Raw genomic sequence first — 72089 nt, forward strand, 5'->3', positions numbered from 1 at the left:
TATGTGAAGGTGATGGTTCAAATGTTATTCTGATCTTTATGTATGTACTTATGTCATTATTTTTGTAACACTGATGTATATGTTTATTTCTATTCTTTAGTAAAGCCTGCATTACCACAAATGTTATCTGTATTGTTATGTTCTTTAATGATGTATTTTGCACCTTTGTAATTGTATTCTTATGTTATAAAATTGTAATTGACACCAGTTCATCAAATTAAGTAACTTGTAAGTTACATTTCACTGCACACATTTCTGTTGGTCATAGTATATGGAAAATATGTGAGAAGTATGGACTGATAGTGTTTGCACATGTGTTAATAATTCAGCAAGGGACTGGTTAACAGCATTGCTGGTTCTAAGGACAATTAGAAAAAAAAAACTTTGTGAATGCACAAGTGGTGGTTTTTTGGACTTGCTATATTATCCGCAGGACTCTTCAATGGTGATTGTGCACCTGCACAGTCGCTACAGATGGCTGCTGGCCATCTCTACCAGGACTACAGTGGGTCTGCTCTGTGATGACCTACCTACCAATATTCTTCAAAACTTCGAATGACTCTGCTGTGGGTTTCCTCTGTTGTGGCCCATTACCTTTCCGCATGTCGAGAGTCAGCACTGTCTTTCCGTTGGAAGGACCACACTACTTCTTCAAGACTGCATGGAAATCCTGTACTTCCGTGTGCATTTTCTTTTACTGCTCAGACTTTGAGAAAAACACTGCGATTTTACTGTGATGAACGATCAGGACAGTCTTTATGGACTGTGAGAAAATTTTAGCTTTTGACCAACATTGTATCAATATGTGTGTGCATTTGATTTCTTTGTTATTGTAATTATGAAAAATTTTATCAAATCCTTATTGGCCACTGCCCAAAACAATTTGTAAACTTTTTTGTGGGGAGCATGGGGGCTATGTAAGTAGGCAGTTTATGTTTTCTTATTGGCAACGTTACGTAGCGCTCTGTATGAAATTCACTGGCTGTGCTGTGTGCACTCTGTGGCTAGTTTGCATTGTTGTCTGCCATTGTAGTGTTGGGCTGTTGGCTGTTAACAGCGCGTAGCGTTGCGCAGTTGGAGGTGAGCCGCCAGCAGTGGTGGATGTGGGGAGAGAGATGGCGGAGTTTTGAAATTTGTAAAACTGGATGTCATGAACTGCTATGTATATTATGATTTTTCAACACTATTAAGGTAAATACATTGTTTGTTCTCTATTAAAATCTTTCATTTGCTAACTATGCCTATCAGTAGTTAGTGCCTTCCGTAGTTTGAATCTTTTATTTAGCTGGCAGTAGTGGCGCTCGCTGTATTGCAGTAGTTCGAGTAACGAAGATTTTTGTGAGGTAAGTGATTTGTGAAAGGTATAGGTTAATGTTAGTCAGGGCCATTCTTTTGTAGGGATTTTTGAAAATCAGATTGTGTTGCGCTAAAAATATTGTGTTTCAGTTTAAGCACAGTCATGTATAATTGTTCAAAGGGGACGTTTCAGTTTCTCCCACAGAACAATCATGTGTAGTTATTCCGACCACTAGTTCCGCTGTGCAACGTGTCTCTAATAAATGGTTTGTACCTTTAGTGATTACAGGCCGTAGAGTACAAATTCTATTAGATACAGGTGCACCAGTGTTCTTGTTAAACTATGAACCTTATGAACTGTTAGGCAAACCAGAACTGTGTTAATCCACAAAAACGCTTACAGTGTACAGTGGCCAGAACATTCCTATGATAGGAACACTTAATACTGCGGCCACGTATCACAATCTGCAGAAGACAGTTTCCTTTCAAGTGCTAATAAGTCGACAGTCAGTTAATGTTTTTGGTTTGGACTTTCGTGGTCCAGTCATTGTGGCCAGTGTGCTAGCTGTATCTCATTTCAATTCATGTGGAAGATCAGCCGTGGCTGGCTCGCGTCATGACTTGTTTTTTTTTTTTTTTTTAATTATCATTGGTTGCAGTCCTGTCGTATCTTATTTCTTCTTCGGTTACCGCCATAAGGTTGCTGTCTTCTCTCCGTGAGTGGCAGCAGCAGTGTGTATCGTCACTACAACTGCTGCCCTATTTTTGGGGTGGCGGATATATTTTCCGGGTATGCGGTGTGTGGCAGTCGGTCGGTTGGCCCAGATTAGCGAGGAGGTCCCTGTCGAGCGGAGTCGGGCAGGAGTCGCTGGCGGCGTTCACTCGGAGATGTGAGGCGCTTCTTGCAAGGTTTACGAAGTTCGTCGCTCACCGATATTGGACTCTTTGAGTGCTCACTTAACCTATTATCAACCCTCAGCTGCTATCACGTCTCTTCGTTTGATCCTGGTTGTTGCTTTCTGCGAGACTCCCACGAGGAACAACGTGTGTGCATTGAAGTCGGCTATAATTGCAGTCGTTTTCTTGGATGGGGTTTAACTTAATTTAATTCACTCCTACATTAATGAAGTGCACCAGCGGTATCTTCTGCCTTGTGGCCGTTTACGTTCCGGTTACCTGCCTTGGGCGTTGACGTAGTTTTCGGCAGTGTATTTTCCTCGTCGTGTTGTTGCTGTCCAGCAAGGCATGTAGTTCGTAGCCGAGGTGTGTTGGTAGTTTTGGGCGTTTATTCTGGCGTGGATGGATTGGGCACCAGTATCCAGAACGTTGAGCTATTGACGTATTGTTGTCGTTTTTCCGGTCGGGTGGAGCAGAACTGAATTTGTTGGTTGATTTCTCGGCTGGCCTTCTGTTGGGTTGCCTTCCGATTAAGAGGTTGTCGGTGTGGCTGCCTGTCTCACCTAAGCGTGCGTTCGTGTTACTTCCCACGCCGACCCTTGGAATCTTCTGAGCGCCGCTCCATGTGCTTTCCTTTTAGTCTTAAGTACTCCGTGTGGCCTTCAGCCGAGTTTTAGCTTATTAAAATTGTAAGCTTTTTTCTCTTGAGGCCTTAAGCCGATAAATTGTTTTCTCCACGGTGTATGGCCTTCAGCCGAGTTTTAAACTCTCTTAAACTGAAAATTCAAAATCTTGCTCTTGCCCTTAAGTTATAAGAATTTTATTTTATAGGGTATGAGGCCTTCAACCGAATTTGCATGAAATGTTTTAAACTACGGTGATGAGCCTTTTCAAATTGAAAGCTCTTCTTCCTGTGCCTTGAGACATAAAATTGTTTTGACATGGTGTGTAGCTTTCAGACGAGTTTTAATCTCTCTTTAACTAAAATTTCAAAATTTTTGTCTTCCCCATTGGTAATAAGATTGTTATTCCTTAGTATGTGGGCTTCAGCCAAGTTTTAATCTCTCTTAAGCTATTAATTTAAAATCTTGTATTAAGACATAACATTGTCATTCCTTAGTATGAGGCCTTAAGCCTTGTTTGCATGAAATGTTTTTAGCTAAGGCCCTCAGACTGTTAAATTGAAAGCCCTTCTTCCTAGACTTTAAGCCATTAAATTGTTTGGTTGATATGCGGCCTTCAGCCGGGTTTCAGCTTATTTAGAATCAACATTGAAAATCTTTGTTTTGGCCTTAAGCCGTAACACTGTTCTTGCTTAATGTGTGGCCTTCAGCCTGTTTTATTGAATTTAAAAAAAATTTTTTCAAAGAAGTGAAACTTTCAGAAGAACTCCTGTACCTCAGCTCCTTGCTTAGGCTTTGGGCCCTGGATTCTCGTATGCGGCTTAATTGTTGCTTATGTTATTGTGTGTTTTGACTAATAAAATTTATATGCTGAATGTAACTGACAGCAACTTATTTTGGCCCCTTTCCACAAATGTAAACTCGCCCGCTCTGTCCTGCTAGTCCAGGGATTTCAATAGTATTGTTAAGCTCTGTGACAAATTTCAAGAATTGCTTGCTACTGGCGTAGGTCAAGCCTATAACTTTGTAGCGCACGTTATGCTTAAAGAAACGCGCAGCCGCGCTTTTTCAAAGCAATTTAATTGCCTATTGCACTTCGTGAACAAGTTGAAAAAAAAAAAAAAACTGGCTCACTGGCAGGACAATGGCGTAATCGCACCAATCTCTGCAAGTCAGTGGTCTTCCCCAGTAGTATATGAACGCAAGCCATCAAGAGAAATTGGGATTTGTGGTCATTTCAAAGCCACTGTCCATCCTTAGTCATTTGTGGATTCTTATCCATTACCTCGCCCTGACGAAATCATGTTTTGCTTAGGCGCAGGTCGCTATTTTCCAAAAACTGACCTTTGCGATGTGTACCTTCTGATTCCTCTTGATGAATCCTCGCAAAATGTATTAGTCATCAGTACACATTCAGGGCTTCTCAAGTTCCTTCATTTGACTTTCGGTAGCGCATCAGCGCCTGCCGTGTTCCAACGCTACCTCGAACAGCTGACTACTTCTGTACCTTGATGTACAAATTACCTAGACAATATAGTTCTTGCTGGCCGCACAGCAGAAGAACATCTAGCCAACTTGCACACTTAATTTCAAATTTTGTCTGAGGCGCTGACCGTTGTGACCGAGCGGTTCTGGGTGCTTCAGTCCGGAACCGCGCGACTGCTACGGTCGCAGGTTCGAATCCTGCCTTGGGCATGGATGTGTGTGATGTCCTTAGGTTAGTTAGGTTTAAGTAGTTCTAAGTTCTAGAGGACTGATGACCTCAGATGTTAAGTCCCATAGTGCTCAGAGCCATTTGAACCATTTTTATGAGGCCGGTCTCAAGTGTAATAAAGAAAAGTGTGTCCTTTTCCAGACGGAAATAGAATCTTCAGGCCATGTTATCAATTCTGTAGGTGTTCATCCGACATAGGCACATTTCTAAGCAATACGTCATCTGAAACCGCCTCAGAATGTTTAAGAATTGCAGTCTGTCTTAGGGAATCTCAATTATTACGTTCGCCTTATCCCTACGCACTCATATAGCGACTCCATTGCATTGCCTTCGCTGTAGATAGGTTCCTTTTGTTTGGTCCCATGATTGCGACATAGCCTTTCAGAAATTCCTCAGTGATCAATACATGGTTCATTTCGATTCAAACAATCCTATCATTCTGGCCACGGACGCGTCGTCCTATGGAACTGCTGCTGTTTTGTTACGCTGGATTTGTTCGTCAGATAGACCTATCGCCTTCGCTTCCAAGCTTCTGAAGAAAGAGCACATATATTTCCAAATAGAAAAGGAAGTTCTCGCCTTCGTCCGCAGCTCGTGGTCGTGCGGTAGCGCTCTCGCTTCCCACGCCAGGGTTCCCGGGTTCGATTCCCGGCGGGGTCTGAGATTTTCTCAGCCTCGTGATGACTGGGTGTTGTGTGATGTCCTTAGGTTAGTTAGGTTTAAGTAGTTCTAAGTTCTAGAGGACTGATGACCATAGATGTTAAGACCCATAGTGCTCAGACCCAGTTGTCGCCTTCATTATCGGAGTGACTAAGTTTCACCAGTAATTATATTGTCGAAAATTGTATTTGATCACGGGCCACAAGCCTTTACAGTCACTCTTAAACCCGGCTAAACGGATTCCTATTGGTACTACGCCCAAACGAAACGATGGGCTCTTCTTCTCTCCCTCTACCAGTACGAGCATCTAAGCTCTCTCACGTCTACGTATGGGGCCTGCATAAGAAATTCACATTGCCGAGCAGTTTCCCCTGCATTATCGCAGAGTAGCGCTAGCTACTTCTTCCGCTTTGCCACTTTTGATCCGATACATTTGTAACGGATGGCCATTTTCTACCAAGCACATTGTTAGCCCCACTGGTCGTCGATATTTTGCAAATCGACAGGGTCTTTCTGTTGTTCATGGTGTCATTTTGCTTCACACAGAGTCAGAACATTCGTTTGTGGTGATACCGAAAGTGCTTCAACGAAATGTACCGAGCTTACTGCATCAAGGTCATTGGGGTGTTGTCCGCACAAAACAATTAGCGAGCAGACAGTGCACATGGTTCGGCATGGACGCGCAAATAGAAAGGATGTCTGAACTATGTCCAGCATGTGCGGAACAACAGGCCGCCCCTCCACAACGTTTTTGCACATAGAATTCGCTGGCCCTTACTGGAACACACGCTGGTTGGTAGTTGTCGATTTCCCTTCGTTGTTTCCAAGTCATCGACAGCATCTCGCTCCACTTTGCAAGGACTGCAGTCCGTATTCTGCATCGAAGACCTGCCTTAATTGCTCGTCACGGACAACGGACCTCAGTTTGTCTCTGACGAATTTGAAGATTTCTGTGTGGCGAATAGCATAAGCCATCTCACCTCACCACCATTCCACTCACAATCGAATGGTGAGGCTGAAGGTTTGTTCGTACGTTTAAACAGCAAACGGACAAACTTCGCTTGCATCATCCACGCGAACAAGCCTTGCTTCGCTTCTTGTCCACATATCGCTCCCAGCCCCGCAATGGCCCTTACAACGCAGAATTGCTTCATGGGCGACGCCACTGCACACTCTCGCATTTGCTCCATCCCCCACTGCAGTGCCGGCCTGGATGGCCGAGCGGTTCTAGGCGCTACAGTCTGGAACCGCGCGACCACTACGGTCGCAGGTTCTAATCCTGCCTCGGGCATGGATGTGTGTGATGTCCTTAGGTTAGCTAGGTTTAATTAGTTCTAAGTTCTAGGGGACTGATGACCTTAGAATTAAGTCCCATACTGCTCAGATCCATTTGAACCATTTGAACTCCACTGCAGTCGTCGCCTACAGACTCCTGTGTTTTACAGAATTTATAGCAGAAAGAAGTTATGGGAGCACGGCGTCATTAATAGTTCACTTCGTTCGCATATTTTTTTCCAGATTAGGGGTCACAATGGGTTGCAGAAGCAGCACCTAAGTCAAATTCGCCGTTATCGCTTGCAAAGTTCTGCCACTTCTCGTATGTTTGCAGATTCCTGGCCTTGCCGGTCGACACAACCCGAGTGCCACCATCAGTCTCGGGTCAAATGAAGCTGTTTGTGGACCTAGAGCCGATGGACATCTATCCGACGCCGCATCCGACCACTAGCGACGTCCTGTGGCACCTACCAAGTCACCACCGCTGGTTCAAGCCCACGTCGAGGCCTACCATGGGGCCTCCCGTCAAGTTTGTGCCGTTGCGGATTCAAGAAATCCAGACGATATCCTGCCGATAGGTGTTGGGACACACCATCTTCGTCGTTTTTCGACCGGTCTTCCCTCACAGTCTCAAGACGGCCTGGATGTGAGCAGCGACTGGGCTTCGACTACAGCAACGGTCGCCGCTCCAACACTGGTTCCAACACCGATGCCTCTGCCTCACTGTCAGTATGGAGTATGGTGCTCGGCCGTACGTGACGACGATGCGGGGGGAGGGGGGGGGGAGGAAGTTCTGTGTCGTCCAAACAAGAGACTGCCACGGCTAAGCACCGCAGGTGAAAAGTTGCGAGCTGGTGAAAGTGCCATAGAGACTCCCCATTTGCCCGAGTTCCAACAGCGCCACGTGCGACGCTGAGGATGAAGATATCGACTTCGCCTGGAGAATTGCCGGCCGAGTACAAAACGCTAACGACCGAGCGACAACGGACAGAAGCCTCCTAGGAAGACAGAAGAGCAGCTCTCGCGCACTTGGTTATAGACCGTCGTCCAGTGCTGACTTAGACAGGGAACATCATTTAGTGACCTATTAGAAGGGAACAGACACTTGCTGTAAATTGCATTTATTATGTACTGAAGAGTTTACCTATGATTATTTGCACTTAGACATTCAGGGCCTTTTCTGTCTATTATGTTGCAAGTTTTGTTGGAATCTTTTTGTTCTTCAGGACACAAAGATAAGTATTTTAACTCATTTGTGTTGCTTCGTTACTAATTTCTTCGAGTGTCGTAAAAGCGACGTTCTCCTATCCTGTTACCTGACCCTGGGTCATAGCTGTGTAATAGTGGCAGAAGTCGTTTCACGAACTCATCAACTCGGCCTCCACAACAGTAGCGACGAGACATTTACAAAACTGCCGACGAGGGTTTACAAAACTGGGCGTGGCACTCAAACCATCTCGGGATTTTGACGACCTAACCTATCAATTGAACAGAATTTGGCACCATATCCCTTAGGAGCACATCCATCAACTGTATCAATCAATGCCAAGCCGAATAACGTCTTGCTTAAGGGCCAGCGGTGGAACAACGCGTAAATGACTCGCTCCATTTGTGAAGCTCTTTCTGCTAATTAAACCTCCAATCTTTCTGAAATTTTAATCATTTGTTTGTCTGTACATGTACATCATAGCTGCCGGTTTCCGTCCTCTTGGGATAGTTTCTTAGTGATGCGTTACTTGTTTTGTCTTACAGTGAGTAAACTAAAATTTACTGTTCCAGTGACAATACAACCGCGTAGCAAGACGTGGTCAAGGCGGTCACAGCAAGGTACGGACGTTGCAGGTGAGTGGAACCCCGTTCCGCCGCTCCGCCACGGACTGCCGGTGGGCCGTGCGACTGAGGCGGTGCCGGCCAGAGCTGCCACCTCCGCCTCCGCCGCCTCCTGCACCCCCGGCGCCGCCCCCGCACCGCTCTGATTTAAGGCGCTCCGGAGAGCCGGCTCTGCTTCCAGCCGTGATACCCGCCGCCCCGCCGGCGACGCCGTTGCTGCTGCTGCCTCCTGTTTACGTCTTCCTTACGCAAGATAATGGCCGATTCCTGTCACAGTTACTCCGCGAGAAATATTCCCCTCGTAAAAACACTGCTACATGCACTACTTATCCACGTAAAAAGGGAGAAGGTTTCTTACTCTGCGGTACGCCTTACTGTACATTTATTTCTGCCTCCTATTCAGTTACAGGAAGCAGCTAGATATGTGCGTGAAAATTACCGTCCCATTAGCCTAGTATCACGTTCGTTAAAAACTCTCGAAATGGTACTTAAGCAAAGAGTGGACGGGAAAACTGCAAGTGCTGTAGTTTCTTTGTAGAAGAAGTAGTGACAGTCAAGTATCAGTTTCAGCATTACGATTAAGAAATATAGGGCAACTACGAGTAGGGCCCGCACACTGAGGGTTCAGAACAGACTTAATTATGTATACCGATAGTTAATCCATGCGGGGAATCCAGAATCTCGACGGTTTTTGCCTTGTATCAATATCGATACTGACAAGATGCATGTTCCCGAAATTCCAAAACCGTACACTGATCTCTATCGTAGCTCCTAACATTTATGCGGTAACACAAAAAGAAGCGAGCAAGAGACATCAGTTTATATATGCAGAGTATGAAGTTGCAATAAAATATTTGTTAGTTATGTACTACAACACGACCACAGCTTACATTTTATGCGTACAGGTAGTATCATTTCCTAGTATGCTTTTGACGGACGACGAATGCGATGAAAGTTCTAATCGCAAAGAGGCTTCATTATGCGATGTAATTACCGTTTAACAGTTTTCGGATTTTTTCCCCTTACTTGCACTGTGAAACCTTACTTCTTGCCACATGTCATGGTTCTATGTCCAAGAGGTTTGATGACTGAGTCTGCAAGTATCAAAATATCTGATATAAATCGCTGTAAGGGTTGAGTCGGAGGAAGAGACCAAACAGCGAAGTCATCGGTCTCATCGGCTTTGGGAAGGACGGGGATGGAAGTCGGCCGTGCCCTTGCAAAGGTACCATTCCACCATTTGCCTAAAGCGATTTAGGGAAATCACGGAAAACCTACATCGGGATGGCCGGACACGGGATTGAACCGTCGTCCTCCCGAATGCAAGTCCAGTGTCTTAACCATTGTGCCACCTCGCTCGGTGACTGTAAGTTTTACACTTGTGTCCAAAATTAAAGCAACAAATGGAAAACTGGCAAAGACCGGTTTATTCAGCAAAAAACAAAAAAAAAGAACAGTATAAACTCTCGATAGTAAAGTAGAAACGATGCAAAGAATACAGAACGTGAACAACTGCAATATGCATAACAGAAGACAAAAATGTTCATCGTTTTTGCCAACTTAACGGATTTGCACAGACACACGATAACCGGACAACGTGCTCAGTATGGGATGTGACCACCTCTGGCAGCAATACAGATTCCACAACTATGGAGCATGCTGTGAACCATATCACCAATCTCACGTTGAGGGAATAATGTCCATACCTCCTAGAGAGCTGCCCACAAGTCTTGGACAGTTGTTGATGGATGCTGACGTGATGCAACCTGTCACCCTAGTGCAACCCGGACGTGCTCTATGGCATTCAAAACGGGAGAGTGAGCAAGCAATGCCATGTGTGCATATCTTCCGTATCCAAGAAAACATCAACCGTTCTTACTTTATGAGGTCGAACATAATCATCAATACGAAGTTTGGAGTCCCCTCATCTCGCAACAACCGCACATGAGGTTCCAAGATTTCGTCACGATACGACAGCAGTTAAACCTTGCCGATTCACACATACAATTTCACGAAAAGGTGTTGAGGTGGTCAACAAAATCCCTTCCCACAATATTAGGGATCTTCCTCGATATCGGTCCCTTTCCAAATTGTTTCTGTCCCGAAATCGTGTTCCACGTTCCCTCCAAATGCGACTCCGTCGAGAATTACCAATTCAAATCGGGACCCATCTGTGAAAAGAACATTGGCCTACTATTTGACCCTTCCCCCCCTCCCCATGTGACATGTTGACGGCTCCACTATAGACTTTCCTTACTGTGAAGATGCATCAGAGGTACACATACAGCTGGTCTCTGGTCATCGTTTGTCTCGTTACAACACGTCACATGGACGCGGTGAGGTCACATGCCAATTGCCCTGCAGTAGTAAGGCGGCACTGTCGTGCCCTTACATCCAAATATCGGTCCTCTGTTCCTGTCACCATAGGTGATCGGCCCTGTCCTTGTCTTTGTTCTACTGTTGTGCGATCTATAAATCATTGCCACATCCGAGAAACAACAGAAGGAATCACATTAAGCCATCGGGCCTCATCGGTTGGCGACTGTCCTGCTTCTATTCTTCTTGTGGCCCTCCACCACAGAGAGTCGAGTAGGGGTCTTCTTCGTGTTGTACTACACCGTCGGTGACTGTATACACAGCGACTGTGAATGTGGGGCTTTCCGGCATACACTACCCCACTTGAAAGGTGCCCTGGTGTAATCGCTGACGTGGTTGTCCTTCGACCAGAGAGCCGTTTACCGTGCAGAACACGATTGTACGGACATCTGTTAACAGTCTGTATGATCATACGGTGAATTAGACATCAGACGGAAAAATAGCGGTCCGTTGCTTTAATTTTGGACACGAGAGTAATTGACTTAGAATCTTAAATGTCTTACACCGCCAAGCGAACATAGACTCTAATATTTGACATAAATTTAAACTTGATACGTCTATCCGTTACGGAGAAGAATGTTCTTAACAGTCGGACAGACAGACAGACAGACAGACGAACAAGACAGCGATACCGTAAGAGTTTAGTTTTAATGGACTGAGATATGGAACTCTAAACATATTACGAAAAAAAGTGCGTTACATTCTGCCAGGGACACGTAGATAAATGCTGAAGAACGTGCTTTATATTATGACAGATATGACAATGCCTCCATTACATTATTTAAGGGAAGGAGGTGGAGCTCAAACACCAAGCAAGTAAATTTAACGAACACTATTCTTAATTCTGCTTCGCATTTGAATATGAAAAATTCTACATCTACATGACTACTCTGCAATTCACATTTAAGGGCTTGGCAGAGGGTTCGTCGAACCACAATCATACTATCTCTCTACCATTCCACTCCCGAACAGCGCACGGGAAAAACGAACACCTAAACCTTTCTGTTCGAGCACTGATTTCTCTTATTTTATTTTGATGATCATTCCTACTTATGTAGGTTGGGCTCAACAAAATATTTTCACATTCAGAAGAGAAAGTTGGTGACTGAAATTTCGTACATAGATCTCGCCGCGACGAGAAACGTCTTTGCTGTAATGACTTCCATCCCAATTCGCGTATCATATCTGCCACACTCTCTCCCCTACTACGTGATAATACAAAACGAGCTGCCCTTTTTTGCATCCTTTCGATGTCCTCCGTCAATCCCACCTGGTAAGGATCCCACACCGCGCAGCAATATTCTAACAGAGGACGAACGAGTGTAGTGTATGCTGTCTCTTTAGTGAACTTGTTGCATCTTCTAAGTGTCCTGCCAATGAAACGCAACCTTTGGCTCGCCTTCCCCACAATATTATCTATGTGATCTTTCCAACTGAAGTTGTTCGTAATTTTAACACCCAGGTACTTAGTTGAATTGACAGCCTTGAGAATTGTACTATTTATCGAGTAATCGAATTCCAACGGATTTCTTTTGGAACTCATGTGGATCACCTCACACTTTTCGTTATTTAGCGTCAACTGCCACTTGCCACACCATACAGCAATCTTCTCTAAATCGCTTTGCAACTGATACTGGTCTTCGGATGACCTTACTAGACGGTAAATTACAGCATCATCTGCGAACAATCTAAGAGAACTGCTCAGATTGTCACCCAGGTCATTTATATAGATCAGGAACAGCAGAGGTCCCAGGATGCTTCCCTGGGGAACACCTGATATCAATTCAGTTTTACTCGATGATTTGCCGTCTATTACTACGAACTGCGACCTTCCTGACAGGAAATCACGAATCCAGTCGCACAACTGAGACGATACCGCATAGGCCCGCTGCTTGATTAGAAGTCGCTTGTGAGGAACGGTGTCAAAAGCTTTCCGGAAATCTAGAAATACGGAATCAACTTGAGATCTCCAGTCGATAGCTGCCATTACTTCGTGCGAATAAAGAGGTAGCTGCGTTGCACAAGAACGATGTTTTCTGAAACCATGCTGAATACGTATCAATAGATCGTTCCCTTCGATTTGATTCACAATGTTTGAATACAGTATATGCTCCAAAACCCTACTGCAATCCGACGTCAATTATATAGGTCTGTAGTTAGATGGATTGCTCCTACTACCCTTCTTAAAAACTGGTGCGACCTGCGCAATTTTCCAGTCTGTAGGTACAGATCTATCAGTGAGCGAGCGGTTTTATATGAGTGCTAAGTAGGGAGCTATTGTATCAGCGTAATCTGAAAGGAACCTAATCGGTATACAATCTGGACCTGAAGACTTGCCCGTATCAAGCGATTTGAGTTGCTTCGCAACCCCTCAGGTAAATACCTCTAAGAAACTCATGCTAGCAGCTGTTCGTGTTTCAAATTTTGGAATATTCCATTCATCTTCCCTGGTGAAGGAATTTCGGAAAGCTGCGTTCAATAGCTCCGCTTTAGCGGCACAGTCGTCAGTAACAGTTCCATCGGCACTGCGCAGCGAAGGTATTGACTGCGTCTTGCCGCTTGTGTACTTTACGTACGACCAAAATTTCTTCGGACTTTCTACCAAATTTCGGGACAATGTTTTTTTGTGGAACCTATTAAAGGCATCTCGCATTGAAGTCCGTGCCAAATTTCGCGCGTCTGTAAATTTTAGCCAATCTTCGGCATTTCGCGTTCTTCTGAACTTCGCATGATTTTTCCGTTGCCTCTGCAACAGAGTTCGGACATGTTTTGTGTACCACGGGGGACCAGTTCCATCTCTTACCAATTTATGAGGTATGAATCTCTCAGTTGCTGTTGCTACTATATCTTTGAATTTGTGCCACATCTCGTCTAGATTTGCATAGTCAGTTCGGAAGGAATGGAGATTGTCTCTTAGGAAGGCTTCTAGTGACACTTTATCCGCTTTTATAAATAAAATTATTTTGCGTTTGTTTCTGGTGGATTTGGAAGAAACGGTATTGAGCCTAGCTACAACAACTTTGTGATCACTATTCCCTGTATCAGTCATGATGCTCTCTATCAGCTCTGAATTGTTTGTGGCTAAGAGGTCAAGTGAGTTTTCGCAACCATTTACAATTGGCGTGGGTTCGTGGACTAACTGCTCGAAATAATTTTCGTAGAAAGCATTTAGGACAATCTCGGAAGATGTTTTCTGCCTACCACCGGTTTTGAACAAGTATTTTTGCCAACATATCGAGGGAAGGTTGAAGTCGCCACCAACTATAACCGTATGAGTGGGGTATTTATTTGTTACGAGACTCAGATTTTCTCTGAACTGTTCCGCAACTATGTCATCGGAGTCTGAAGGTCGGTAGAAGGAGCCAATTATTAACTTAGTTTGGCTGTAAAGTATAACCTCCACCCATACCAATTCGCACGCAGTATCTACTTCGACTTCACAACAATATAAACCACTACTGACAGACACAAACACTCCACCACCAATTCTGCCTAATCTATCTTTCCTGAACACCGTCTGAGACTTCGTAAAAATTTCTGCAGAACTTATCTCAGGCTTTAGCCAGCTTTCTGTACCTATAACGATTTCAGCTTCTGTGCTTTCTATTAGCGCTTCAAGCTCAGGGACTTTCCCAGCACAACTAGAACAATTTACAACTACAATTCCGACTGTTCCTTGATCCAAGCACGTCCTGTATTTGCCATGCAGCCTTTGAGATTGCATCCCATCCCGTACTTTCCCGAGGCCTTCCAACCTAAAAAACCGCCCAGTCCACGCCACACAGCCTCCGCTACCCGTGTAGCCACCAGCTGATTGTAGTGAAGCTGTAAATTTTTATACCTAACCATTTTTAAAAGTAAACAATGACACCTTCTCAACAGATACATGAAAACGAATTTTTTGGATAACGTAATAAGTGAGAATTCCTAGAGCATCAAAGAGCTTCCTCTGTAGCACTGCTATCGCTGTTTAATGTTAATTTTTATACGTAACAATAGCAACTAAGCATTTTATAGCCTCCAGCTGCACACTTTCGCCGGCCGAAGTGGCCGAGCGGTTCTAAGCGCTTCAGTCTGGAGCCGCGCGACCGCTACGGACGCAGGTTCGAATCCTGCCTCGGGCATGGATGTGTGTGATGTCCTTAGGTTAGTTAGGTTTAAGTAGTTCTAAGTTCTAGGGGACTGGTGACCTCAGATGTTACGTCCCACAGTGCTCAGAGCCATTCGAACCAATTTGCACATTTTCGACTGTATTCCTTACGGGTTCCTGTTATTATAACCATCATAGATCAAAAGTGTATATTACTCATAAAAGACTCAACAACATATCAAATAAGACAATGTTCTACAGTGGTATTGAAACGTCCCCTTAGAAAAATTAATGGATGACTGTGCCGATAAACCTCTTACGTTATTTGATTTTTAAAGAGCTGAGCAGCACTGAACGTACTCAGACATTTCTCTCTTTACTTATTCTGATCATCACTAAACTGACACACAATATTTTTTTAGCGCAACGCAATCTGACTTTCAATAATCCCTACAAAAGAATGGCCCTGACTAACAGTAACCGGTACCTTTCATGAATCACTTACCTCACAAAAATCTTCGTTACTCAAACTACTGCAATACAGCGTGCGCCAATACTGCCAGCTGAATAAAAGATTCTAACTACTGAAGGCACTAGCTACTGATAGGCATAGTTAGCAAATGGAAGATTTTGATAGAGAACAAACAATGTATTTACCTTAATAATGTTCAAAAGTCATCATATATATATCAGTACACAATATCCAATATTACAAATTTACTCTTTCTGATGGACACACGTCCAGATCATCCGCTCTCAAAAATATGCCTTCTCACTTCCCCACATCCACCACTGCTGGCGGCTCACCTCCAACTGCGCTACGCTACGCGCTGCCCAACACCACAATTGCGAATATTCCAACAATGCAAATCAGCCACAGACTGCACACAGCACAGTCAGTGATTTTCATACAGAGCCCTACATGACGTTACCAACATAAAAACTTAAATAGCCTTCTTACTGTATGAAAGTACATATAATCTGTTTAATGTCAGGCATCTCACACGACGGTTAAACTCCAATATGATATATACTTCCAATACTCTGGAGTTTAACCCACCTATGTGATGTACATTATCTCAGTTAAATGTATTTGATATATTCTTGTGGAACACCAGATTTGGTTTGCTGTCGAGTCATTTATAAGTAATATGTATTTTTGATCCATCTGATGTAGAGCTTTCTTAAAGTGATAATTCTTATTATAACCGAAAACCATAGGCTATAAAGTTGAATTTATTCAGCTGATACCTATAAAAATACACTGACTGAAAGCGAAGTTGCAGAACCAAGGAAAAGTCGTGCGATGTAGACATTAGTTGGTAGGTGTGTTTCTACATCTGAAAGCTGGTATCTATTCAGATTTCACGCCGGTCACCTAAGAGTGGTGACTGTAACGCCACTACGAGGATGCAGATCAAGTGTGATATCAGTATACACTGTAACGGTCGAGAGCATTAGTTACATTTGAGATTTAACTTGGTGAGTTGATGTAGTCAAGACGCCATTATCAACACGTCACGATTTCTTATTCGTGAATTTAACTGTGTGTCATGTCTTTTCAAAATTGAAAAATAAAACGTTTCAAATGGCTCTGAGCACTATGGGACTTAACATCTGTGGTCATCAGTCCCCTGGACTTAGAACTATTTAAACCTAACTAACCGAAGGACATGACACACATCCATATCCGAGGTAGGATTTACATACCACCTTAGAAGTCACGTGGTTCCGGACTGAAGCGCCTAGAACGACTCGGCCACAGCAGCCGGCACTAAGTTTGAACGAAGTCGCATAATAGGGCTACGATAAGCTGGATGTTCCTTCTGTGATACTGCCCAGAGACTTGGTAGGAATGCAGCCAATTTGCTCTTTTTCTGGCACCAGTGGACACGGGAATGTACGATCGCAAGAAGACCGCGCTGCGGACGGCCATGTGGCACTTCCGGTAGAGAAGATCATCATATTCGGCGTATGGCTCTCGCGCATCGCACTGTATCTGCAGCAGCAATCTGAGCCTGAGCAGCACTTGGCACCACAGTAACACAAATAATTGTCACAGCTCGTTTAGCCCGCAGCTCGTGGTCGTGCGGTAGCGTTCTCGCTTCCCACGCCCGGGTTCTAACGGTTCGATTCCCGGCGGGGTCAGGGATTTTCTCTGCCTCGTGGTGGCTGGGTGTTGTGTGATGTCCTTATGTTAGTTAGGTTTAAGTAGTTCTAAGTTCTAGGGGACGGATGACCATAGATGTTCAGTCCCATAGTGCTCAGAGCCATTTGAACCATTTGAACAGCTCGTTTAATTCAAGGACAGCTCCGAGCGAGACGCCCTGCTGTGGGCAATCCACAAACACAAACAACCGTCGTTTGCGACTTCAATGGCGTCAAATGAGACCTCACTGGAGGCCGGGGTGGAGGTCCGTAGTTATTTCTGTTGAAAGCTGGTTTTGCCTGTGTGGCAACGATGGCCGTGTGATGGTTAGAAGGAGGCAAATTGAGGATTTGCAACCAACCTCTGTGTGTGCTAAATACTGTGGACCTGCTTCTAAAATTACGGCCTAGGGCGTTATTTCATATGACAGCAGGATCGCTTCGTTGTCATCCCATCCACCCCGACTGCAAACTTCTAAGTCTATCTGTTGATTCGACCTACTGTGCTGACGTCTACAAACAGCATTTCAGGAGCTGTTTCCCAATAGGGTAATGCTCGCCAACATATCGCAATTGTAACCCGCGTCGACACGCTTTCTTGGCCTACTCGATCACCAGATGTGTCCCCAACGAGTGCGTATGGTACATCATCGGACGACAACTCCAGCGTCAGCCGCAAACAATTAATCGTCCCAGTATTGACCGGCCTTGGGCAACAGCCATTGAACTCCATCCCACGAACTGACATCGGCCAGCAGCACAACACAATGCATGCACGTCTGCACGCTTGCATTTAACATTCTGTTGGTTACACCGGTTATTAATGTACCAGAACTTCGCTTTTGCAATGGATTATCTCGCGCTTACATTTACCTGTGATCTTACAATGTATATCATTTAAATATTAGTATGTAACGTAGACAAACGTAGTCCCGAAATTTCATTACTCTACATCAATTCTTCTTCTTCGCGGATGGATCACTTAGGACCACGCGTAATCAACATTTGTTGGCCTTCCTTTTCACCCAGTATTCCTTTATAAACAACGAATGGGCTAGCTTTCGTTGCGTAGACCTCGTATGTCGGTTAGTTTTTCTCTCTTCTTCCTCGAAACCCAGTGTGTTTGTGATTTTTCTGATTTCATTTCTATCGTGTAGATTTGGAGACCCTAATTCTGTCAGGTCTTTTTCTGTGTGTTTGTACCAGTTCTGTCTTGTAGTTTTGTTTTTTAAAAATGTATAGATTTTGGGCGGAAACCTGTTTGAGTCCACTCTTTCTAAATGCCCCATCAACTGGATTCTTCTCATGCGCATAGTGTCTGTTATTTTGGAGGTATTTTTATATATTTCTGCATTGGGCTTTGGATAATGCACACCATCTTTAGTTCCTGGTCCTAGGATGTTCCTCATTATTTTACGTTCTTTCACTTCTAATTCCTCTTCTAGTGTTCTGTGTTGAAGGTTTAGTGTCTCAGATGCGTAGAGAGCTTCGTGTTTAATTACTGTTGTGTACTGTCGTATTTTGCAGTTCCACGACAGACTCTTTTTGTTGGAAATGTTTTTTGTTATTTGAAACGCCGTCTCAATTTCCTGGGCTCTTGATCTGACAGATTTCTTTTCATTACAATTTTCTGCAATCCATTCACCTAATTATTTAAATTCTTTTACTCGAGAGATGTAGATATTACCAGTTTTGAGACCAGAAGGTGCATCTTTGATGTCAGTCAGAAATTTTGATTTCCAAATGAAATCCTATTTTTTCTGCCTGCTCTTGTATTAATTCTAGCTGTGTCTATGCATAGGTAATGTCATGTGCTATCAGTGCCATGTCATCAGCAAATGCTAAACAGTCTAGTTCTATGCCCTTACGTCTTGGTCCCAGTCTGTGTTGGTACACCTGCTTTTCTCCATTCTCTAACAATTTTTTCAAGAGCACAACTGAAGAGCACTGGTGACAGTACATCCCCTTGTCGTACTCCTGCGTCTATTTCAAATTCTGTGCTCAATTCTCCCATAAGTTTTTCTTTGGATTTGGTCTCCGTGAGTGTTTCTTTTATGATGTTTGTTGTCTTTTGATCTAGTCCAAATTCTGCTAATACTTCAAAAAGGGATTCTCGGTATGTACTGTCATATGCTTTTTTAAAGTCGACAAAGTTGAGGACATAACTTTTGTTTGAAGTACTACATCAATTATTTTTTGGTATTGCGATTTTATTCGTCAGTTTATTTTCCTTCAAATGGTACAAAGAGGTTTGCCTGCGCTGATGTTTGTCTTGTTGCAAACAAGTCCTTAAACAAACTTAAGGTATATGACGTGCCTCTCGTGCACTAGTCGCTAGGATCCATTGAGATCCTGCATAGCGTTGTGTATAACCCTCCTGAAACTAACGATGCCATATTCGCACAAAGTTCGTGACATCCCGGCAAACGTGAGCAGCAATATGCCTGAAGTATAACTATAGTCTCGATAGATGGCAGTTATACCGATGGCATATTCAGACAAGCGTAGAAAGATGTTTCTTCATCTTACTCCAGTCATGTCACGAGCTTTTCTCGAACAAATAACAATGAAATGCAATTTCTCAAAGAGGAACACCCTGCCCTATCTTCCCGTACACACAAAATATACATGACATTACTCCTAATTTTTACTGCATGTGGTTGTGCCCATATGCTAATAGTCTGCATAACCATGCATGTAGTTCAGTTCATAACAATGTAACGTTTATTGAAAGACGCATTAATTCTGTGGCAATTTTAGCGGACATCGGTGTATACAAGGTAAATCACCGAAAACTTTTACAGTAAATATTGTGGAAATGGAAAGTGCTAAAAGTAGGGTAAATTACAATGTCAGTAGTGTTTGACGTAGAATTTTAATCCGAGTCGTTTACGAGATGTGATATTTTTAAAAGTACCCACACTGACATTTGTACAACTCTTGTGGTAGCGCACACTAGAGGACAGCACAAATGCATACACTGACCAGTATGAGGATAATTGACTATCTCAGTTTGGGTTCAAAATGACCACCGGAAGTGGCAATACGCGCTTCCAGTCTAGTATGTAACGACTGCTGCACACGTGCTAGTATTTCAAAGGAGATGTCCGAGCAGGCTGCAGCAATACGCAGTTGCATATCATCGCGTGCAGTTGGTATGTCATTGTACACAGCGTCTTTCAGCTTCCCCCACGGAAAAATGTCTGCAGGCGTCAGATCCGGAGAACGGACCCGTCAAAGGTTTGAAAAGATGTTTGAAATATGTGTGAACTAAGGGACCAAACTTCAGAGGTCATCGGTCCCTAGACTTACACTCTACTTAAGCTAACTTAAAGTAACATATGATAAGAACAACACCCATGCCCGAGGGAGGACTCGAAGCTCCGACGGAAGGGGCCGCGCAATCCGTGACATGGCGCCTCTAACCGCGCGGCCACTCCGCGCGGCCGATTTGAAAAGAATTCTTGAAGACATGCCGTGGTACTCCGTGTAGTATGGGCTGCACAGCCAGCATATTAATCTGCAGAGGAGCGTTTTCAAGCATCCGTGAAAGATGGTATGTTAGGAGGTTGCGATACTAGTCCATTTTCAGTGTTTCTTCCATGGAACCAACACCGACTCAAAGGAAGGCCTAGGCGCTTGTTCGTGACGTCACGTCAACTAGGCACGGCGAACGCCAGGTCTGTTGCAGGCATACTCATAATGGTGGTGTCTCCCTCTCTGACTCAGGAAAATGTGAAAGTATTGGTGGTAGTTGACCAACACACATTGTTCTGAGAGATTTCTGCAATCAATTAATTGTGCAATTCATTACACTTCGTAACAAATAGTGTACTCCTGAGCTTAAGTTTCCACCTGTTTTAAGGATTGACATACAAAGACAATTTCATGGTCCAGCAGCAACAGAATTCGTGCTTCTTTACCTTATTTGTAAATCTGAGGAAGTTACGTTTGTGTCTTTAGGTATCTTGGTTAACTATGGGGTGAGGAGCACTGAATGTTAATGAAACATCTTGCGATTGTACACGTTGGGGGAGGGGGTGGGGGACAGAAGAAGAGGCAAAATAGAGATACTTGTTTTATCAAATAAATTTTTATTATCTTATAAGGTTTTTCCTATCAGTTTACCTTTTCTAATGTGCATGTTAAAGCTCAGCAGTATTTTTGATGTATGAAGCTGTTCTGTTTCCTCTTAAGAATTCATTTCGTTGAAAACGACTGTAATCTAATGACTGCCCCAACAGTTGGACATTTACACATGGAAATTAGTTCACATTTCCAGTGACGATGTCAAACGAAAATAAATAAATAAATAAAAGAAACGAGTACATTGTAAGGGGGTTGGGGTAAGTTTCGATAGCAAAATGGATCAAGTGAATATAGTTACTTGAATGTAAAATTTCCGAAGCTTGCAATGGTGCAAAGCATCTTCTCATATTTATCTACGTTTGTTTCGACAGGTTTCAGTAATACAGAACTATGATATTCAATTGTAGCTTTACGATAGTTATAAAATCCTCCATCTAAATAAAACTGCAGAATCCTAAACAATACCAAATATTTTGTCCAAAAATAAGAGATTTATAGTGATAAGCGCGCCCAGGCATTTCTGCCTGCAACAGACCTGGCGTTCGCCGTGCCTAGCTGAGGTGACGCCGAGGCCTTCCTTTGAAACACGGTTCTATGAGCTGACGGTTCGTAATCCCACACCACACTTTTACACTCTATGGACGCTGACGTTCCACCTGACGAAGCCAACGGGAACTGTCCACAGTTCAATGGTGCATATTTCGGCATTTTACTTGGCCGTAACTGGTAAACGTTGCTTCATCCCTAAACAACATACATGATACATCTGGGGTACCCATTCTTAATGCCCATGAAACGAAGTTAACATGATTCTCATAATCGTTTCCATGCAGCTTTTGATGGAGAGTGTTGTGGTTGGGCCGCGCGGAGTAGCCGCGCGGAGTAGCCGCGCGGAGTAGCCGCGCGTTTTGAGGCGCCATTTCATAATTGCGCGGTCCTCCCGTCGGAGGTTCGAGTCCTCCCTCGGGCATGGGTGTGTGTATTGTTCTTAGCACAAGTTAGTTTAAGTAGTGTGTAAGTATAGGGACCAATGACCTCAGCAGTTTGGTCCCTTAGGAATTCGCACACATTTGGACATTTGAGATGTGGTAGGGATGGAATCTATGGCGATAGAAAATGGATAGGGCACTTGCCTGACTCATGCAACTTCCTCTTGCGATTGAGTGATATATAAAGTGTGGAGTAACTATAACAGCAGTAACAACATTAATTTTCTCCTCTTCTGTTGCAATTCGTTTCCTTCTGTTACATCGAGCGAGGTGGCGCAGTGGTTAGACACTGGACTCGCATTCGGGAGGACGACGGTTCAATCCCGCATCCGGCCATCCTGATTTAGGTTTTCCGTGATTTCCCTAAATCACTCCAGGCAAATGCCGGGATGGTTCCTCTGAAAGGGCACGTCCGACTTCCTTCCCCATCCTTCCCTAATTCGATGAGACCGATGACCACGCTGTCTGGTCTCCTTGCCCAAAACCAACCATCCAACCTTCTGTTACATTGTCTAAAAGTTGAGATACCAGACAATACTATTATTTTCAATTTTGCTGATTCAAATAAAATATCCAATAGGATGAGAAACAGAATTTATTCCATCAATAATAATCAGATCTAGATTATTATTAAAGATCTTTCACGTAACTGGTTGAAGAGACTGGTAAATAATTCCCGAGATGGTTGATACCTACTGGGATGTCTTGCTGCATATACCGTACGAGAAAGAACTGCATTCATCCTACAGTCTCCGTACACCATGAAACAGTAGACCTTTTCCGCAACGGTAAATTCCACCGTCTACTTACGACCTACTACTTTCACTGGCACACGCTAAGTGACTAGGAAGTCGCAGTTCACTCAAGAAACACATAACCACACTGTAAGCAATCTTAATAACAACGTACCGAGCACCTAAGCAGGATGAATGGTACATCTAATGTCATTGCGGAAACTTTTGAAAATACGTCATCTCGTAAGTGACCCACATTAGAATCCTAAAACAAGCACCACTGGCATTCAAACTTACATCACTTTTAGTCTATTAAGACGTTGGTGTGATCACGAATCCTCTCCGGCACACGAACGTGCAGGGACGCGGCGGACTGTGTATACACCATTGTTGGATGACCAAGTTCTACAGGATACTGAGACGAACCCTAGTACGAACTCCAGACAAGTGGCTCGCCAACATGTGTAAGTCAATGTACGATTACGTGTATCTTGCATGACCTGTCACTTGCAGTCCCAGGGATGCATCTTTGAACATGTGTTGTGACGTGGATGTGATACACTTTTGTACTGTGTTCCGGGACGATCTGCTGTCATTGCACACACACCACCCCCTTTTCCGGACACATGTTGAGAAGACATTTTTTTCTCTCATTTCCCGTCAGGAGCCCGTTCATGCAGCTTTTCTAGCAGCAGGAGCCGGAAATGTTACGTTGGTCGGGGAAAAGTTGCAAAAAATTAATTAACTTGTGGGAATTAGAACAGTTTCAGTCGTGGTGGAAGTTGGAGATCCTTGGGACAGTGTTCTGAAAGTGAAATCTTATGTGGACATACGAACAGAAGCGAGAACTTTCTGCGACACAGTGAGCTTCATTAATGATGTTACAGTTTACAAGTACTTCTGGAATAAGATTTTATTTCGAAGACCCACACAAAAACAGAAGGCATAAGCGATGACGACACCGCTGTTCTCAGCGAAAAGATGATAGCAGAAGGCGAGAGATAGAAGAAGTGGTCAAAATACAACAAATAGTGAGAACCTGAAGCAATTCAGTAATAGACCAGTTTCCGTGGCCGAGGTCGCCGAACGTCATTGGAAGGAAATACCCGAATATAGAGTGATACTTGACGATTAACGGGAAATAGTTGTACCAGTCTCGCGTACATCGAATTCATTTCACGGAAAATCCACTGCACGTCACCTACGGAGTGATGGATACGGGTGACTGTCGCCTTGTTTGCGGATCGGCGACAGATGTTTGGCATTTGGTGCGCCGGTTGTTTTCTTTCCTCACACGCGTGGCGCGGGGTAGACACGCGGTCTTAGGTGCCTTGTAATGGTGCTCGGACTCCCCCCCGTCGGAGGTTCATATCCTCCCTCGGTCATGGGTGTGTGTGTGTAGTTCTTAGTGTAAGTTAGTTTAAGTTAGATTAAGTAGTGTGTAAGCTAAGGGACCGATGACCTCAGCAGTTTGGTCCCATAAGACCTCACCACAAATTTCCAATTTTTTTTCCTCACATGCGTGACTCCCGACCGTATAAGAGCACAGTCTCTCTTTATCCTGGATGACGTGTATTTTCCAAGAGCAGAAACGAATTCTATGTGATGGATACGCGGCCACGATGTCCCGTACTTGTTTGGTGATCGTGGTAAGACAGTCTTCCATTCTTGGCACTACTTAAACGTATGACTCAATACGATCTTACGGAACCACAACTACCAGCAACACTTCAAAAATTCTTTACTGGAACCGTTTTCCCTAACTCATCTCATAGCTGGATTAACCGTGACAGGACAAACTGAACAATGAACTTTTTATTTTTTTTTTAATATTGAACTACCAACGGCAACCAGATAAATCATTGATACGAGAAGACATGTATCGGTAATTGCTCAGCGAGTAGCACCATGGAGTGTCCTCATGTTGTAACGAGACGATCTCTTTTGTTTTTCTTCCTGTTTGGTAGCCAGCGAGGACTGGCTTTGATTTATATTCCCCTCGGTATTATGGGGCATGTCATAGCATGAGGTTTTGCAACACACTGTTGAGGGTAAAAAAATTAATAAATAGAAAGTGAAATAACTTAAAAATAATGTTCTTTGCTCCTTTTTCTTACGCCTTTTGGGATTCTTGCACCCGATGTCTCCCACCCCTTCCCCAAGTTAGTTTTAAGAGCGAGAGCGGCACATCGTGGCCAGATCTTTGGTTGTGACCCTTGCACACTTTTCGTGCAACCACCCCCTAGCAGTGACCCACAAAAATTCGAATCCTGGTGGTGAAAAAAATTTTCACTACCAGGATTTGGTAGGCAAGGGGAGGAGAGTTAGTGGTCCCGGTTTAAATATCAAAGGTCGGCCGGAGTGGCCGAGCGGTTCTAGGCGCTACAGTCTGGAACCGCGCGACCGCTACAGTCGCAGGTTCGAATCCTGCCTCGGGCATGGATGTGTGTGATGTCCTCAGGTTAGTTAGGTTTAAGTAGTTCTGAGTTCTAGGGGACTTATGACCTCAGAAGTTAAGTCCCATAGTGCTCAGAGCTATTTGAACCATTTTTTTTTTTAATATCAAACCTTTCCGCAGTGTCTCATGAAGTGAAGATACGTGGCACTGTTGATAGTCATACTTGGCGCAGCATCATCATACAATACAAACATCACCACTCTACACTACACTACACACACACACACACACACACACACACATATATATATATATATATATATATATATATATATATATATATATATATATATATCCTGGAATGGAGCATGTTGCAAAGAAATAAACAAAAAATTCGAAGTAAGAGAGCGCTATTACACCGTAATGGATTCTAGCAGCAGGCCAACCTTTGTTCGTCATATTTAAAAGAAAATAAACTAAACTCTGCCCAATGGTACCGATGGGCAGCCACGACATTCTCAGTCCAAAAGCGTCACTGGATGTGGATATAGAGGGCATGTGGTCAGCACACCGTTCTCCCGACCGTATGTCAGTTTAAGAGACCGTAGCCGATTACTTGTGAAACAAGTAGCTCCTCAATTTGCGTCACAAGGGCTGAGTGCAACCCACCTGCCACCTGCCAACAGCTTTCGGCAAACCGGATGGTTACCCATCCGAGTGCTAACGCAGCCCGACAACGCTTAAATTCGGTGATCTGACGGGAAGCGGTGTTACCACTGCGGCAAAGCCGTTGGCTTAAAAGAAAGAAAGAGACAGTGAATTTCACTTTTCTATACGGTTACTAGTGGAATTTTCTCATTTTTGTTCTATGCATCGAGCTGTGAATTATATTCGTAAGTCTTATTGAACAGTGTGAGGGCCTAAGCTTCCGATAACTTACCACGAATGAAAAATAACAAATAAGCTGCTAGCTACTCTGCCCTTTTTGACCTGAACCTTTCTGGAGTAAGGAAAATTTCTCTTAGGTGACTTTTTTAATGATTTAGATGCAAAATTTATACAATGATGCGTATCCATTTCCGAAACACACATTTTACATTTCGCATCTTTTTATGAACTTAAATAACTGATTTGGAAATATTCACTATTGTAATAAATAAACATATCATTCAGTAATTATTAAGCAATACGATAATAATATTAATAATATTCATTTATGGAGTGGAATGTAACTATCCAACGACTTACGTGCATTCTGACTGTAATAAGCTACTGCACACTCTCATATTTACATGTAGTTATTTTCACAGTGAAAACCAAGAATTGGCAGTAATTGTAATGATGAAAAGACTGCATTTTCACAAATGTATACATGACGTTTCCACTGGGGAAAAATATTACTTTTCCAGTTGAGAGACAGTAAAATTTAATGTACACAATTGTAGCCACTTTGTTTTTAAGGGTTAAATACACAGCTAAGCAGTCATCATTGTTGAAAGCGCTGAATGAACGTCCGCAGTTTTTACTACCCCTACATATGCCATTCCGTTCCATATTTATTTACAATGTGCTCTGCTACAAAGTGAAGGGGCGGAGCACCGTCAATTTTTATTTCAATTTTGGTAATTACTTTTCTGATTAACGAGATATCCATCGCCATCTTATCACGGTCCTGCATTTTTTAGAGAACAGCTGCAAAGAGTCTGTCACACTGCAGTTCATCATCACATCAGCGATCTCAAAAATTCAAAGATTAGCCGTCAGCCATAATTTCTGTTGCTTTGGCATCAAAAACTATCATCCGGCTAACTATTAAATTAATGTTTACTAAATTAAAAGAATAGCTTCAGTTTCTCTTAACAAAAAACTTAGTAGTGTTTCTCCAAAGCCCAGTTACATTAACAACACACAAATCTCTCGCAATGACAGCTTGCAAAAGTATGATATAATGGAAACGTGTTAATGGTAGAGAGTCCACCTCGCCTATCACATCCGTCTCCCCTCCCCCACATGGATCCTGTATGACCACATTCCATTCCCGCACCTCCTCCTTTTCCTTGAATGGATACGGATCATCTATACCTCATGTAAACTTGATCCGCCTCACCCGCTTGTCTCTCCCACCCTCTCCCACCCCCATCTGCTGCCGCACCTGTATTTCCACGTCCCACCTACTCTCCATCTCTCCACTCTCCATACTCTCTCCCAAGGTGGCTTCCACCAGCTCCCCCTCCCTGATGATGCCCTCATCCCCTCCATCTACCCATCCAATCAACTTTGATCCTCCTCTTCCACGTCCTGTGTTTTTCCCTTAGGGCACCCTTCTCTCCCTTCCTCCCCCCCTCCTCCCCCCGGGTTTCCCCTACCCCCCATACCTTCTTTCCTCCCCCCATCTCCTCTGCCACTGGCATCTACATTCTCCCCTCTCCCTCCTCCCCCACCTTTCCCCTTTTGGCAGGTCCCCAGACTCGCACACGTCACGTGAATATTCGCGCGCCGGATATCATGGCCATTGGTTCTGTGTGTGTGTCGTCGTGTCAGTGCTTCAGTGTTTCCGCCGCCCACGCTCCATCGTTCACGTGTGTCATCTCAATCATCAGTGTTCGTGTACAGTGCTGACAGTTTTTTATTTTTCTACACCTATGAATGGCTTCTTGTCTTTTACCCTTGTGTTTACCGTTTATGTCCACCGTTTTGTTTTGTGTTTCTATGTCTTGCTTGTTTCTATTGGTGCTGTCTGTGGCCGAAGAGCGGCGTACTATTGCTGCTGGCGGCTCACCTTAATAATGTAAGGTGTTGAAATAACAATAAAGAAAAAAAATGGTAGAGAGTGTGCATTATGTCCGTTTACCACTCTTATCCTGAATAATGTTAAACGAGACTTACGTGAAAGCCATTTTTACTTAATGATAAGTGATTGCAGATAGAACTTGTGAAATGTAATTGAAACTGACAGCAGTAACATATTTAGAATTGACAACATCATTAGCTGCGTTTAAGGGCCTTAACGTACTGCTGCTAATTATCTCTGTTTAACATTGAAATCATCATAAGCATTTGCAATTTATAGCAGTAAAGATTTTGTTACTGCGTTCGATCTAAATACCTTACGCTCCATCGATCTGCTAACACATATTACCAAATCATTTCTGTTCCGATACTATTTGCATAAAGATTACGCCACATATAATTAAGGAACTTGTCCACATATCCGCTTTCAATAGCAAATAGTAAACCATCAGTAATTATCGTGCAACACAACTTCTAGCAGTTGTATATTTACATCTATGCAGGTGTTTATTTGTATGTGTTGTTTTGTAAGGATTGAATTAAGGTAGAGAAAAAAGATGAAGTTTGTCTGAGAGACACACTCAAAATGTTTTTCTTTTTAGTAAATGCAAGTTAACGAATAAATGTTTTGTCTCTCCATGTGCCGGCCGGAGTGGCCGAGGGGTTCTAGGCGCTTCAGTCTGGAACCACGCTACCGCTACGGTCGCAGGTTCGAATACTGCCTCGGGCATGGATGTGTGTGATGTCCTTAGGTAAGTTAGGTTTAAGTAGTTCTAAGTTCTAGGGGACTGATGACCTCAGACGTTAAGTCCCGTAGCGCTCAGAGCCATTTTGTTCTGTCCACGTGACAAGAGAAACATCCCACAAAAAAGTTTTTCTTCGTTGTTGCAGGATAGAAGGACCCCAGTAAATGTGTCGAAGAAAGGTGTGTGTTGCTAGCTTTATTGAAACGAAGTCGAACACCCAAGTTCAGAGAAATATCTCAGCGCCAAACTGAAAACGACCGTCCTCTCGGACATACGAAAATGGGACATGAATTTCATGGACACAGACAGTGTGGTTTTGAAGTACCACGTAAGTAGACAAGGAGGAGTGACGAAGGTATGGAGAGAATCCGATGCGTTTTTCCATCGTGCACCACAGACTTCTGATCGTGGCATCAAAAGAAGTGCGAATAACTCGTACGACCGTGAATCGCGCACTCCGAAAGCGTCTTTATCGACCAGATATCGTACGTGCCGCAAGGCAAGCGCATGTGGAACTTTTTAACAAAATGGTTCAAATGGCTCTGAGCACTATGGGACTCAACTGCTGAGGTCATTAGTCCCCTAGAACTTAGAACTAGTTAAACCTAACTAACCTAAGGACATCACAAACATCCATGCCCGAGGCAGGATTCGAACCTGCGACCTTAGCGGTCTTGCGGTTCCAGACTGCAGCGCCTTTAACCGCACGGCCACTTCGGCCGGCAACTTTTTAACAATCAGTCGAAGAGGAAGAGTGCTTCAAGTGAATTTATGATCAGCTAGGTGGTGTTGTGCACATGTTGTGTACTGAGGTACAAAACCTCTATGATGTTATTCGAAACTCTTGCTCTCAGACCATTATAAAGAGGGTAGAACGAGTGTTGGTTACTCACGTATTTACCGATTACAGTTGGAGATATCACAGATACGTCAACAACTTACAAGATCAACTAACTGTAATAAAACTGTCCTAAGAGAGTCCAGAAGCTGCACCGATAGCTCAGAAGGTAGAAAAAGAGAAATATTTAGGGTCGTTTTATTGTCTGTGGGATTTTGGCGTCACGCCTAGTCGATGGAGTTCATCCGAAGAACATTCTTGTTTTTAATTAAAATCAATTGTAATTACAACCCGCCAAGTTTTTCTGTCTGTATGTGAAGGCATGTGAAGGCAAATATCAGGAACTATTCTAGGGGTTTAGATTCGATACAGACTTCACTAATGGACAGACGGTATCAGGGGGAAGGATTGTGTATATAATGTATTATGTATCACTTGGGCAGGGTCCCATGGAGCGTGTGATAGCCACCATGACGGCTGAGGAGTATCATACAGTGCTTACAGACAACCGACATCACTCCATGATGATACATGTATGTCAGTTAAGTCGCCATGCCGCAGATACTTACGACGATCAGCCCTGAACTTAATGATCACCGATCTACTACCAACAGAAAACCGTCCAGCCGATAGCAGCGTCACCTGGCGAGGAATGAGCGCTAGTTGGACACACACACCATGCATGTAGCGTCAGAGAGTGTAGTGTCCATGTGTAGGTTGGAGAAGGTGCGCGATCGATCTGAATTTGACCGAGGGCAGACTGTAATGTCCTGGAAGCTCGGCACGAGTAATTAGGAAACTGAACGACTTGTCCGGTGCTCGAGGACATCTATGATGAGTGTCTTCAATACATGGCGAAAGCAAGGGAAAACATGTCCACACGTTGTGGGGATTGGGCGGCTACCCCTTATTACACTTTTCGGATGTCTTAGGCTGGACAAACTTGTAAAACAGGACAGCCGGTAAACTGTGTCTTAGCTAACACCAATCTTAATCAACAGCACGACATCGGAAACTACGGCTGAAATAGACACCTGACCATCGGCACAGGGCGTTGGTGCATAACGTTTCTTCCTCATGCCAACTGGATGGTGCGATTCCGTCGTCTTTCAGGGTAACTGCACCTTGATAACTGTGTGCGGGACGGAGAAAACCTAGCGGCGGCTCCAATACGGTCTGGGGAACATTCACTTGGGCATCCATGGGTCGCACGCAGACCACGAGAGCCACCGTGACGGCCGAGTAGTGTCATAGAGTGCTTGCAGACCACATACACCCATTCATGATCATCATTTTCCCAACGGCAGTGGTATTTTTAAACAAGATAATGCGCCATGTCACGAGGTCAGGAGTGTGGTTCAAGGAATACAGTGGGAAGTTCCAGTTGACGTGGTGGCCACCCCCCCCCCCCCCCCCCCCAGCATGCCAGATCTGAAACCGATCGAACACACCTGGTACGTTATTGAACGTGGCGTCCGAGTTCATCGACCCCTCCCAAGAATTTACGGTTCTTGGGTGACTTGTTTGTGCAGATGTAGTGCCAACTCCCTCCCAGGCCCCACTGCTACCATACCACGACGAACGGCCGCTGTTACCCGTACCAAAGAGGGACACACCGACTATTAGGTAGGTGGTCATAATGTTCTGGCTGATCAGTGTAGTTCTATTCATGCGAAATTTGGTATAACTGTTAAAAAATAAAGAAGAATCTAAACAGTATCTATGTTACTGTAACTATCTCTCTTACTAAGAGTGTATTTAGTTGTTTTATCACAATTTTCTCTTGAGGTAAACCATGACAGACTATTATGTAGGAATTACAAGGAACATGTCAGAAAATTAATGGAATAACAAAAATGCAGATATTTGTTTACTCTCCTAAACTGGTAATATGACGTTGTTTATCATAGTGAGTGAAACAAGTAAAGTTTGTTTTCTTCGAAACAGAAAATTTTTTTGTTACGCCACATTAACAACAGCGGGACATGGTCATTTCCTTGTCGCACTTTCATCTCACCCTGTGGCTGTTCCGTGTAACTATGTCGGTTTCCGAGGAAAGGAGGCTTTTTTCAGCCTGGAATTGATGGACAAGTATACGCCTAATCCTTCTATATTGGTAGACGTTGGCATTAGAGGTCGGGGCAAGGTCGAGTGATTTTCGCAATGTTGGCCTGTGTTTTCCACTGCAGTGAAAATTCATAGAGCGGTATGAACATTGCGAATCGAGTAGTCGGCCTGGAGATCTCAATAATTTGATGTGGCAAGTCGTGAGTGCTGTGGGGCGAATGTTTTAGAGTGGTTCTTAGTTCACAAGTCTGGACTCATTGGTCGGTCGTGATCGACTAGTTACTTTTCCGGTATGGAATGCCTACAAAGAATTTTAAAGCGTATTTCGGTCCTTGGGCGTGAATGTCTGCATGTGCCTAACGTGTTTCTCCCGGCGAGTGATACGGATTAGGTTAGAGTTAATTCATAGCAACAAATTTCATTCGTTTCCGCGCAACGTTGAGTATGGTATTGTCGTGTGATCTTGTCCGTGTTTACTTTGACATTGAAGGTACCTGTCCTATTTGTCATGCGGAGTTTGAAGAAATTTTGACCATAAATTTAAAGGAAGTTGTGAATCTGTTAAACGTACTTAACCTCTGTAATGTCGATGTAACCATATAGTTCGTAAGTCTGTTCTTGAGACCACAGATATGAATCAGGGAGGTTACCTCTTTTGAACTGAGTGGCAGTACTGATTGTTGGGCAGTCTGGAAATGTACTGGGTTTGAAAACGATGAAAGCTGACATGCAGTGTGGTGGAAGCAGCATTATAAAAAAAGGGATTTTTAATTATATATTTAGAGGAAAGACACTGAAGAAAGTGTATTAGTGGACGAATGGTTCAAATTGTTCAAATGGCTCTAAGCACTACGGGACTTAACGTCTGAGGTCATCAGTCCCCTAGACTTAGAACTACTTAAACCTAACTAACCTAAGGGCACCACACACATCCATGCTCGAGGCAGGATTCGAACCTGCGACCGTAGCAGCAGTGCGGATCCGGACTGAAGCGCCTAGAACCTCTCGGCCACAGCGGCCGGCGGACGAATGGTAAAACCAGCTCTTAAGGTAATCCATACATATGTAACTGTGTAGTTTCTTATTGCTGGAACATTGCATATGATTATAGTTTTCTGTATACAGTTTATAGTGAAGTACACGGAATTCTCCGATAGATGAAATAAGTGTGAAGGGAGGTAACTGTACACAAGGAAGCCACAAGAAATATTTTGTTGATTTTTCTAGTTGTAAGGACTTTATGGAAAGGCGTATTCATGGTATGGCTTAACGAAGCATAACTATACTTGGAAACTGTGTTCTCATTTGTCAGTCATTAAGTTTAGTTCCTCATTTTTCATTATTTACTTTCATGACTGTGTCTGCATACTCGCATTGTACATCGTGAGTTGCGCACTGATAAGAATTTTGTGAGAACTGCAGAACATTCGAACGTTCCGTGCGCATAGCTATGCCATTAAATTTAATTACCATTAAAGCTCAAGTCCATTTCAAGTCACAGTGACTGTCAGCGTGTACCTGTGAAAATTTCAGTATCATCTCTTAGGCTCAATACCACTAAAACACTTCAGTAAAGTTCTACCTGGTGAATTTTCAAGCGGTTTTATCAGAAAGTCACATGCATTAAATTTTATGTTTATTAGCTGTGTTATTAGAATAACAGTTCTTGTATAGCGATCGTTTGCGATATTAAATATAAATGTTAGCTATATTCGGGGCCAACATTTTAATCTGAACCCTTTGTTGTGCAGTCAGATGGCATACGTAAATCTCATAGATAACGACTTGTTCTCTCGCAGACGAAGTGATTGGTTCTCCGTCTGGACTCGATATCACACCGTGTAGCATAAGTTCCATATATTTCCAATCATTATTTCATTTTAACAAGTTCTGTTTTACTCTGCAATGAGGTGTGCATATTTCGATATCTATATGAGTTTTACACACTTCTCAGATACCAACCAGGCACGAGTTTAGAAGTTACACGTTGCTTTGAAACTGTATTGCTGTTTTGTTGTGGTCATAGAAGAGGCGTCCGATAAGTAATACAGTACTTTTTTTCTGAGAGCAGGTTGGTTTTATTCAGGATTACAGTACACCACATTATTCCCCATCCCTATGGCTACAAAACTCTATTTTTTTAAAACGATATCTTTTCAATGCGACAACCCTACGCCACCTTATTGTGAGGGCCTGTATGCCGGCATGGTATCACTCCACTGGTTGACTTGGGAGCCAGCGTCTTGCTGCATTTGTAACCTCCCACCGTCCCCGTAGTGTTTCCCTTGAAGTGCGTCCTTCATTGGGCAATACAGGTGGAAGTCGGAACGTGCAGGATCCGGGCTGTAGGGTGGAAGATGAAGAACAGTCCATGAAGTTTTATGAGATCCTGTCAGGTACGCTCACTTACTTCAGCACTGGCTTTGTCATGGAGAAGGAGAATTTCTTCTGCATTTCTGTGACGACAAACTCGTTGAAGTAGTTTCTTCTATTACCTGAGGCTAACACAATATACTTTAGAGTTGATCGTTGCAGAATGAGGGAGGACATCAAACAGAATAATCCTTCAGAGGTGGTGTGGCGCCACTTCATGGATCGACGATTCGTTTCCGGTGAGAAGTTACGAACTCATACACTCCTGGAAATTCAAATAAGAACACCGTGAATTCATTGTCCCAGGAAGGGGAAACTTTATTGACACATTCCTGGGGTCAGATACATCACATGATCACACTGACAGAACCACAGGCACATAGACACAGGCAACAGAGCATGCACAATGTCGGCACTAGTACAGTGTATATCCACCTTTCGCAGCAATGCAGGCTGCTATTCTCCCATGGAGACGATCGTAGAGATGCTGGATGTAGTCCTGTGGAACGGCTTGCCATGCCATTTCCACCTGGCGCCTCAGTTGGACCAGCGTTCGTGCTGGACGTGCAGACCGCGTGAGACGACGCTTCATCCAGTCCCAAACATGCTCAATGGGGGACAGATCCGGAGATCTTGCTGGCCAGGGTAGTTGACTTACACCTTCTAGAGCACGTTGAGTGGCACGGGATACATGCGGACGTGCATTGTCCTGTTGGAACAGCAAGTTCCCTTGCCGGTCTAGGAATGGTAGAACGATGGGTTCGATGACGGTTTGGATGTACCGTGCACTATTCAGTGTCCCCTCGACGATCACCAGTGGTGTACGGCCAGTGTAGGAGATCGCTCCCCACACCATGATGCCGGGTGTTGGCCCTGTGTGCCTCGGTCGTATGCTGTCCTGATTGTGGCGCTCACCTGCACGGCGCCAAACACGCATACGACCATCATTGGCACCAAGGCAGAAGCGACTCTCATCGCTGAAGACGACACGTCTCCATTCGTCCCTCCATTCACGCCTGTCGCGACACCACTGGAGGCGGGCTGCACGATGTTGGGGCGTGAGCGGAAGACGGCCTAACGGTGTGCGGGACCGTAGCCCAGCTTCATGGAGACGGTTGCGAATGGTCCTTGCCGATACCCCAGGAGCAACAGTGTCCCTAATTTGCTGGGAAGTGGCGGTGCGGTCCCCTACGGCACTGCGTAGGATCCTACGGTCTTGGCGTGCATCCGTGCGTCGCTGCGGTCCGGTCCCAGGTCGACGGGCACGTGCACCTTCCGCCGACCACTGGCGACAACATCGATGTACTGTGGAGACCTCACGCCCCACGTGTTGAGCAATTCGGCGGTACGTCCACCCGACCTCCCGCATGCCCACTATACGCCCTCGCTCAAAGTCCGTCAACTGCACATACGGTTCACGTCCACGCTGTCGCGGCATGCTACCAGTGTTAAAGACTGCGATGGAGCTCCGTATGCCACGGCAAACTGGCTGACACTGACGGCGGCGATGCACAAATGCTGCGCAGCTAGCGCCATTCGACGGCCAACACCGCGGTTCCTGGTGTGTCCGCTGTGCCGTGCGTGTGATCATTGCTTGTACAGCCCTCTCGCAGTGTCAGGAGCAAGTATGGTGGGTCTGACACACCGGTGTCAATGTGTTCTTTTTTCCATTTCCAGGAGTGTATCTCATCGTCTGTGACGATGTCCGACAATCAGCTTCCTAAGAGTTAGCAATTCTGCAGAGATAGGCATTCGTTGCCGGTCATAGTCTTCTGTTAGGCGGCGAGGAATCCATTAGGCACACAGCCTTGAGAAACCCAACTGGTGGGTGAGTGTGTCAGCACTAACAATGGAGTTGTGCTCTGCAACATAAAATGTCAAATCATAAAACATTCGTCCGTCTAAACTTCCAGTGTTATTTTATTTGTGCTACCAGTTTCAGTGTTGAATTACGCCATCTTCGGGTGGGATGTTGCTCACACATCGGTCAGAGGACCTGAAGATGGTGTAATGTAATGATGAAACTGATGGCACAAATAAAATAAAACAAGAAATTTTCCCTGCTAAATGTGTTTTATTTGACTTTTTCGAATGACAGTATCCGCACGTTCCAACAATGCAGGAATCACAGCTGTGTGCGGCCGGCGGGCACATGGGAGGTTTGCGCGACCTTGTTGCGTTGACGACACACGCTTCGCCCAACGACTCACCATGCTTTTGTCCATTGTTATATCTCCCTAGACATTCTACAAGACCTATGAATATCTGCCATGGTCTGGTTTCCCGCCAAAGGAAACTAACTGACACTCTTTGCCTGGAACGCATCCCCTTACAGACGCCATTTTGAAGGATACGTATAGAGCCGAAACCTATCGGAAATTCATGAAACTATAGGGGCTGAAGTGTGAATATCCCACGATGTCCCACAACAAATTCGGTATGTTTTCAATCTAAATTGGCCGAGAAAAGAAAATGTGTATTGTTGGTTATTGAAAGCCCCTCGTAATTAGGGGAAGGAGCTACCAATAACCATTCGTAACTGCTAGCTGTGGAATCATTCCGGTCCAGTTGTAGAATTCTTGATGAAGGAAACTAGGTGGCTAAGGTCTTTTAAGTAATGAATTTGGAATTGCGAAAAGTTTAATATTACTTTGCGTGCGAAAACGAGATGGACTATCCTTATTAAAACTGATTTGGTGGTGTAGCAGAGCGGAAAATTATTCTGAGTCCACCAACGATCGTTATCAATGAAATCTGCGGAGTGCTATATAATTTCTCTCGTGCGTTGCACATCGCGAAAGAGTACTTGGATTCTAACTGCTGCAGCGAGCGTGACTTCACGCCACGCCATGGAAGCTCTGACACACCGACGAAAGGAACTTTTCCTTTCCTAACAACCATATACAGGAAGTAAACAGAAAAACAAGAGTAGCACACTGAACATACCCTGAGAAGTTAAGCATTTCCACACAACCATCCGTCTTTCATCATTTCTCACATCCTCCCATCATGTACAAACTGAATCCCTACGTGTCCAAGGTTGCAGCAACTAGATCGTTAGCATACGGATGCGCCAAGTTCGTTGAGGGGACAGGGACAAGCCGTGGCTCGGTCTTCTTGACCTGTTGCTTCTGGCGTAGCTCTTGGGGAAAGTGTTGTTAATTAGCATCCGGCTTCGGGAGCATCGCTGAGAAAACACTGTCCGGCGAGCGAAGACAGAGAGTGCTATGGTGTGAAAAGTATTTTGCACAAATACAAAACACAAGTAGCATCATTCAAACCAACACTTGCCGATACTTTACTTTTTTTTTTGTGTCTGGTGATGAAAGAATACGTAACAAGAGGTTTGGTTTTAGGTTGAGTTTGAGCCAACTGCTATTTCGCAAAAAGTGTAAGTGCTGCAGATCTGTGAAACATGCAGTTCTTCTTGACGTTTTTTTCTCGTTATGATTTTGTTCGTTTCACGTCTAACTTGACTACAGTAAATAAACTTCTAGAGAATTTGGGAGTCCGACTTCTAACTCTTAAACATCGTTCCCAGAGTCGCGACCCACATCCAGCTTCCCAGATCTGGCAGGTGGATTCAGACAACAAAAACATGGATACTTACAAAGTCTAGTTCTCTTTAGAGCGCAAGAGCGAAACAGCACTACATTAAATGCCTACAATAACTACAAGCGCATTAAACGTCGTAGGCATGTGTGAATGATGAGAGTAAGAATAACGTATTCGAATGAAAAAATAGCTCTTAATGTGAAGAGTCAGACACGACATTCATTTCCACCACAGATGAAAGCGATAACTTGCAGTACATTTCTTCTCTGGTTAATTTTTTATTCATGTGAAGTATACCAAAAAATATTTATTTGAATTCCACCAGTTAGGCAAATTAGATAGCAGAGTTGCCTGCCTACATCAGCGTTGTAATTAAGTACTGTTTACTCTACAACTACAAATAATTATGCCACATCCTATAAAACTTCAAACAATGTCGGTTTTGTGCAGGGGACTGATTACCATAGATGTTGCTGAAGTATCGGTAGCTCCTCCGTACCACGAGTGTGAAATGTTACTCTTAGTTTTACTCTTGACTAGAAGACATTTACCTTCACACCAATCGTTGAAATTTCAGTCGTTTGCAATATCCCCAGGATCCCATTATACATGTGTTTCCACATGATGAGGAATTGTATGTCCAAAAGGGAGGAAGGAGGATTGAGAAGGAGAAGTACAAGTGACATTAATATTAAGTTTTCTGGTCAACTGATAACGGCACCGTGAAACGGTGAACTCGATGGTAGATAACTTTTTTTATGTTTGTTAATTTTTTAACGGTCACAGAGAGCCAAAGAAAAAAGTATATCGGGAGGAAGATTGGTTTGGAATGGCTACTTAGGGTAGAGAGTGAGTTACGACGAACATTTCTGTGATAGAGATGTTTCCATCAGAATAGACAGCAAAACAACAGGGACCACGATAACTAAGGTGTTATGCCGACGTCGCCATCGGAAGATGAAGAGAGAGAAAAAGTATATGAAGATACTGAACGGGTAATTGTGTACGTGAAAAGAGAGAAAATCTAATAGTTATGGAGACTGGAATGAGTTGAGAAGGAGTAGAAGAAATGTTTGTTGGAGAACTGGGACTTGGTAGTAGGAATGAGAGAGGAGAAAGACTAATTGAGTTTTGCAATAAATCTGAACTAGTAACTGAGAATCACAAGAGGAGGAGATATACTAGGAAAAGGCGGGAAAATTCAACTTAGATCACACAACTGTCAGGCGGAGATTCCAAAATTAGATATTGTACTGAAACACATATCCAGAAAAAGTTTATACATTGAAGAAGCAGTGACGGAAACTAAACAAATATTGAAGAATGGAATTAAAATTCAAGGTGAAAGGTTATAGATGATATGATTCGCTGATATATATTGCCATCCTCGACGAAAGTGAATAAGAATTCCAGGATGTGTTGAATGGAACAAACAGTCCAACGAGTACAGTATACGGATTGAGAGTAAATTTAAGAATGACGAAAGCAATGAGAAATACCAGAAATTAGAACAGCGAGAAACTTAACATGAGAACTGAGGACAACTAATGGTAGACAAAATTAAGGAATACACCTACCAATGCGGCAAAATAACCCATGACTGAAGAAGCATGTAGGGTGTCGAGAGCAGCCTATCACAGGAGTAAAGGATACTCATGGTCAAGAGAAGTCTACTTAATACCAAACATAGGACTTTATTTCAGGAAGATATATCTGAGAATGTACGTATGGAGCACAGAATTGTATGGTTGTCAAACAAGGACTGTGGGATAACGGAAACAGAAGAGAAACAAAGCATCTGAGATCTAGTACTACGGAAGAAAGCTGTAAATTATGTGGACTTATAAGGTAAGGACTTAAGACGTTCTCGACAGAACCGGCACGGAAAGGAGTACATGGGAAAAATGACAAGAAGAAGGTAGAAAAAAGGACATCTGTTAAGATGTCAGGAAATATATTCCATGGTTCTAGACGGAACCGTAGAGGGTAAGAACTGTAGAGCAAGACAGGGATGGGAATATATGCAGCAGTGTGATGACCCGAAAAAGAAAGTAAGGGAGACCTCGTGAAGACATTAGTCAAAATATTAAATCTAGGGTAATACGATTCAGAAAAAAATAACAGATTGCAGTGTACACTACTGAGTCACAATATTAAGACCATTGGCAGTGAGACTGAATGCTATCTATTGGCTAGAGGACAAGTGACCCTGCGAGAAAAGTTTTTTCGAGGAACGGAGACGAATAGGCAATTATTCTAGTTACCACACAGACTGCAAACGGGGAAACACACTGACGAACATGACAGTGGCCAAGGGCAGGTTGTGATGATCCGGTGGGTGGGAATGAGAATCTTGAACTTGGCGATGTTGGTGGGCTGCTCGCGTGCTGCTGTTTTGAGCATCTATGGAAAATGGATGAGGAACGTTCAAACCTTCATTAGGAAACGAGGTGTTGCCTTCTCACAGAACGTGGAGGTTGGAGGTTTGCCCGCATCCTGAACCAGAACAGACGACAGAGTACGGTGTTGCGGCAAGCATAAGTATTTTGGCATAGCTCTACACCGTTTAGTGCCGACTGTGAATATTTGGCTCCGTAAGAAACGGACTTTACGTCTTCCCAAGCAGAGGCAATGACGTCATAAGTTAAGAATGCAGTGGTCACGGTATCATCGATACTGGAGCATCGATCAGTGGAAACGTGTCCCTGGTTGATTAGATCTCTTTGGTTATTACAGCTGGGCGAAGGTCATCTCCGGATACGCCGTCATCCAGGATGCTCAAAAAGTGCACTGCTCCACGAATGCAAGCAAGTGGCCACCGTATCGTGCTATGACGGATATTCACCTCTGCATTCTAGGCATCATGGCAGCTGTAACGTACCAAAGGTAAATTGCCGACGACCTACATTCTTTCATACTTGTTGTGCAATGTCTATGACATGTTTCAGCATGGTAACGGTTTGTCCGATGTCTTTTACATGTTGCAGCTGGATAACTGTCTTTATCGCAAGACCAGATAATGCTATCTTGGTTATGAGAGCATAGTATTGTAATCATGTTTACGTCTTCAGCGCGAAATTCATTTGATATGAAGTCGATGGTACACAATTGGGACGAGCATACACTACCACCGGACCGTAATTTAAGGGAATCGAGTGACCTGTACGTAGTACATATCTGGTGCTGCATACCTGTGGCAAACTCCCAAGCACTTCACTAGTCCATGGCTCGCAGAATAGGTGCGATATTTGAGGTGTCTTACTAAGACATTGCTCGTGCGCTGGCCGTGTGAAGCCCTCCAGCGCGAACGTTGGTATCAGCGTTCCACGAAGGGAGTTGCCTGGGTGGCAGCATACGATAATCAGACGTCGCCCCTCTCCGGGAAGACTACAGGTCACCAGCCTCCTCTTCGGCTCTGGCGTAAAGGACGACGACGACAGCGCTCGGGGGCCAGTTCGTCGGAGCAGATCGTCTCCTAGTTCGGCAGTTCAGATCCACGGGAAGGCGGTTGCCGATGTTACAGTTAGCTTCACCTGTGAGAACCAGCTCACCCAGGAAGATAGACTTTACTCAAAGATAGGAAACGCTTGCTATGTTCTACATGACTGCTTCTCGGAACATAAGTAAATGTGTTAGATTATTTACACTCCTGGAAATGGAAAAAAGAGCACATTGACACCGGTGTGTCAGAATCACCATACTTGCTCCGGACACTGCGAGAGGGCTGCACAAGCAATGATCACACGCACGGCACAGCGGACACACCAGGAACCGCGGTGTTGGCCGTCGAATGGCGCTAGCTGCGTAGCATTTGTGCACCGCCGCCGTCAGTGTCAGCCAGTTTGCCGTGGCATACGGAGCTCCATCGCAGTCTTTAACACTGGTAGCATGCCGCGACAGCGTGGACGTGAACCGTATGTGCAGTTGACGGACTTTGAGCGAGGGCGTATAGTGGGCATGCGGGAGGCCGGGTGGACGTACCGCCGAATTGCTCAACACGTGGGGCGTGAGGTCTCCACAGTACATCGATGTTGTCGCCAGTGGTTGGCGGAAGGTGCACGTGCCCGTCGACCTGGGACCGGACCGCAGCGACGCACGGATGCACGCCAAGACCGTAGGATCCTACGCAGTGCCGTAGGGGACCGCACCGCCACTTCCCAGCAAATTAGGGACACTGTTGCTCCTGGGGTATCGGCGAGGACCATTCTCAACCGTCTCCATGAAGCTGGGCTACGGTCCCGCACACCGCTAGGCCGTCTTCCGCTCACGCCCCAACATCGTGCAGCCCGCCTCCAGTGGTGTCGCGACAGGCGTGAATGGAGGGACGAATGGAGACGTGTCGTCTTCAGCGATGAGAGTCGCTTCTGCCTTGGTGCCAATGATGGTCGTATGCGTGTTTGGCGCCGTGCAGGTGAGCGCCACAATCAGGACTGCATACGACCGAGGCACACAGGGCCAACACCCGGCATCATGGTGTGGGGAGCGATATCCTACACTGGCCGTACACCACTGGTGATCGTCGAGGGGGCACTGAACAGTGCACGGTACATCCAAACCGTCATCGAACCCATCGTTCTACCATTCCTAGACCGGCAAGGGAACTTGCTGTTCCAACAGGACAATGCACGTCCGCATGTATCCCGTGCCACCCAACGTGCTCTTGAAGGTGTACGTCAATTACCCTGGCCAGCAAGATCTCCGGATCTGTCCCCCATTGAGCATGTTTGGGACTGGATGAAGCGTCGTCTCACGCGGTCTGCACGTCCAGCACGAACGCTGGTCCAACTGAGGCGCCAGGTGGAAATGGCATGGCAAGCCGTTCCACAGGACTACATCCAGCATCTCTACGATCGTCTCCATGGGAGAATAGTAGCCTGCATTGCTGCGAAAGGTGGATATACACTGTACTAGTGCCGACATTGTGCATGCTCTGTTGCCTGTGTCTATGTGCCAGTGGTTCTGTCAGTGTGATCATGTGATTTATCTGACCCCAGGAATGTGTCAATAAAGTTTCCCCTTCCTGGGACAATGAATTCACGGTGTTCTTATTTCAATTTCCAGGAGTGTAGTTGTAGCACTGTTTGTTGATAGTCTGTTGTGTGCCCAACTATCCAGGTCTGCCACCTGCTTTCAAGTCTAAGAGTTACTGCTGTGACCATCCGAGATACGACAATGAGTTCTGTTGCAGAAACTTGCGCGAAATCATTGAAAAATGTATGTGTTTTGCATTGCAGTACTCGCTTCTGGGTTTGTCTATGACATATTTTTGCAGATCACGGAACCGATATTAATTTGCATTTATGTTTCTCTTGTTTTGTTACTGCTCATATTACTTGTTCGACGTCGTTGCGCCTAAGCTACCGAAAGCTGCCGCGGCACCTCCTGTGCCGGATTTAACAAGGCTTATACTGTTACAGGCTCAGCAGACACCATGAATCGACTAATAGCGGTGATAGTTTCCACTCAACAAACATCGTCGCCTCCGCCTCAGCAGCAATCGGCGCCACTCAGCCATTGCTTGGAACCTGGATGCTTTTGACACAGGGTTCAAGCGATGGCAGCGACGGCCGTAAATCGACTCCACAACCTGCAAATTGCATGATTCTGCCGCCGACTCTTTGTTCCCAGATTCACTGTCTGCCGGATGATGTGGCCGGCATCCCCTACGACTACTGTCAGTCCTACGTCCACAGCACCTAGGCATGAAGCGATGGACCTGCACCCTACATCTAATCCCTACAACAGACTCCACAGATGATGGCTCCCTGTATTCCGCGGCAGGCCAGGGGTCGCCGCACCACTTTAAGGCGCCGTTGCGGTTCCACCACCAGAAGACTTTGCATCGTCGCTGGATGCTGGTGCACGCTTTCTGTATGGTTTCACGGCTAGCGTTCCGGGAAGGTGGCAGTGCGATGCCTAGGCGCGGGTAAGAGGTCGGCACCAGTCACAGCTTCGTCTCCTGTCTCCTCATCGCTTCCAGCATCCACACATCCCTCCCCCCCCCCCCACCTGCCGTCGTAGGAACAATTTTGACACGACGAGGATAAGGAATTTCGGGGATTTCATGGATAGGGGAGGAGTGTAGTATCGATACCACCCAAGTCCACGCGTCGAAGATTCCTGCAGGCGGTGGGAGCGGCGCTTTGTACATCGCCACCAATGTAAAACCTTCATGCCACCGACCAATGAAAACCACCTGGACGGAGTCATAGGCGACTGCCATCTGGGCAGCGGTTTGAAGTTTCTGCTTCTGCTTCTACTTCTACTTTAGTTCCGTGCTTTTAGTGAGAGTTCGTTATTGCCAGTTGTTGCTCCAAGTTTTTTATGGATAGGTACACCAGGAAAAGTTCAGTTCTTATAGACCCTTGCATGTGCCGGGCGTCTGCTTACAGCTGATCGCGGGTGTAACATGTTGTCAACAATGTAGCGGGTCTTCATAACAATTTGACTACAAAATATTAATTCAAAAGGCATTTCTGTCAAGTAATCTTTACTTGTGTGTCCAGATCCCTTCAGCGACAGATCTTTTGGCCACCTTCCTTCTCTTTTTCATTAGCAACGAGCGCGTAACGGTTACCGACGCAATACACAACATTAAGCATTTGGAGACAGTGTACAGGTAATTCAGGACGTAAAGGGTGATGAAAATGTATCAGGCATGGAGAACTCGGATGCGGTTTTATGTGAACGAGTAGAAGAAAGGACTAAGAGAGAAAATGGGATTTGTAGCAGCAATGGGAGAACAGAAAAACGAATTGAGTGCTCTAATAAATTTCGCCTTATAATAGCGAATACTCTGTTGAAGAATCACAAAAGGAGAAGGTGTACGTGGAAATGGTCCTGAGACACAAAAATATTCCAGATGGATTACTTATTGCTAGAGTTCCGAAAATGAGATAGTGAACTGTAACTTGTACCCAAGACAAGATAGTGAATCAGGAGCCACTTTAGTATTAAGAGTAGGCTGAATTTTAACAGAGGCATACAGACGAATCAGTGTGGAAGGAAGTGCGTTACCGAAATACTTACGAATAAAGACATGCGTTTGACATTCACTAATCTCTGCGATAAGGGGTAACACAGGAGGCAGATCAGTTGATGAGGAGTGGACATATCTGAAATACAACTACGAATGTTGGAAACACAAACACAGGAACTAGGAAGGTAACTGCGAAGACGATTAATGTAACACAAGAAATACTTCTATTTATCGACGAGTGGAAGAAGTACAAAAACCTTCAGGTGAAGACCAGGAATACAACAGTACAAATTACTTTGACTGAACGAAATAGTAAATGCACGGCGGAAGCCAAGACGCAATGGCTGCAGGAAAAATGTGAACAAATCGAAAAGGAAATGAACTTCAGGACTGATTCACCATATAGAGAAGTAAGAACTACCTTCGGGGAAATTAAAATAAACGAAGGTAACACTGAAGAGTGCAATGGAAATTTCGCTGTGAAACGCAGAGGAGAGAGCGCATCGATGGAGGAAGTATACTGAAGGCCCTATGAGGAGTTTTCTGAAGACATTATAAATGAAACTGGAGTGAAAATGTAAGAAATATGGCATTCAACATTAGAACGTGAATGTAAAAGAACAGTTGAAGACTTTAGATCAAATACGGCTGAATGGACAAATAACTTTCCATCTGAATTTGTAAAATATTTGAGTAATTGGCAACCAAACGACTACTCAATTTGATTGTAGTAGTTATGAGTCTGGTGACACAAAACCAGAAAATCTGACAGAGGGGTGCATCTCCATCTATATATTACACTATTACGATGTAATTCACACCAGTGTAATCTTAACATTATAGGTACACCGCCTACTTATATGAAATGAAACATTTATTCTAAGTTTAATTTGCGCGGTATTCGAAACTGAATCTGAATATGCATTTCGCGCCAATGTTTGAATCTGCATCTCTGATAGTGACGCACGTGCTGCTCAGTGTGTGTGTGTGTGTGTGTGTGTGTGTGTGTGTGTGTGTGTGTGTGTTTGCAAGTGTTGGATTGAGGGGCACTGCACAAAAGCTAAGCAATATTTCGCTTAGCCTAGTAGAAGTGAGTAGTTATTTTTATAAGGGTGCTTGTTTTCTTAAATTGTGTGATAAGACGTTTTCTGAGCAAAAAGCGCAGGATCAACATCGATAATGGTGATGATAATACTCCTCATTTTAAGGCATCCTGTCCAGACATATTGTGTTTGTATTTGTACCAAAATTAACCCAATGATCTGCTAATAGTTTCCTCATATTCGACCTTACAGTTACTGTTTAAATCTACAAAAATCATTGTATTTCGTCTTGCACACTTTTAAAAAATTACGTATTTTTGTGAGAATTCCAAATCTACCGTTTCTACTTATTAAATTGATGACGAATGAAGATGTCTTAAAAGTTTTTCTTGGTGTGATATATCCTAAAAATGTACAGGGATGTGCAACACCACTAGACGTATCTCACACTAATGTCATGTATCACTTTATTTCTTCCTTGCTCTGCACAGTACACAATTTCTGGAGGATGTATCCTTGATGGGGTTTAGGGGGGTTGGGGTAGTGCTAACAAAACCAAAAAACGATTGACTATAACTTGCAAAATGTAAAAAGACATCGAGTTTGTCTTATACCACAAAAGAGGTCGATTTCGTAGCTTTACAATGGTACATAATACGTCATGCCACGTATTAGCGCTGTGCGGGGAAGCCGCGCGGACTAAGGCGCCTTGTCACGGCTTGTGCGTCTCCTCTCGTCGGAGGTTCGAGTCCTTCCTCGGGCATGGGTGTGTTTGTTGTCATTAGGGTACTAAGTTAGATTAAGCAATGTGTAACCTTAGGGACCGATTGTCTCAGCAGTTTCGTCCCATAAGACCTTGCCACTAATTTCCAAATTTTCTATCTATTAACAGAGACGAAGAAACACTAAGAAGAATCTATAGCTGCTCTGACCGTTTCGCAACCGCCAGTCTAGTAGCGGACTAGAAATCTGCTACCGTTAGTCAGCCGGCTCTATAATCCAACGGGTTAACTGTTGTGTCTTCTTTTATCTCTACATGTCTTAATCTCATTACTCAGTAAAACTGAATTAGTTAAATTATTGGTAATTTAACGGAAGTTGGGAAGGTGATATGTCTCGTGCATATAAAATTTTTGGCGTTGACATGTTTACTTTGCCACTATATTGGTTATAATTTAAAAGTTTGACAGGGGTATGGTAAGTTGCATGCAATGCATTACGATAAATATCGAAATAGGATTTACTTTACATACTTCTCACTAACAAACAAAGAATATTCACGAATTACTGGTGAACATTCACTACTCCAATTTTAGAATGTAAGCAGACATGCGTAAATCAGCAAAAATGCTCATAAATATTACTAAAGATATGCTACAAGATGCATAGCTCAGTTTCCTACCAGTAGCACAACTAATTGATTATCAGATATTGGAGTATGTTTACACTCTAATCATCGTATGAATTACAACCTACGTTTAAATTTATACTGAAATGCCTGTACCTCTATTAAAACTCAAAATTTTTAAAAACGACATAAGCGTTGATGGTAAACGTACCATTTCAATCTGATGGCTTACAATCTATCCGTGGTTGGCCTACTCGGCTATAGCTAAAGGTCTTCTGCTCGAATAAGCATTTCTTTTTAATTTTCTGACCTGCAGTTCGGCGTGGTCTACAAAGACAATTCATAATTTCCCCTTGCCTTAAATAAAAAATGTTTACGAAATTTCAGTCTCGTGCGAAAAGTATAAGGCATACTGGCGCTTTGGCTTCTTGAAAAACATTTGAATAAGACATTGACAAAATGAATGTTGAAATGCAGCATACGAGAAGGATGTTGAAGAAGACCGTGTGAAACTCCATTCAGTTGTATCAACAACTTCATTTTATGCACGACATGATCTTTCACTACGCGCGAAAGACGATGACGATAGTATTTTCACAAATCTGCTACACTTTAGAGCTGACTCTAGGACCAAGGTAAAACCTCCCAGTACATATCTCATCAAATTCAAAACGAACTGAGTGAAACTTGTTGTGATGTCTTAAGAAGCAAAGTAATTCATGATGAGAAGCAGGCTTATGCTTTTACGACTTTGGCATATGAGACTGCTGACATTACTTGTACAGAACAATTAGCTATCTACGTTGTCATCAAGGCAACAAAAAGTCCATAATTTGTGAAGAATTTTTGCGATATGCACTCCTGCAAGAGTCGAACTCAAACCTGTTTCGGGGATTGTTATTCAGTTTCTAGACGATTGTAATTTGGATTTAAAAAAATTTCTTAGGAAAGGGACGGTGGCCAAGCTCCAAAGGTTGGTCATAAAGCTATGTCCAAAAAGTTATTAAAGAGAGGTATAGTAAAGCCGTTTTCTTCCACCGTGAAAGCCTTATTTTGAATGTTGTCATCAATGACCTCAGTGACGTCAGTGAGCACAGTGCGGCAACGTACACTACTGGTGATTAAAATTGCTACACGACGAAGATGACGTGCTACAGACGCGAAATTTAACCGACAGGAAAAAGATACTGTGATATGCAAATGATTAGCATTCACACAAGATTGGGGCCGGTGGCGACACCTACAACGTGCTAACATGAGGAAAGTTTCCAACCGATTTCTCATACACAAACAGCAGTTGACCGGCATTGCCTGGTGAAACGTTATTGTGATGCCCCGTGTAAGGAGGAGAAATGCGTACCATCACGTTTCCGACTTTGATAAAGGTCGAACTGCAGTCTGTCGCGATTGCGGTTTATAGTATCGCGACATTGCTGCTCGCGTTGGTCGAGATCCAATGAATGTTAGCAGAATATGGAATCGGTGGGTTCAGGAGGGTAATACGGAACGCCGTGGTGGATCCCAACGGGCTCGTATCACTAGCAGTCGAGATGACGGGCATCTTATCCGCATGGCTGTAACGGATCGTGTAGCCACGTCTCGATCCCTGAGTCAACAGATGGGGACCTTTGCAAGACAACAACCATCTGCACGAACAGTTCGATGACGTTTGCTGCAGCATGGACTATCAGCTCGGAGACCATGGCTGCGGTTACCCTTGACGCTGCATCACAGACAGGAGCGATAGTATACTCAACGACGGACCTGGGTGCACCAATGGGAAAACGTCATTTTTTCGGATGAATGCAGGTTCTGTTTACAGCATCATGATGGTCGCACCCGTGTTTGGCGACATCATAGTGAACGCACATTGGAACCGTGTATTCGTCATCGCCACACTGGCATATCACCCGGCGAGATGCTATGGGGTGCCATTGGTTACACGTCTCGGTTACCTCTTGTTCGCATTGACCGCACTTTGAACAGTGGACGTTACATTTCAGATGTGTTACGACCCGTGGCTCTACCCTTCATTCGATCACTGCGAAACCCTGCATTTCAGCAGGATAATGCACGACCGCATGTTGCAGGTCCTGTACGGGCCTTTCTGGACTCAGTAAATGTTCGACTGCTGCCCTTGCCAGCACATTCTCCAGATCTCTCACCAATTGAAAACGTCTGGTCAATGGTGGCCGAGCAACTGGCTCGTCACAATACGCCAGTCACTATTCTTGATGAACTGTGGTATCGTGTTGAAGGTGCGTGTACCTGTACACGCCATCGAAGCTCTGGTTGACTCAATGCCCGGGCGTATCAAGGCCGTTATTATTACGGCCTTAGGTGGTTGTTCTGGGTACTGGTTTCTCAGAATCTATGCACCCAAATTGCGTGAAAATGTAATCGCATGTCAGTTCTAGTATAATGTATTTGTCCAATGAATACCCGTTTTTAATCTGCATTTGTTCTTGGTGTAGCAATTTTAATGGCCAGTAGTGTAAGATCCCATGTATCTCCCCCATTTGTAAAACGCTTTCTACTACCACAAAATTTTTAAACGATCTTAATATTATCACACGAGCTCTGTAAGTGCTTTGGCACAACGCATCACGCATGAATACGAAACGCATATCACATCTGCACGACTGCAACAAGTCCAAAAGCCGAGGGGCATTTAATTAGTAATGCAACCCATTTTTTTCTCGGCCATTTTTGGGTGAAAAAAAATGCAGATTTTGTTGTGGGACGTTGTGGAACAGTCCCACTTCAGCCCATATAGTTTCTGAAGTTCCGACTGGTGGCAGAACTATTCGTAGCCTTCAAAATGGAACCTGTAACGGAAGTGCATTCCAAGCAGAAAGCTGTCGTTGAGTTTCTTTTGTCCCATATTAGAAGGCGCTTTCATAATGTAGGTGGCGAACTGGCAGTGAACTAAAACGGTGAGTTGTTTTGTGACCCGTGTTTCATCATCGCGACAAAGTCGCGCAAACCTGTCTGCTCTCCCTCCTGCCGGCCGCCCGAGCACAGCTGCGATCCTGCAGTGTCGGACGGTGTGGACGCTCTCATTTGTGGTAGCTGATGGATCACAATCAAACATCTCGCTGCAGTTGATGTCTCTGTTGGTAGTGCTGACACATCAGCCCACCAGTGAGGTACTCAAAAGTGGATGACCGCTGGATTCCTCGCCGCCTAATAAAAGACCATAACGAGCAACAACGCACCATTGAGGAATTGCTTGTGCTGTACGGGTTTGAACGTGACAATATTTTGCAAAAATCGTCACAGGCAATTGTTAGTAATGGTTGTATTGCATGTTAACCGGGGACCTAGAAACGAAGGAGAGGCTCCGTCCCCGCCGCAGCCGCAGTGGTTCACAACCCCACGACGACTACCGCAGTCCACTTCACCCGTCCGCCACCCCACACCGAACCCAGGGTTATTGTGCGGTTCGGCCCCCGGTGGACCCCCCCCCCTCCCCAGGGAACGTCTCACACCTGACGAGTATAACCCCTATGTTTGCGTGGTAGATTAATAGAGGTGTATGCGTTCGTGGAAAACTTGTCTGCGCAGCACTCGTCGACATAGTGTAATTGAGGCGGAATAAGGTGAACCAGCCCGCATTCCCCCGAGGTAGATGGAAAACCGCCTAAAAACCATACACAGACTGGCCGGTTCACCGGACCTCGACACAAATCCGCCGGGAGGATTCGTGCCGGGGACCAGGCGCTCCTTCCCGCCCGGAAAGCCGTTCTTTAGACCGCACGGCCAACTGGGCCGGCTTTAGTATGGGTTCATCAATTAGAACATAAAATGAAACGTCAGTCCATAGACTGGCGCTACAGCACCTCTTCTACGAAGAGAAACTTCAAAGCTGCATCCCTAGCCGGTAAAGTCATGGTGACGGTCTCCTGGGACTCTGAAGGGGCTACTCTGCTTGATTTTCTACTTCATGGTGCAAGGATCAACTCTGAAGTGCACTGTGATTTTCATTTCAGAGTGGCGCCTACACAACATACGCTCCGTTGTTTTTTCTGTCTTCTCCGACAATTTTTTTTATTCTTTACCTCCTTCTAGGAACATTAAAGTTGTTACTTCATGTCCTAACACATGTATTACCACAAAATGAGCAAATGCAACGCCAACAATGCGCCTGAATCTTCCGCTCTTTTACTACTTGGTGAGGCACGTAACTTATTCATATGCAATATAACCCTGAACTCATAGTCCAGAAATGTATCAACCTTTAACTTACGAAACGAAATCTTTCTGTGCGTTTGTCTCACTTCTCACAGATTCATCCAGCTACAAACTTACCTCCTATACTCGAAGAATGAACATTTACGCACCTGGTATGAGCAGTGGTACAGATGAGTAATTTCAACTCCTGCAACTATGCGAAATCATGACCATCGGTAACGTAGTCCGAGGATTACGGAATTATTAAGTGGATGTGCTTAATCAGTAAACACAAATTCAGATTAAGACACAAATCAGAATTGTTTTATAACGATTCACCTAGATTTTCTTCAAAAACGATAGAGTTCACTGTGAAGAACTACTACAAAGTGATTCGTTTGATTCATCGTGAAGAAGGAGCAGAGGGATGTCTACTCATTCCTGGGAATTCCTTGGTATCTTTTGGTACATGGTGTAGACTTGTATCACTTGGGGTAGCCGTGAGAATGTGAGTTTGACGACTGTTAAATAATGCAATAAAGTCGATCACATGAAACACCTCACTCAGTCGTATTGGTGGAAAGTTGAAAGTATTAATGTAACTAACCTGACTGCTTCCCTCCGATTCTCAGGTAAAGAATCACTTATCTACAGTGACATCATCCTTTGACGATGACCTTGGCTACTCGGACTTCCCGTCGTACTGCATGCGTTTCATCTGGGAACGTTCAGGCAAAATATACGGTGTGAGTTTTATTATCATTAAAAAAATAAAAAAACGAAACGACATACACTCCTGGAAATGGAAAAAAGAACACATTGACACCGGTGTGTCACACCCACCATACTTGCTCCGGACACTGCGAGAGGGCTGTACAAGCAATGATCACACGCACGGCACAGCGGACACACCAGGAACCGCGGTGTTGGCCGTCGAATGGCGCTAGCTGCACAGCATTTGTGCACCGCCGCCGTCAGTGTCAGCCAGTTTGCCGTGGCATACGGAGCTCCATCGCAGTCTTTAACACTGGTAGCATGCCGCGACAGCGTGGACGTGAACCGTATGTGCAGTTGACGGACTTTGAGCGAGGGCGTATCGTGGGCATGCGGGAGGCCGGGTGGACGTACCGCCGAATGGCTCAACACGTGGGGCGTCAGGTCTCCACAGTACATCGATGTTGTCGCCAGTGGTCGGCGGAAGGTGCACGTGCCCGTCGACCTGGGACCGGACCGCAGCGACGCACGGATGCACGCCAAGACCGTAGGATCCTACGCAGTGCCGTAGGGGACCGCACCGCCACTTCCCAGCAAATTAGGGACACTGTTGCTCCTGGGGTATCGGCGAGGACCATTCGCAACCGTCTCCATGAAGCTGGGCTACGGTCCCGCACACCGTTAGGCCGTCTTCCGCTCACGCCCCAACATCGTGCAGCCCGCCTCCAGTGGTGTCGCGACAGGCGTGAATGGAGGGACGAATGGAGACGTGTCGTCTTCAGCGATGAGAGTCGCTTCTGCCTTGGTGCCAATGATGGTCGTATGCGTGTTTGGCGCCGTGCAGGTGAGTGCCACAATCAGGACTGCATACGACCGAGGCACACAGGGCCAACACCCGGCATCATGGTGTGGGGAGCGATCTCCTACACTGGCCGTACAACACTGGTGATCGTCGAGGGGACACTGAATAGTGCACGGTACATCCAAACCGTCATCGAACCCATCGTTCTACCATTCCTAGACCGGCAAGGGAACGTGCTGTTCCAACAGGACAATGCACGTCCACATGTATCCCGTGCCACCCAACGTGCTCTAGAAGGTGTAAGTCAACTACCCTGGCCAGCGGGATCTCCGGATCTGTCCCCCATTGAGCATGTTTGGGACTGGATGAAGCGTCGTCTCACGCGGTCTGCACGTCCAGCACGAACGCTGGTCCAACTGAGGCGCCAGGTGGAAATGGCATGGCAAGCCGTTCCACAGGACTACATCCAGCATCTCTACGATCGTCTCCATGGGAGAATAGCAGCCTGCATTGCTGCGAAAGGTGGATATACACTGTACTAGTGCCGACATTGTGCATGCTCTGTTGCCTGTGTCTATGTGCCTGTGGTTCTGTCAGTGTGATCATGTGATGTGTCTGACCCCAGGAATGTGTCAATAAAGTTTCCCCTTCCTGGGACAATGAATTCACGGTGTTCTTATTTCAATTTCCAGGAGTGTAGATGCTGCTGATTGAAGAATGCCGAACTGTAACATCATCAAATGACGTACCTCAATGCACGCGCAGCGGTTGAGCATATAGGTATTTTGCTTCACACTATCCAAATCCTGTTATAATATTAACATCGGTGTGGCTCCAGGCCGACGTGCGCGACTTTAGCGCGACTGACTAAGGGAGTATGTTATTGTACTGCGTTAGAAAATTACGTGTTTACACTGACGTAATATTTATTGTTTTACTGTAGAATGTGAGATCCGCCAGTTACGCAAAGCACCGTTTTTTCTCAGTACCCAAACATGTTTCAGCACCACTGTGCCATCTTCAGTGGGTTTTCGTTTTATTTATTCTGTAATTTGAACATTTTTATTAAATGATTACAAAATTATGTGGATTTTTAATTCAAACAGTACTTCGTTTCTTTCTGTTAATACCTTTACACTTGGTGTGCATGATTTCTCCAGATCATTTGTGTATTATTTACTACACGTAGCTTGCCACCTGCAACCATACGATGTTGATGAGACATTTGACTGGGAGTTAACCTATTATCTAAAATGTGATTCAGTTTGTCACGATATTTCGCACCTATACTCGTTTTTACTTACGTTTTCGTGTGACAAGCCTTTTTATTCTCCGCATCATTGTGAGGTGTCGTGATGCACACGTAAATATAACACGTATTTTCCACAAATAACTTCACCAAAACACAGTGTAATTGTGGTTGTTGTATGTCCCAGCCAAGTCAGTGTTCATTTATTCAGCAGAGAGTTCGGCGCCAAATTTGAATTTTGTTTACATTTTATATCTGTATGTGTGTGTGTGTGTGTGTGTTTTCTGTATTCTTCTTTGCTATTTGTGTTGTTTTTTACATGGTGTTCCTTTTGTGTGTAAATGGTGAGTGTTTGCAGATTGTAGCGCATCCATTTTTATTGTGTATGTGTGTGTGTGTGTGTAGACTTTATCTGTTTGTGTTGTCTTTTTTGTAAAGTTCTTTCAATGTGTTGAATAGTGTGCCCTTGCAGAGAGTAGCGTATTCATTTAAGACCTGTTTTCCTTGTGCTATTGCCTTCTGTATGTGGAAGTTTTCCTCAATAGTCAGTCTGCTTTATAGGCTGTGGATGGGTTTTGGTATTCTTACGTCTGTTTCTATTGTAGCTGGGTGGTGATTGTGGTCTACAAGGTGGTCAGCAAATGTGCTTTGGGAGCTGTTACATTTTAAAGCTCTGAGATGTTCTGGATATCGGGTTTTGAAGTTTCTGCATGTTTGTCCTCTGTACACTGACTAGCAAGAGTTGAATGTGAGTCCATATATTCCTGATCTGTTTAATTTATCCGTGAGTGTTTCTTGTGTTTTGGTCTTTTTCTGTGTTGTGTTCTCTATCCTGTATCCTACTAGGAGTTCCTGTTTCTTTAACATGTTACCTGTTCGGCGAACAATCTTGTTGTAGTAGGTAAGTATGTGCCATTTCGTTTTGTGTGTTTGTTGTTGCTCTATTGTGTCTTGTGTGCGGACATTGTATGTGTTCTGTGTTGAGTGGGGATGTGTGTGTGTGTGTGTGTGTGTGTGTGTGTGTGTGTGTGTGGTATATTCATTTTTGTACTGTTTACATATATCTTGATTTTATTTGTCTGCCATACGCGTATCATAGCCATTTTCCACTGGTATTTTCTTTATTGTGTTTAGTTATTGTGTGTAGTTCTGTTTGTTCATGTATGTTCTGTTTAATATATGGAGGATGAATCTGAAGTTTATTTGCTTATATGTCAGTGGGTGGTTTGGTAGGTTGTGAATGGTGGTGCTTGTGGTTGTCGGTTTCCTGAATATTGTGAATTTGTGTGTGTATGGTGAGATCGAGAAAATGTAGTGTATCATTACTTTCTGTTTCTAATGTGAAGTTAATTTTTGGGTGTAAGTTGTTTATTTCAGTGTGTAGCTGTTCTATGTGTGTATGTCGTTTATCAGTCAGACATATTATGTCATCGACATAACTGTACCAGTACATAAATTTGTAGTTTTGTGGTTTGTAGTTTTGTGGTTTTATGTGTCTGAAACTATGTTCTCCAGGTTGTTCATAAATATGCTAGCTAGAAGGCCACTAATTGGTGATCCCATTGGCAGTCCTTCGTGTTGAGGATAAAATTCTTTGTTGAACACAAAACAATTTTGTGATGTTATAGTCTTGAGTATGGTTGTTATTTCATTGATGTTTGTGTCTGGTGTGTTTCCTTGTTGTCTTAATGTTTGTGTGATGCTGTTGATTGTTTCATTTATTGGAATACAAGAGTAAATTGATGTAATGTCAAATGATGTGAGGGTGTCTGTGTCTGGTATGTGTATGTTCTTCATTCTGTCGAATAACTCCTTTGCGTTTTCCGGGTTCCTGTTATCAAAAGTGTACAATTCTTTTTGCAGTATGTGTGTCTGTTGGGATAGGTGGTAGGAGGGAGCCTTTTGGAAGTTAATGACGGGCCTTAATAGGATTTTATCCTTGTTTACCTTTGGTAGGGAATTTCGGGTGAGTGATTTTGGATTTTTCTGTGTCATTCTCTTTATCTGGTCTTTTGAGATTGTATTTTCTATGTTTTTCCCTGTATGTTGATTGTTTTTCTGGTACCTTACTGTTGGGACACTAATCAGTTTTGTGATGTTGTTGTCGTTGAGAAAATCTAGTGTTTCTCTCTGTATTCTTTTTTATCCACAATTACAGTAATATTACCTTTGTCTGTTCTTGTTACTGTGGCATTGTTCTAATTTATACTTTTGGCTTGTTGGCTGTGATTTCCTCTAATGTCCTATGATTAGAAATAATTGTATATTTGTGTGTCCTGATTATCTGTGTTATTTCTGCAGCTACTGATTCTCTTGTCAAATTTGCATTAAAATTTGGTATGCTCAGTCTTTCTTGTTCCTTTACAATATATTCTGATACCATTATGAGGTTTTCTATTGTTTTGTTTGATTGTTTGTGTTAATGTTGTATTTTAGTCCTTTTTCTAATAGGCTCTTTTCTTGTTTGGTAAGATTTATGTCAGTCAGGTTAATGATTCTGTCATGGAATTTATATTGCTGGTTGTGATTGTTTTTAATGGGTCTGTTTGTTCTGTTGATAATTCTGTTGAGTTTCCTGTTTCGTTTCTCCTGTTTTTCTTGCATTACTTTCTGTATGTATGCCTCTTCTCTCTCTGTTATTTTCTCTAAGTGAGCTGGTATTGTAAATTTGTTGGCCAATTCTAAATTTATTTGGTAAAGCTCTGTGTTGAGCGACTGCTTTTTAGAATATAATTTCCTAATTTCTTAATTTAGCCAAAATATCTTCCTTTCTTTTTCCCTTTTTTTGTGCAGATGACATGCTATTCACTGAGTTTTTGATATAATCAGGAATTACATTATTAGTTACGCATTGTTTATTGAACTGTATATTAAGAGTTGTCTTCTGAAGTTTCAGTAAGATGTTCCTGAATTTATTGTAGAGCTTGCTGGGGAATGCCTGGTTGGGCGACGAGATATTCTTCATTTGCATTTGCAGCTCGTTGTGGTGACCGTGTTTGCAGTTAAAATTGTAGTGCAACCACAACGTATGCGGCGAGGTACGTTATCGCGTGAGGCTACATGTTCAATATTTGTCTTTGACTTTGGGATAATTCCCGACATTTGAGTTGCCATGTGTCTCGTATTAAGTTACCTGACTCATCACCAATTTATCGCTTTGGAGTTTTCTAAATTTGAATAAGGCTCATCCTGTATATTCTCCAGTAAAAATGAAATTTGGAAAAGCCTTTCCATCATGGGACTCACTAAATCACATTTCCGGTCTATCGTTGGAAACAGCCCTGTTTCTCAGGGACAAATATTTAGCTGTAAAAGTTTTAAAAGACAGAAAAGTTCGCTTATTCTAACCAGTAGCTTGTTGACACGGTACGACAAGATTGTATTAAGCATAGGACCTGCCATATTTGTATACAAAGCAAATAAAGTGAATAGAATTTCAGATTGAATCAAGAAAACAAAGCACACAGAGAAAGTATGAATGGTTAATAAGACGCGGTCGTTGCAAGGAGTGGTATAGCGCTTACTAGCTTTAGAACCACACGTAAGTGGCTAGCAGCGCAGCAGCACATATTGCGGCCTCATAGTGTGACCTCTATCGTGCTGTCAACCAGCACGATATTTCTCATGACACAACTGAGTTTACAGCAAAACAGGACTCCATGAATCTCACTCCAAGGTAAAGGAGTTAAGAGCACGCTGTTTGTAGCATAGGAGCAGGCTACTGCCCCAATATTCGCATTAACGAAGAACGAATAATGACGGCAAACGGGCAACAAATGGATGCATTACGATTGAGCAACAAAAGATTCAAAACTGATCAATAAATGAGTGGAGAGAAGTGTCCTGGGACGTTTTATATCCTGGACAGTGTGGTCAGAAACATAGTTCGTTCGTAAACTCTGCAGGGAGATTGCACTAACCTACCGCAGGTATGAGGACTTTTTAGCTCTAGCAAACTCTCTCTCTTCGTGACACCGAATATCCAGCTAAACCGAAACCGACTAGAGGATATTAATACGGGATGTATCCACCCTTCGTCTTTGTGACGGCTTGAAATTTGCTGAGAACACTTTCAATCAGGTGTCTGAATAATTTCCTCAAGAATGTTAACCCAAGTAGCTGCTTTCTGGAGTAAATTCGACGTTGGAACTCATGCCAAAAGTTTCCCGTAGGGTTCAGGTCAGTTCATTTCAAGATACTTATTGTCCACAAACCAACACTTTTCGCAGATGCTGCTTTATGTTCAAAAATGTTCAAATGTGTGAAATCTTTCGGGACTTAACTGCTGAGGTCATCAGTACCTAAGCTTACACACTACTTAACCTAAATTATCCTAAGGACAAACACACACACCCAATCCCGAGGGAGGACTCGAACCCCCGCAGAGACCAGCGGCACAGTCCATGACTGCAGCGCCATAGACGGCTCGGCTAATCCCGCGCGGCGCTGCTTTATGACAGGATGCATTGTCATACTGACAAAAACGGTCATCGTCAGCAGTAATATGTGTTCATATCGTTTCGCATTTTGCGTATCGTTTGGTCCAATAAAATACGTACACATCGTAAGAGGTCTATGATTAAGAAATTTGTTGGTAGCGCACTTGAGCAGACGTAATTTCGATGGATTGCTCACGCGCTGCCTGCGATATGTAAGCTATAAGAGAATCTCAGACCAAAGAGAGCAGTGTTAGCTGCAGTAGGAACTATGTGGCAGTAAGAGTAGGTTGTTGCTAGCTGTCTGGTGAATGGAGTTGGCTGGGCCGGTCGTGTGGAGCGGTGGCGGTGCCTGAGCGGTGGCGGTGCCTGAGCGTTGTAGTATACGGTAAAAGCAGCCTCGCGTATATGTACTATTGTAATATCAAGTCGCATGTAAATGTTTTTTTTAAAAAAAAATCCCTTGATAATAATCTTTCTTACAAAAATTAACTTTTGGCAGTCATTCATCTCAATTTAAAGAATTTACTAATTTCTCCAATCCATGGTCATCCCGATTATTGCGAAGAAAAAACTGTTGTTTCTTTTTATATATGACAAATCTATCGGCCAGCATTTGACTGGGCACTGCCAGAAAAATTTCTTATACGAGCAGATAGATATGCGTTATCCGGCGACCTTATTGAGGTACGAATATTCAATTTATTTAGAATGATATTTCAGGGCCATGACGCAGCACTGCTGACGTCCAAAATTTACCAGTTTAGATTCACAGTCAGTTAGTTATTGAAATATTATATATATATGAGTCACATTTTTTATTAGGAGGTTAGTCACACTGTATTACTGGTAGGTTACGGAATTTACCTGTTAGGAGGTTACAAGATACTCACGAAACACACCACCTTCACGATCCTTCACTGTTGGCACTGAACACGATGGCAGGCAGCGCAGAGTGGCCGCGTGGTTCTAGATACCTTTTCACGGTTTGCGTGGCCCCTCCCGCCTGAGGTTCGAGTCCTCTCTCGGGCATGTGTGTGTGTGTGTGTGTGTGTGTGTGTGTGTGTGTGTGTGTGTTGTTCTTAGCATAAGTCAATTTAAGTTAGTTTTAGTAGCATAGCATATAATTCTGGGGACCAATGACCTCAGCAGTTTGGTCCCTTAGGAAATAACACATACACACACACACACACACACACACACACACACACACACACACACACACACACACACATAATGGCAGGTTACGCTTCCCATGCATTCACCACACACAAACCCTTACATTGTAATGCCACGGGTTATAGCGTAATTCATCAGTCTAAATCAAACGTCTCCTGTCACCGACTGTCCAGTGATATCTCTCTTCAATCAGCCTCAAGCGTCTGTTAGCAGTGACTATATGAGACTGTCGCTTATGAGGAGCTACTCGACCACTGTACCCCATTCTCTGCTGGTAACACCTTGGATCTCGGGAATTATTCCTTCTGTTGATTTCATGCGATTTGTTACAACCTCCATCCGAAACTCTTGACAATCCCCGTCCATCGGAACATTAGGTCTGACCAATGTTGACTTGGCTGTGGTTGTTCTTTCCGTTTCCACTTTGCAATCATATCAGCAAACGTCAATTTGGGAAGCTTTAGAATGGTCGAAATATTGTTGATGGATTTATGACGAAAGTGGCGTCCGATGAGTTGTCAGCGTTCGAAGGCAATAGGGTGCGAAGGGCTATTCCCAGTCTTTTGATCCGGCCTGCTGGCTGTGTTACCCTTACTCTCGATCTGGCGCATCGACAGGAGGCGTGATCGGCAGCTTTGGCTTTGCTGATGGTGGCACGCCGAACCTTCGTGGTACAGTTGGAAGAGAGTGGGTAGCCACTTGGTTCACTTCTAACGAAATATATATCGCATGATGGAGATCCAATAACCTGCTGCGAATCAGCAGGAGTTAACACGGGGCTGGGATAACTGTGATGGTGGCGTAGGTTGGTGGCACAGGCTGCGGTTGGAGATGGGCAGCGAAGAGACTATACGGCTGGACAGCACGTGAACCACAGGAGGAGCATGGAAGGTGTGGTGGTCACTTGCTCCACGGAGAGTTCTTGACAGAGCCAAGTTCGAAGGTCTCGGCAAGATGGTAAGCTGCGGTTCGGTGAGCCATACGTCATTAATCGTCAGGACACGACAGCATGGTAAAGCCCTCTCGAAAGGGCAGCAGTCTCATTTGAGGTGGGGTACCGAACTTCTGCATGACAAAAAGAGCACAACCTCAGTGCTTCAGCAGTCGCAGATTACACTCAAGTGATTTGGAGCTGCTATACAGAGGAATTGGGTGAGTACGTGTAGTGGATTGGATACATTGTCTATCGAATAACATTCCTCAAGGAATTATGTGGTTATCATGTTGTTGAAGAAATGGTTCAAGTGGCTCTAAGCACTATGGTACTTAACATCTGAGGTCAACAGTTCAATAGACTTAGAACCACTTAAACCTAACTAACCTAAGGACATCACACTCATCCATGTCCGTGGCAGGATTTGAACCTGCGACCGTAGCAGCAGCGTGGTTTCGGATTGAAGCGCCTAGAACCACTAGGCCACAACGGCCGGCCATGTTGTTGATTCATGTGCCGTGAGCGAGAGAATATTATATCATTAAATTACATTCTGTGAGCGTGATTAACTCTGTAAGACGGACAGTCTACACCGTGAGCGTAGCTCATTTTTTAGACGCCATTTGTCCTAAGAACTCTCCTTGTTATTTGTGCTTTATGGATGATCAGTTAGTTTACGTTGGTGACGGCTTTACTATTAGACTCGCACGTAGTTATGAAGTAGTCTTAGTGAACTCCAAGATTAGTCTTCGTATTTTATGTTTAATTGCAGAACTTGTATTTGTTATGATTATTGTTGATGGCTGATGGCTATACACTGTAATTGTTACCGCTGTTGGCCGGTTATGAATTTTAGGGCAAAGGTTGAATTTTAATCTGTTTGTATTACGGAAGATATTTTGTTATATTTATTGTTGTGAGCACCACTTAAGTAACTTCATGGGTTTCAGAAAATGTTGTTTTACTTTGATTATATCATCATTCTCTTATTAAGTACTTTCCAGCAAGAAATTTACTCTTAAATTGAGTCCCACATCTGCTCAACCCCAGCCTCAACAACACGCATCTTAAATGCTAGGCCACACCATTCTGCTGTTAGTGGTTCTCTACTGACAACACGATACACCTACCCTTCTCTTATACTAGCAGGTCCGCCTCTGGTATTTCGTATTACAAAGGTTGTTGGCATGCAGTAGACCGGTGGCTGCTGCCGTTCGAAGCCTAAGTTGTTAAAGCCTGTGATCAGAATTCACCTGATCTGATTTATGGTATGCTCTCTCTTTCTATGGACGTGATTTGGCGTCTACAAGTGAGCGTGTATCGCTGTGGAACAGTGACCATCAGGCTGTCTCCCCATGCTGAAACTAGGAGGGGGACGAAGTCGCATCTGTTACAAATCATAGCGATTGGGAAGTCGCAGTTTTGGTTGTGGTGACAGTAGAGTAACCAGAGGTCTGTGCAAGGTATAAGGGTGATAATTCGGTTGGTAGTCGGTGAGTGACGAATGGGGGATGTTATGGTAACAGACTGACCTACAGTGTAGCCTAACGTTTATGTTCGCACCACATTTAAACATGCACATCTCACGTTTCACCACAGAAACTAAAACAGGGTAATTTCTAAAATGTATTTAGGTTAGTGCAAAAGTTCGCAGCGTTTTCCCGTAAGTTTAATTACCATGTCAGTTACATATAACAGAGACTTTAATCAATAACATATTCTCCTTCACTATTTATAACAGTTTGCTAAGCTGGATAACTTTTCGACTCCCCGACTGCAAAGATCACTTGGTTTTGAGGCGAAGATCTCGTCGAGCCATTTTCGGAGCGCTTTTTCACCCTGAAAAGAAGTCTCTTGAAGGTGAAAATCTGAGGGCGTAAGATCATCGAAATATGGTGGGTGCAGAATGACTTTCCAGCCCAAAACCTGTGTAGTGTCTTTTGTCAGTCTATCAGAACGAGGGCGGACGTTATCGTGGAGCGGCATCACTTCAGGCAGTCTTACAGTTGGTTGTTACAGGACTGCATCTCCAAGACGCCTCAGTTGTTGACAATAAATGTCAGCAGTGGTGGTTAAATGCCTGGGAAGCAATTTGTAGCAAACAATTCTGTCGCTTTTCCCCAGATGCATAGCGTTATCCTTTATGTATGCATGAAGGTCTTTGTACGGGGAGTCGCTGCTTTGTTGACCGTCCCCCATTCTTTTAGTTTCCTTATGTTAGCATAAAGAGGACTTTTCTCATTACTGGTAACTAAACAGTATAGGAATGGCCGCTGCTGTTCACGAGCCAATTGATCACAAGCAAGCAGAGATGCATAAAAGACCAGTTACTGATTTTTGTGATTTTGTGTCAGAGCATGCGGTGCCACTTGCAATATATTTTTTAACTTTACCCATTGCATGAAAATGTCGCACGATGGTGGAAGGAACACTGAAACGTCCCCTTTGAACAATTATTGACACACAATATTTTTTAGCGCAACGCAATCTGACTTTCAATAATGTCTACAAAAGAATGGCCCTGACTAACATTAACCTATACCTTTCACAAATCACTTACCTCACAAAAATCTTCGTTACTCGAACTACTGCAATACAGCGAGCGCCACTACTGCCAGCTAAATAAAAGATTCAAACTACGGAAGGCACTAACTACTGATAGGCATAGTTAGCAAATGAAAGATTTTAATAGAGAACAAACAATGTATTTACCTTAATAGTCATAATATATAAAGCAGTTCATGACATCCAGTCTTACAAATTTCAAAACTCCGCCATCTCTCTCCCCACATCCACCACTGCTGGCAGCTCACCTCCAACTGCGCAACGCTACGCGCTGTTCACATCCAGCTGCCGCTGCCCAACAATACAATGGCAGACAACAATGCAAACTAGCCACTGACTACACACAGCACAGCCAGTGATTTTCATACAGAGCGCTACATAACGTTGCCAATAAGAAAACAAACAGCCTACCTACATAGCCCCCATGCTCACCACAAAAAAATTTACAAATTGTTTTGGGCACTGGCCAATACAGATTTGAAAAAATTTTTCATAATTACGGTAAGAAAGATATCAAATGCACACACTTAGTAATACAATATTGGTCAAAAGCTAAAATTTTCTCACAGTACATAAAGACAGTCCTGATCATTCATCACAGTAAAACTGCCGTTTCTTTTCTCAAAGTCTGAGCAGTAAAAGACAATGCACACGGAAGTAGTGGATTTCCATGCCGTCTTGAAGAAGTAGTGTTGTCCTTCCAACGGAAAGACAGTGCTGACTCTTGACATGCTGACAGGTAATGGGCCACAACAGAGCAAACCCACAGCAGAGTCATTCGACGTTTTGAAGAATATTGGTAGGTAGGTCATCACAGAGCAGACCCACTGTAGTCCTGGTAGAGACTACGGTATTGGTGGGCCACCAGAGGTGCAGACCCACTGCAGTCCTTGCAGAAATAATGGTATTGGTGGGTCATCAAAGATGCAGACCCACTGTAGTCCTTGTAGAGATGGCCAGCAGCCATCTGTTGTGACTGTGCAGGTGCACAATCACCATTGAAGAGTCTTGCGGATAATGTAGCAAGGCCATAACCACCACGTGTGCACTCACAAAGTTTTTGGAATTGTCCTCAGAACCAGCAATGCTGTTATCCAGTCCCTTACTGAATTATTCACACACGTGCAAACACTAACAGTCCCTACTTCTCACATATTGTCCTAATACTATGGCCAACAGAAACGTGTGCAGTGAAATGGAACTTACAAGTTACTTAATTTGATTAACTGGTGTCAATTACAATTTTATAACATAAGAATACAATTACAAAGGTACAAAATACATCATTAAAGAACATAACAATACAGATAACATTTGTAGTAACACAAACTTTACAAAAGAATAGAAATAAACATATACATCAGTGTTACAGGAATTATGAAAAAATATCAGAATAACTTTTGAAACTTCAACTTCACACATGAGCATTAAAACAAAACAGAATAAATAATGTCTAAACATCTTTACAAAGTAAATAACATATTATTAGAAAAATTCTACAATATAACTCTTATCAGCTACACACGTAAAGACAGGAAAAACGCAAATGTACAAGAGTACACAAACACATAGGGGGATAACACAATGGAAAGACAGGGTTAGTTTCCAGTGTAACATTTGGTAATGCAGTCCAACCCAAAACTTCATTCCATAGATCTTTCGTCTTATTTCAACATTTGTTTTCACCAAAACATCCTATCCAAGCATGCTTTCTGTATTCTGTTCACATCCTCTTTCAAAATTCTTTTTTGGCCAAACCATTTTCTTATAGCTTCCCAATGCATTTCTTCCAATTCATCACAACTCGTTCTCACATATAGCCTACCCCATCTTAAGCTAACTTAAATCCACTGAGCTCAGATGCTAAACTAAGGAAGGAGGCAATGCAGCAGCACAAAACAATTAACACAAACAGCAATGATAAAAAATACAAATGGCAAAGCAAGCAGCATAAATTAACAAAGCAAATGCAATATTACAACTAATATAAGGCAATGCGCAGCAAACAAGAAATATAAATTCGTAGTAAAACTGGCTTAACAGAGTAATACAAAGTGAAATTTAGTAGCACTATGCCTGGCAAACAGCAGCAGCAAATGCAATAACTTATATCTAAACATGACAAAGCTCAAGCAGAAAAAAATAGTACACTAAAGACAACAACACAGATAAGGGAAACGTATATTCACATCTTAATATCTATGTCATTAAAGTGGTGCACCACAACTTATTCTACAAAATAAATTACCAAGTACTTGAAAAGAAAATTATGAATGCAGTTCCTGTGAAGGTAAATGTCTTTTTGTACTCCCTCATTTTTTTGAAAAAAATTATTATTTACTCGATCTGTAGACAGAAAATATTTATATTAGTACATCTATAAATTTTATCTTAACCAATGCTGCAGCGCAGCTAGAAACTACATATTAAACAAATTGAGTAAATAAATACATAAAGCAAGCCATATGGCATTTCTCTCAAATAGCAAGACAATAGCCGTGAAATGTTTCTCATCATTTCATTAGGCATTTTAGTAAATATCATAAATTAAGAGTTCCACAGTATAATCATATGTTTTCAAGTTTGAGCATGTCGTGTTTGCGATGCTTTCTACAAAGGAATGTCAATAGTGAGGATAATGGCCTCCCTTTTTCTTCTCCACCTGTGCCTCTGAAAGGCACACACTAATGGCTTTTTTCCAGGCGACTGTCGCCCAGCTGGGTGCCCACGACACATTACGTGCAGGTGGTCACTTAACTTTCTTACCGAAATATTTACAACACCAGTTTGCTCTACAGTGGCAGTCTCATATACAAAATTTCAAGGGTCGAGAATTTGCGTTGCAAATGTGTAGGTACAAAATCTTATGAATATAAAAGTGTCCAAAAAATTTTCGCTGGCATTGTGATACATTCACGCATTTACACACATTTCATAACACTTAAAGTACGATTCTTGGTTTCCAACATCCTTTTTCACAAGTCAGAGTCTGTAACCACTATTCATTACTCCTTACCTTATTACACATATAAATATTCGTCGACACTTCTTCAATATTTCATCATAACAGATACGTAGCATAATCAAATTCCTCATATAGCATCAGCTTCTTGACCATAAACATACCTCAGCAGCATAATACATATCGTCGTATTAAAAATAACATCATAACACCTCAGTCAAATCTAAAAAACGTCGTAGCTTTCTGCAATAATGTCAAAACCTTAAGAAAAATTCTCTGCTCATTTCAATAGTGTCATCTACCTCAAACGTACTTTAAAATCATGCTCCCTTACCAAATACATCATTCAAAGCTCTCATAGTATCACAGTGGTCCCGAAAAAATATGAACAGTTTGCAAAGTACAGACAAAATACAATTTCATAAGTATGAAATTATCCAACTGTGTAATTGCGTAAACATGTGTCACTGATGTAGTAAAAAAAATGTTTGTCTCTCCGTTAAATGATCAGATAGCTGTGTAATTTATGTGTTAGAGAAATATGGTACTGAAGTGTAAAGTTGTTAAAGCAAATACCATATTAGCTAGGGCTCCTTGTGCTTGCCAAACACATGGTACACAAATTAAGCGTGTGCCCCCCTGAGGATTAATGTAATTATACCCTCAGGTGTTAAAGATTACAGAAATGGAACGAAATGTATCATGGAAAACTTTCATTGTAATTCAAAAATCTTAAAAATAAATGGTTTAAGTACGAAATTAATGACTCAAATGCATCTCCTGTAGCGCTGAATGTGCATCTTGCTGTAAGATAAATCTGTGGAACTGTCGTAGTTATCGTCCTCTGTAAGCAAAGTTCTGCTGAAGTCAATGTACTTACCTCATCATAAACGAAAGTGAAATGCTTTGCGTATAGATATCGTAGTTATTACGTACCTTACCGTGATCAAGAAAGTACTATAATGTAACGTATTGTTGTGATACGAAAAAGGTTGTCTCATTGTAGATATACCACAAAAGTCACTACTAAAACATGTTTTACTTTCCAGAATAATACAGAAAAACTGTGCAGATATAAAACAGATACACCAGAAAAGCAACATTGCAAATTGTCACTCATTAGTAGCGTCGCGATAAAACTGTGTAGTTGTCACTTAAACTAACAACAGTGTCATCTGGTATCTCACAGAAAGTACTTTAAATCCAGAATGTATTTTCAAGTAAACCAAAATGTTGCACTAAAATCTCATTAGCAGTACTGGTAAATGTTCTAAGTATGTGAGCCTTATAGTTGTTACGTAATCATGCAACTAACAAGCAAGAATGTACACACACATTAACACTGTGTCGTCTGTTCTCAATAACAGTGCATTCGTAATTTCTGTTTAAATAAGTACTCTTGGTTCTTGACTGGATATTTAACTTCAAACATTGTTGCATGTTAACAGATTCTAAGTCTGACAAAGCATACTAGTAACGTGAAGTGAAAAATTTTATAGCAAAGACTAAGTTAAACAGCAGATAATCTCTCAATAAGCGGTTTTACATGTGAAGTGTGGTGAAATCCTTTACTCTTCATAGTACTCAGAGTTTCAACTTGAACGCAATTATCATGTGGTATACGTCAGTAAGGAATACTGGAATTTTTCTCAAGGTTAGCGTCTATGTTATTTTTCGCTGAGCCAGCCGGCGCACGCGGCTGCCTGCGGTGCAAGTCATTGTCTGTCTCTTTGTTGGCGCGCATCGTTATTGGGATTAGGAGACCTAACTTCTACAAATTCACCTTGTCGACAGTGCCCTGCTCTGTTTGAATCCCGCCAGTTCTGATGGAATTCAGGTCTGTCGTTTTGTCGGTAGTTTACATAGTTTGTCGGTCATGTGGTGCAGAATTTCTCCCCGAATCGTAACTGCGTGCTGAACTGTTGCGTCTGAAGTTATTCTGTCTCCCTTGATAATAATTGTTTTTGTTCCCATATTGTCTGTTTCTATGGTAATCTCTGTCATATTCATTACTACGGAAATGAGATCTTTCTCTGTAACTGTTATTACTCTACCAGTGGTTGTCATATGGGTGGCGTCTGGTTTGGTCACGATTTGCGTTGTAAGAATAGACTTGTCGTGTCCAGTTATTGTTTCTGTCATCACAGAATTGTGACGGATGTGACCTGTAGTGATTGTTTTTGTAGTGTTAGCAGTTAGCCAACACTACGCACACTACTTGGTTGAGGAGGATGAATGCACGCGTTGACTCACGCAGGCTGGCGTGAGGTCTGAAACAGGATACGTAATGAATGCTATAAAGAAAAGTACGTAGCTTCTGGAATACTTAACTTTAATCCATCATTTGTATACATCGTTCTTGATGAGACATGCTTCATACGATAACTATCAATTGCTATGGCGCCTTGCTAGGTCGTAGCCATTGACTTAGCTGAAGGCTATTCTAACTATCTGCTCTGCAAATGAGCGAGGCTTCGTCAGTGTGCATCGCTAGCTAAGTCGTCCGTACAACTGGGGCCAGTGCTAGTCCGTCTCTCGAGACCTGCCATGTGGTGGCGCTCGGTCTGCGATCACTGACGGTGGCGACACGCGGGTCCGACATGTACTAATGGACCGCGGCCGATTTAAAGCTACCACCTGGCAAGTGTGGTGTCTGGCGGTGACACCACTTTCCTTCCCCGCAAATCGGCGGACGGTCATGTTATAAGGCTTCCGCCCGCTGTGGGAAGGACCCCATGTTGACGTATGCGACGAGGTGGGGAGCCTAACAACAGGCGAGGCTGTGCCACACGCACCCTGCCATTCGGTCCGTGGGGAGCTAGGAAACGCCTGAAAACCTAGTCCAGGGTGCACGTCAACATGCGGTGTATGCGCCCTTAGAGATAAGAAGGGGCGAAGGGTCAACCTCCATGTGGTCGGGGCACCCGACGGGCGAAGACATCTGGTCCGGAGCGGGCAAGAGTTCCATGGCGGAGGACATCTGGTCACGGGAAGCGATCGGCGGCGGGTGACCCTGGGAGGTGCCAGGCGGTTGCAGCGATGCGTCCACTGTGGGCGGCGCCGGCGGGAGAACAGGCGGCGGCGGTGGCGCGTCGCCATGAGGAAAAATGGAAGGCAGCGTCGGTAACACCTGGGGCTGAGGCGAGTCAGTAGATTGGTCCCCAGGGCGCTGACCGGACGGCACCGTCGCTGAAAGCAGACGGGGAGCGGCAGAACCCGTGCGACGACAGAGGCGCAGCTGATTGAGATGCCGACGCACCTCACCAGAGGCCCTCAAAACCAAATACATCGCGCGGCCGAGACAGCGAAGAATGCGCCCTGCGAGCCAACGCCGTGAACCGCGATAGTTGCGATAGTATACAACGTCGCCTGGAGCAAAAACAGGAGTCTGCCGCTGCACAGGAACCTGATGCGGCGGATGCAGCAAAGACATCAAGGTTCGATGAGGACTACCGTGGAGCAACTCAGCCGGCGAGCGACCATCTCGGGGCTGAGTGCGATATGAAGACAAAAAGAGCAACAACGCGTCCTCCTGAGAATGCGACTCTTGCAACTTCAACATCTGTGACTTGAAAGTCAAGACCAATCATTCAGCGGCACCGTTTGACTGAGGCGAAAACGGTGCGGATGTCAGATGTTGAATACCATTGGACTTGCAGAACGACTGAAAGTCTGCGGACATAATTTGTGGGCCATTGTCGGAAACAATAGTCTGTGGAAGACCTTCAATGCAAAATCTAGCAGACAACGCTTGGATTGTGGCAGAAGACGTCGTGGAAGACATCCGGACAACAAAAGGAAAATTTCTGAAAGAATCGACCACAACCAACCATCTAGCATTCCAGAATGGACCAGCAAAACCGATGTGCAAGCGTTGCCAAGGGGAAGTGGCTTTCGGCCATGCAAAAATTTCCACAGCGGTGCGGATTGTTGTTCGGCACACGCCAGGCAAGAAGAGCACATATTCGTAATCGCAGCATCGATTCCGAACCAAGTACAGTGCTGACAAGCAAGTTGTTTCGTTCGCACTATACCCCAATGTCCTAGGTGAAGAAGCCGTAAGACAGAGGACTGTAACGAACGTGGGACCACGACTCTGGACTGAGCATTATCAGAACGCAACAACAAAACACCACGTCGTACAAAAAGTCTCTCCTTGTGAGCAAAAAATCGTCGAACCAGCGGACCCTCGATCCACGACTTTGACAAGGGCCATTGCGTAGCAACAAAACGCAGAATGGTAGCAAGGACAGGGTCAGCAGCTGTGGCTGTAGCTACACAACGAAAATCAATCAGAAACGATTCGACCACGTTATCGGTTTCCGCATCAATGAACATGCAAGCAAGTTCGGAAGAATCGAATGCTTTATCCTCAGCAACAGGCAAACGGGACAACGCATCAGCGTTTCCATGCTTAGCAGTGGACCGACACAAGATATCGTAGCGGTACTGCGAGAGGAAAATAGACCAGCGAATGAATTTCTGCTCTGTACGTAGAGGTACAGGCTTGTTCGGATGAAAAAGCGATGTCAAAGGTTTGTGGTCCGTGATGATGGTAAAGTGACGACCATACAAGAAATCATGGAACTTAGTAACACCAAATACGAGAGCCAAAGCTTCTTTTTAGATCTGTGAATAATTTCATTCCGCAGACGAGAGCAATTTTGACGCAAAGGCAATAGGGCGATCATGCGAGCCATCTTTGTGCACAAGCACAGCACCGATCCCAAAATCCGATGCATCTACTATCAACAAAAGGGGTTTCTGGGGATCGAATGGCGTAAGGCAAGTATTTGAAAGCAACGCCGATTTCAACTGACAAAAGGCGCGTTCGCATTCCGACGTCCAGACGAACGCAACACCTTTACGGCGTAAGCGATGAAGTGGAGCTGAAATGGAAGAAGCGCGCGGCACAAATTTATTGTAATAGTTAACTTTTCCCAACACACTCTGTAGCAGCTTCAAATTCTGCGGCGAAGGCAAGTCTTGTATGGCACGGAGGTGCTCTGGACTCGGATGTATGCCTTGGGCATTGATTACATGTCCCAAATACGGTAAGTCACGAGCAAAAAACACACATTTGTCCTTCCGCAAGCGAAGACCATTTTGTCGCAAGACCTGAAATGACATTCGGAGGTTGGTTAAATGTTCTTCTGCTGTCTTTCCGGAGATCACAATATCGTCCAGATAGTTTGCTGCAGTAGGGACCGACGCACAAACAGTTTGCAGATATTGCTGAAACAATGCAGGGGCGGATGCACACCCGAATGGCAGTCTTTTGAATCTGTACAAACCAAGATGCGTGTTAACCACCAATACGCGCTGGGATTCTTCGTCCACTGGTATTTGCAAGTAAGCATCTGCTAGGTCCAACTTCGAAAAATATTGACCCGGGCACAGTTTGTCAAAAAGATCTTCCGGGCGGGGTAAAGGAAAAGTTGCAATCACTAGTTGTGGATTCACTGTTGCCTTGATGTCCACACAAAGTCTCAGTTTTCCGGAAGGTTTCGGCAAAATGACTAAGGGTGATGCCCAGAGAGAAGCCTGCACCCGTCCAATTACACCTTGTGATTCTAAATCGTGTAATGTTCTCGCAACCTCATCACGCAATGCGTGGGGAGCATTGCGCGCTCTGAAAAATTTCGGTTGCGCGTTTACTTTCAGTTTCAAATGTGCTTCATACCTCTTTGCGCAACCAAGACCCGGTGCAAAAATGTCTGCAAATTCTTCACATAGACGAGAAACACTGGCGGAAGGCACAGTCCGGTTCACTGATAGGACCCGATTGACTATTGACAAGTTAAACAACTGAGATAAATCTAAACCAAACAAGTTCACTGCAGGAGAAGAACGAAGGACGTAAAATGACACAAGTTTTGTTTGTCCCTTGTATGTTGCAAGAAGAGTGCACTGTCCTAAAACATGGATATCCTGACCTGAATAACTATTTAACTTAACATTTGCGGCACGCAACGGAGGTTTGCCCAGTCGTTTGTACGTGTCGTGATTGATCAAGGAAACTGCAGCTCCGGTATCGAGCTGGAATGGGATCACTTTGCCTTCAAGGTCCAAGTCTACAAAAAGTTTATTGTCCTGCTGACAACAAGAGCGACTTTCTCGCGCAATTTGAACTGATACTGGTACAGAAGCACTTCCGACCAGACGAGATTTCCGTCGACGTCGACGCACACGTTTTGTGGGACGAACACAGTCAATG

The sequence above is a fragment of the Schistocerca nitens genome, chromosome 7 (assembly GCF_023898315.1).
Source record: "Schistocerca nitens isolate TAMUIC-IGC-003100 chromosome 7, iqSchNite1.1, whole genome shotgun sequence".
NCBI classification, from domain to species: domain Eukaryota; kingdom Metazoa; phylum Arthropoda; class Insecta; order Orthoptera; family Acrididae; genus Schistocerca; species Schistocerca nitens.